This window comes from Vicia villosa, linkage group LG1 (assembly GCF_029867415.1).
Source record: "Vicia villosa cultivar HV-30 ecotype Madison, WI linkage group LG1, Vvil1.0, whole genome shotgun sequence".
NCBI lineage: Eukaryota > Viridiplantae > Streptophyta > Magnoliopsida > Fabales > Fabaceae > Vicia > Vicia villosa.
The window spans coordinates 106,736,270-106,808,358 of NC_081180.1; the positions used below are offsets into that span (position 1 = coordinate 106,736,270).

At 35.1% G+C, this 72,089-nt stretch overlaps 4 protein-coding genes and 1 pseudogene across 4 annotated transcripts; 2 read left to right on the plus strand and 3 right to left on the minus strand.

The window, feature by feature from the left end:
* The first annotated feature begins 14,117 nt into the window (after positions 1 to 14,117).
* LOC131613994 (uncharacterized) lies at positions 14,118 to 14,983 on the plus strand. Its single transcript, XM_058885628.1, has 2 exons — positions 14,118 to 14,473; positions 14,717 to 14,983. The coding sequence occupies exons 1-2, from the start codon at positions 14,170 to 14,172 to the stop codon at positions 14,719 to 14,721; spliced, it is 309 nt and encodes a 102-aa protein (XP_058741611.1). The 5' UTR covers positions 14,118 to 14,169; the 3' UTR covers positions 14,722 to 14,983.
* A 5,027-nt stretch (positions 14,984 to 20,010) lies between these two features.
* Positions 20,011 to 24,124, minus strand: LOC131650920 (uncharacterized). Its single transcript, XM_058920622.1, has 7 exons — positions 23,628 to 24,124; positions 23,357 to 23,512; positions 22,866 to 23,068; positions 22,564 to 22,653; positions 22,026 to 22,467; positions 20,920 to 21,833; positions 20,011 to 20,834 (listed from the first exon to the last, which is right to left on the minus strand). The coding sequence occupies exons 1-7, from the start codon at positions 24,122 to 24,124 to the stop codon at positions 20,011 to 20,013; spliced, it is 3,126 nt and encodes a 1,041-aa protein (XP_058776605.1).
* Positions 24,125 to 27,308: 3,184 nt separating this feature from the next.
* Positions 27,309 to 29,298, minus strand: LOC131650926 (uncharacterized). Its single transcript, XM_058920627.1, has 9 exons — positions 29,199 to 29,298; positions 29,014 to 29,078; positions 28,652 to 28,803; positions 28,426 to 28,564; positions 28,200 to 28,315; positions 27,993 to 28,113; positions 27,734 to 27,904; positions 27,619 to 27,681; positions 27,309 to 27,524 (listed from the first exon to the last, which is right to left on the minus strand). Exons 1-9 carry the CDS (start codon positions 29,296 to 29,298, stop codon positions 27,309 to 27,311), a joined length of 1,143 nt encoding a protein of 380 aa, XP_058776610.1.
* A 9,971-nt stretch (positions 29,299 to 39,269) lies between these two features.
* Positions 39,270 to 44,412, minus strand: LOC131650933 (uncharacterized). The gene is made up of 3 exons (XM_058920633.1): positions 44,224 to 44,412; positions 39,472 to 39,930; positions 39,270 to 39,281 (listed from the first exon to the last, which is right to left on the minus strand). The coding sequence occupies exons 1-3, from the start codon at positions 44,410 to 44,412 to the stop codon at positions 39,270 to 39,272; spliced, it is 660 nt and encodes a 219-aa protein (XP_058776616.1).
* A 17,803-nt stretch (positions 44,413 to 62,215) lies between these two features.
* Positions 62,216 to 72,089, plus strand: part of LOC131650939 (protein FAR1-RELATED SEQUENCE 4-like) — a 10,166-nt pseudogene continuing 292 nt past the window's right edge.

Genomic DNA, 72,089 nt, shown 5'->3' on the forward strand with positions numbered 1-72,089 from the left:
AACTCCATCATACATGCATCATAAATGAAAAATTGATTTGCCATCATGTTTCTGCATATGTATGGATCATTAGCCCTCAATCAATTGCAACTTATCATGCACATACACGATTTCAGATTGAATCATAGAATTAGGGTTCTTCACGATTTCCAGAAAATTAATGATCTTAGAGTGAAAATAAATGAAATTAAATGGTACCATCATGTTCCTTGTGAAAAATCGAGCAAGATAGGCTATTCACTTGTTCCAAACAATTCAGTTTTGAGAATTTTCAAATTCAAATTGTTCATGTGTTCTTGGCGCCATTTTTTGCGAAGGAAATTTGAAAAATGAGTTTGAAATATAATCAGTTGGATGCGTATGTATTACAAGCTGCGCGCGCAGCTCAGTTGGTCATTGTTTTGGCTGGTGAGAGAAGGTGCGTGGGTTCAAGCCCTTTGGAAGACAAAACCAATTTTTTATCACTTTTTTCCTTCAATTTCTTCACAACTTCATCAATTCATTTAACCAATCAAATCAACTTATTTTTTCTTCATTTTTTTAACACTTCTTATTTAATATACATATTTTGACAATATCAAAAAAAATCACAAAAAAAGATTTATTTAATATTTTTTTAATTAGGTTTAAAATGACATATTTTTAAGTGTTTTTAAATACTTTAAATATTTGTTTTTCATTTGATTTTCAAAGTTAATCACTTGTAAATATTTTTTTGAAGCAAACCCTAATCATCTAAGTGTTAATGGAGGATAATCTTTTGTTTATCTTGATTAAATTGACTTCTTTCAAAATTCAAATCGTTTTAAAACGAGCGATCACAATTCCTTTCAAAAACGATAAACCATTTCCTTTTGAAACCATTGATTAAATCTTTTAATTGATCAATTGATTTTCAAAACGAAGTGGGGCCTCTCGAATATTAGAGAGTATAAGACCCACTCTTTTTTTCCTTTTACAGTTTTTCTTTGTACAGAAAACTTTTTCAAAACAATACTTTTCAAACTGTTTTTAAAACAATAAATCTCACATCTTTTTTTCAAAACTACCCACCCTGTTTTATGAAAATAAAACAGGGGCCTCTCGAATATTAGAGAGTGTAAGTCCCATTTCTTTTCTTTTTGTACAGTTTTTCTTCCAACAGAATAAACTTCTTTCAAAACAAACTTTCAAACAGTTTTTCAAAAGCGAAACCTCGCGCTCTGTTAATAAACAATCAACCATGTTTTGTAAATAAAACACGGGCCTCCACGTAGGTATAAGTCCCAAGCCCTTTTTATACATACACCGTTTTGTACATATCTCGATCAACTTGATTTTTAACTTTGAATAACAAATCAAAAATGAAGGTTTTTCTTTAAATCTTCCCAAAAATACCATGGGCCTCCATGTAGGTATAAGTCCCAAGCCCTTTTGTGAAAACCTGTTTACATAGCTTTGAATAAACTCAAGCGGACCTCTCCCCGAGTGTGAGTCCCGAACCCCTGTGTATACAAATGGATCATGCTTACAGGTATATTTCCTTCATAAACTCCATTATATACACACACTTTGTCATATATATAATTGTTCATATCTATTCATGTACTTGTTCATACTTGTTCATGTTTGTTCATATGTGTGATATGTGTGCTTGTTCAACTTAGTACAACACTAGGTTCCCCATAGCCTCCTATTGGGCTTCGTGCAAAGAATCTCCACTAGTTTAGGTTAGGACATAGAGTATGGTTTCCCGGTGAAATCGCTCTAAGAGCTCAGACCAACTATACCATGCCTCCCCTTGGGCTTTGTACAAACGAGTGACCCTCCCATAGCCTCCTCTTGGGCTTACAATGCAAGGACCCTGGATTGTCCCTCCCATAGCCTCCTCTTGGGCTTACAATGCAAGGACCCTCGGATAGCCTCCTCTTGGGCTTCGTACAAGGACCCACGGGCTTCTTATAAGCATCCCCAATATCCAAAACAAATACCCTAGGAGATTAGACATTTATCATCTCTATGATAGGAGTATCTCTTCTATATCATCACAAACAATCAATCAAACCTTTTTTGCCACAAGGCTGGCTAATCAATCAAACTTTTTTGCCACAAGGCTGGCTAATCAATCAAACCTTTTTTGCCACAAGGCTGGCTAATCAATCAAACTTTTTTGCCACAAGGCTGGCTAATCAATCAAACCGTTTTGCCACCATACTGGCTGATTAATCAAAGTTTTTTGTCACAAGGCTGACTTCATTGAAACTTTTGCCACGAGGCTGGCTGATTAATTAAAACTTTTTGTCACAAGGCTGACTTCATTAAAAGTTTTTTCCACAAGGCTGGTTAAACAACAAAAACATCTTTATCATTCTAAGCACCCTAAGTGGCATGGCCCCGGGCTTATAATGAAAAGATTTTCAAACAAAATCAAACAGATGTATGTGATGATATAGATTAGATACATCGAACATTTAGATGACATTTGTCTCTTTTCCTTTGCTTCCACTAGCATAAGTGGGAACTACGATTGCTCTGACTTTCTCAACATCCCTTTGAGAATACGTAGGCACAAGGTCGATCCTTGGCGAGCAAAATAAAACAAAAAAAACCATTTAAACCTTAGCACCCGTAGACCCCGAGCTACAGATGCTCTGATTCCCTTTAGGGGATATGTATGCAGAGGATCGCGATGATCTTTGCGAGCATAATCAAACAAACACCTTAGGTCCCACCTATTTCACAAGAACCTCCACCATAACAAGAATGGAATAAATAAAACAAAGAAACCTATAGAGTACTATAGATACGTTGGGTGCTAATACCTTCCCTTCGTATAACCAACCCTCTTACCCAAGATCTCTCCCCCACTTTTAAGGTTATTGCAACTTTTTTCCTTTTCCTCTTTTGGAAACAATAAAAAGTTTGGTCCGTACAAAAGAAAAATCATTTTTTGAGCACTCGAGCCCAAAGAAGGCATCAGGTGTCTCATCCCAAAAAAGACAACGATTTTTCCCCGCGACACTAGGGAATGCGTAGATGTAAGCACGGGGTGACTGTTCAAGATAGTCACTAGGTCTCATGGCCATCGGGAGGCCAATTGACGTACATGAATAGAAATGTCCTTCGTGGGAAGGACGTCACCTTGTAAATAGAATCCCTACATGCTAGAGAACACGCAGAAAAACCTGCAGAATTGAAACGCATATATTCGTAGCATATAAATCGCAAACCTATAACAAGCACAAAAGCACAAAAGTCTTAAGTTCATAGGTTCGGCATGACGGCTTAGGGGGTCTACCCTTCCCATTGGTATGTTCTAGAAGGTCTCATGGGGTCGTTCGTAGCCTCCGAGACTTTTTGTCTCTTTGGATTTTAGAACTCATTTGTCCATGAGGTTCGAGTTTTAGGGGTAGGTTCTCAGAGAGATCAGCCAAATACCAAGTCCTGCCCTCAACAAAGTCAAGCCTCGTTTTGGATATTTCCGGATATTCAACCCACTATGAGTGGAATTATCAATAAGACTCTTAGGCGATTCAAGTCCCCCCTGGTCTTAAGGATAATGAAATGCTGGACTCAGACACGCGATGTCTTACAGGATGTCACGACATCACTATCTGAATGTTTTTAAACAAATGAACAAAGTGTAAACAGAAAACAACACAGGAAAATTGTTAACCCAGTTCGGTGCAAACACACCTACATCTGGGGGCTACCAAGCCAGGGAGGAAGTCCACTATAAGTAATATCAATTCAAGGTAATACAACTCAATATTACACCTCTCACTTAATATCTACCCAATGCAACTTCAATCTAAACAACTTAGACCAGAGATCCTACTCACTCCCCCTCAATCACAGCAGTGATGATAAACTAACCAAAGAAAAAGAAGACACTCTTCAAAAACACAACTTGATCTTGCTTAAAAGCTTTGATCAAGTACAATAGTACTCTTGCTTAAAAGCTTCGAGTACTTCTTACAACTCAAAACAAAAACACCTAGACCAAGACAATCATCATGATGATTGTTTGGCTTACAAGAAAACTACAGAGAAAACCAAATCAAAAAGAGCTCTAACAGTTTCTCAATCAAAAACCCCTGACGGCAACAGCAGCACCTGCATGGATTAAATAGCCTTCAGACAATACAGCAACTGGGCCTTGGATCCACAAAATAGTTTTTGCCCTAATTAAAACAAATCTCCATTACACAAGGAACTCATAATAGTAATCATCCAAGACGTCCTTGAAACAGATCAGAATCCAATATTACCAAATATAGAGCATAAGGTCTTATCAGATCATACAGCCATAAGTAGTAATAGAAAATAACGAACAGTTGTGAATGTCATGACATCGGCCCTGACATCAGGTAAAGGCCTGCATACTGAAGGACTTCACAACAACATAAAGCATGTCATGACACTATTTTTGACATGATAGAACCACAATTAGTTTTACCAAAAATTACAGCCAATCAACAACATCTACAAACTCCCCCTTTGGCGAATTTTTGGCTAAAACAATAATAGATGCAAACAGATATCAGAGCATACAGCAGCCAATAACAGAGCAACTTGATTCAACTTGATTAACCACCAAAAACCAACTACTTAATCAATTGTTACAGAAACCACTTGTCATTGTCAGGGAGAACCAGAGAACACCCAAATAAAGGGAACCAAAAAGAACATTGTCCAAGAGAAAAAACAAAAGATCATCAGAACAATCAAGACAATCAATACAATCAATACAACCATTACAATCAACCCAGATCCTACAGCATCAAAACAACAAACACATATTACTCCCCCTTTTTAGCCACAAAAGGAGCCAATCATCAGATGAAGATTTAATCTTCAGAACCAGCAGTATCATCATCATCCTCCTCACTCATCTCTTCATCACTGGAGCTACTAGACTTATATTCATCCTCACTATCAGCATCCATATCAGCATCCATCTTCTCACCATCACCACCAGCAGCATGATCATCATCACTATCAGCAGACTGCTCAAGACTTTGTATAAGCTGCTCAAGCTTCATCTTCCTATTTTCCAGCTCTTTGCAGGTCTCCTTCAGCTCAGCTATAAGAGAGGCTTTGGTCACAGACTTGCTAGTTTGAGATGTCCCAGCAGATGTTGAGGCATCAGTCCTTTGAAGCAGCTTGTAGTGAAAAGTCAAAGCACTTTCCCTTTTGCAGACAGAATCTTTAGCTTTCAAGATGCCAGGGTATTGCTTCAGGATGATTCCACATATTAGGGATGGAAAGGCAATAGGAAGCTTAGTGGCAGAGGTACCTGCATGTCTCATAGTCTGGTCAAAAATATAGGTCCCATAGTCAAACACAGTCTTGGTCCCTATAGCATAAATGAATCTACCTAAGCCAACAACAATGGTAGAGGTGTGATTTGTGGGCACCCAGTTGGCAGAGCCAATTTTATGCAGTAGAGCATACTTAACAGTCAAGAGACTAGCAAACAGTTTGCTTTTGATGGGCCACTTTTTAACCTTACCCCCAGTGATGGTGTTGCAGACCTCATTATCAGTTACTTCAAGCTCAGGTTGAGCTTCAGCATTTCTACCTAGATAGTGATTGATAACAGCAGGGGAGAACTCTATGCATTTTCTTCTAACATAAACTTTATGAAAATCATCTGTTCTACCATCAGCACAGTCTTGAGATAAATTGACAATAAACTCTTTCACAAGCATTTCATAACATTTAGAGAATTGAGAAACAGTCTTAATCAAACCTGCAGTTTTGATGAGCTGCATTACCTCTTGATTCTACAGAGCATCATTTGCTAACTCTCTTTCAAGGGCCAGCCTTCTTTGATACACAAACTTCCACTGGATTGCATTAGAGGCATAGTGCAGATATATGTTATCCAAAGGAACATCACGAACCTTTGTAGCAGATTTAGTAACAGCAATCTTCTTCTTGGAGGGGATGTCAGGGACATCACTTGGGACATCAGCTTCAGAGTCAGAAATGCTTCTTTCCTTCCTCTTCTTCACACTAACTTTGCTTCCAGATTTTGAGGGTCCAGTAGGAACTTTCTTCATCTTATCTTTAGTAACAGTCTTCAGAGGAGTAACCTGTGGCTTGAGAGAATGTTGCTCACAGACTTGTTTTCCCTTACGAGCCTTGACCCTGTTGGAGATGCTGGAGATGAGGTCATCATCAGCAATATCAATAGGATCATCAAGTTCATCTAGATCCACCACATCATGCACATTAGGGTTTTCATGTTTCTTAGCAGGAACAGCAGGAACCTCTTCATCTTTCTCAGGAGCAAGAGTCTCATCATCTTTGGAATCAGATGCTTCAACATTGATAGCTTCAGATGTTTCAACATCTTTGGCAACAGGGGTCTCATTAACAGATGTCTCAACATCTTTAGTAACAGAAATCTCATCATTTTTCTCAGCAGATGTCTCATCATTATCAACAGTTGTCTCAACATCTTTAGCAACAGGGGTCTCATCATCTTGCACACCTTGATCAACATCGGAAGCAGGCATTTGGGCTAGAGGAACAGAAATTCCTTCAACTTTATGCCCTTCATTCAAGATTCCGGTGACCATATTTGCAATCGCATTATGAACATAGGAAGAGCCCTCTCTACCCTGGACAGAAAAAGTTTCTGGAACAGATCCTCCGGTTGATTTTCTTGCATGCATCTTTCTTGGTTGACTGCGAACAGAATCGGAGGCAGGAACAGAGTTCAAAGGCACAACATCCAGCACGACATCTTGATTGCTCATAACATTTGGTGCCCTAGAACCTGATGCTGTTTCAGAGATAGGAGAAGATTTCTTTGAGGAAGAATTCTGAGACATGGTGAGAGAAAATGAGAGGCTGGGTAAAGAGTGATGAATGCAGAGACACAAAGAGATAGCGTGAGTGTGGAAGAGAGGTTTTGGAGGAATGAAAACCGTTTGGGTAACTTGCAAAAGGGGGGGAAAATGCACTTTAATGTGTAATGATATCCAAGATTTGGAGAGAGAAATAATGCTGGCCCCACCCCCAATTAATTGCTATAATCCTCCACAAAGACAAGTGCCTAATTTGTTTCTTAGATTTCCAAATTGATTTGTCTCTAAGGCTTTTGTAAAAATGTCAGTAGGTTGAAGGTCTGTAGCAACATGTTCCAAGTCAATTATTTTGTCCTCAACAAGATCTCTAATGTAGAGGTGTCTAATATCAATATGCTTGGTCCTGCTGTGCTGAATGGGATTCTTTGAAATGTTGATGACACTTAAGTTGTTACAATATAATGTCATGACATCTTGTGTGACATTGTACTCTGTTAACATTTGTTTCATCCGAACAAGTTGAGAACAGCTACTTCCCAAGAAGGAACATCCTCCTGAAGTACTTTTTCTGTCATCAGCACTGCCCGCCCAGTCTCTTAGATAAAGGTGACCAAGTTTTTGGTGCCATAGCTTTGTTTCTTCTTCTTTAGAGCATATAGTAGAATAGCTGGATTCATGAGGCACCCACAAGTAGCAGTTATTTTTGGATCTGACACCCCTCATTACTACTTCCTTTTCTTCATTAGTAACCACACACTCAGCTTTAGTGAAGTTGACTTGGTATCCTTGGTCACAGAGTTGACTGATGCTTATGAGATTGGCAGTCAGGCCTTTGACTAACAAAACACCTTCTAAGTTTGGCACTCCTGAACAATCTAGTTTTCCAACTCCTTTGATTTCTCCTTTAGCTCCATCACCAAAGGTTACATAACTGGTAGAATGTCTTTTGATATCAACAAGCAGATTTTTGATTCCAGTCATGTGTCTGGAACATCCACTATCAAAATACCAGTCTTCTTTGGTTGAAACTCTAAGAGATGTATGGGCTATTAAAGCCATACTTTTAGGTTTCCATTGTTGCTTCTGGATGGGCATGATCTGCTTAGGTTTGTAAGAAGGAGCTTGATCTGGATATCCATATAGTCTGAAGCAGAAAGGCTTAATGTGTCCAAATCTTCCACAGTAATGACATCTCCATCTTTGAAACTTTCTCTTCATTTCACCTTTCTCGTGATGTTGAGTCACATGTTTTGACATCGGCTTCGACATCTCAGCTTCAGGTTTAGTTCTGCTACTATCTTGGACATATCTCTTTGCACCAACAAATCCTATACCAGACATATCTCTTGAACTTTTTCCAACCTGCAAGATCTCCTCCAACATATCCGTGCCACTGTTCAACATTTTTACTGATTTTGACATCTGATCAAGTTTGGATTGTAACAGGATAATTTCACCATTCAGTTCAGATATAGTTTCATTAAGCTCTTTGTTATCAGTCTCCAACTGGGCTATGTATTTCTTCTGCTTTTCACCTTGTTGACATACTTCAGCACTTCTGATACAGAGCTTTCTGTAGGAGGATGCCAGTTCTTCAAAGGTTAGCTCATCTTCACTAGCATCTTCATCAGAATTGCAAACTCCAGTAAGGGCTGTGACATGTTTGGCTGATTCTTCTTCAAAATCACTCTCAGAATCTTCATTAGACCAGGAGACTGACAATCCTTTCTTTTGTTTCTTGAGATAAGTAGGGCATTCAGCTCTAATATGTCCATACCCTTCACATCCATGACATTGAATCCCTTTGTTGTGGTTGTACTTTTCTTCTGGTTTAACTCTCTGCCAGAGTCATAAGATCTACTGATGTCAGATGAGATGTTCTTGACATTAGGTCTTGGCTTCTGATCCATTCTTCTTATAATTTTGTTGAATTGTTTGCCAAGCATAGCTATAGATTCAGATAGATTCTCTTCTCTACTTTCCTCTACTTCCTCTTGAGAGTTGGACACAAAGGCTATGCTCTTGTTCTTCTTTTCAGAATTTTCACTGATTCCCATCTCAAAGGTTTGAAGAGATCCAATTAACTCTTCTACCTTCATTTTGCTGATGTCCTGTGCCTCTTCTATAGCTGTAACTTTCATATCAAATCTCTTAGGTAGGGATCTAAGGATTTTCCTCACCAACTTTTCATCAGACATTTTTTCTCCCAAAGCTCCTGAGGTATTAGCAATATCGAGTAAATTCATATGAAAATCCTTAATACTTTCATCATCCCTCATCCTTAGATTTTCAAATTTTGTAGTTAGCAGTTGAAGTCTTGACATCTTCACTTTGGAGGTGCCCTCATGAGTAGTCTTTAGGATATCCCAGACATCTTTGGCTAGTTCACACTGGTGAACCAGTCTGAATATATTTTTGTCAATTCCATTGAATAAAGCATTTAGAGCTTTAGAGTTGCCAAGCGCCAATGCCTCTTCATCTTTGTCCCAATCTTCCTCTGGTTTAAGAGTTTTGTTGCCATCTTTATCAGTAATAACAGGATGTTCCCATCCTTTGTTCACAGCTCTCCATGCTTTGCTGTTCACGGATTTCAGAAAAGCCACCATGAGAGGTTTCCAATAATCATAATTAGAGCCATCCAGAATGGGTGGTCTCATTATAAATCCACCACCTTCTTTGTCCATCGAACCAGAAAATACTTTCCATAGATCTCACCCAGTAAAAACAGGCAGGGTGCCTGCTCTGATGCCAATTGAAATTCTAGACTCAGACACGCGATGTCTTACAGGATGTCACGACATCACTATCTGAATGTTTTTAAACAAATGAACAAAGTGTAAACAGAAAACAACACAGGAAAATTGTTAACCCAGTTCGGTGCAAACACACCTACATCTGGGGGCTACCAAGCCAGGGAGGAAGTCCACTATAAGTAATATCAATTCAAGGTAATACAACTCAATATTACACCTCTCACTTAATATCTACCCAATGCAACTTCAATCTAAACAACTTAGACCAGAGATCCTACTCACTCCCCCTCAATCACAACAGTGATGATAAACTAACCAAAGAAAAAGAAGACACTCTTCAAAAACACAACTTGGTCTTGCTTAAAAGCTTTGATCAAGTACAATAGTACTCTTGCTTAAAAGCTTCGAGTACTTCTTACAACTCAAAACAAAAACACCTAGACCAAGACAATCATCATGATGATTGTTTGGCTTACAAGAAAACTACAGAGAAAACCAAATCAAAAAGAGCTCTAACAGTTTCTCAATCAAAAACCCCTGACGGCAACAGCAGCACCTGCATGGATTAAATAGCCTTCAGACAATACAGCAACTGGGCCTTGGATCCACAAAATAGTTTTTGCCCTAATTAAAACAAATCTCCATTACACAAGGAACTCATAATAGTAATCATCCAAGACGTCCTTGAAACAGATCAGAATCCAATATTACCAAATATAGCGCATAAGGTCTTATCAGATCATACAGCCATAAGTAGTAATAGAAAATAACGAACAGTTGTGAATGTCATGACATCGGCCCTGACATCAGGTAAAGGCCTGCATACTGAAGGACTTCACAACAACATAAAGCATGTCATGACACTATTTTTGACATGATAGAACCACAATTAGTTTTACCAAAAATTACAGCCAATCAACAACATCTACAGATAATTCCCACACTTAACGTTTACAATATATATTATCCCACCAACAAGTATGAAAAAATGATAATTATACAAACAAATTAGAGATAATGAAACAAATATATAATTATCAGCAGAAAAGTGAAACAATATAAACACCAAACAAAATTGAAGAAAAAAAAAACCTAAGACTAAAGGGGAGGTGAGTTAATTGTTTGATTGAGTCTTGATAAAGAATCATGATTCTTATCCGAATTAATTCGCTCGAGGCGAAGAAATTTGACTTAATTCAATTACCGCATTTTTAGCGATAGCACTCGATTATCGCTCTAGGCATAAACCAATCAGCATGATTTTTAAACCGTGTTGAATAATTAATCCGTACGACATCGAGAGTCGACCGATTCGAAGATGAGGTGAGATTGACACTCACCCATCGTTTTATTCGTAAAAGGTTGAATCGGTTTAATTGTGAAAATTATTATTTTTTTAAATATTTTTTAATTGATTAAGCTAATAAAATGCATCTAAGATTTTTTTTTTATATTCTTGATATTCTTTCCATCAACAATTAAAACAGACTGTTATTCCAATTAAAATCAAACTGAATTAATGTATTATTAAATAAACTAAAAGAAATATTTAAACTAAATAAAATATTTACAAATTTAGGAAAGATGCATAACTAAAGAGATAGTGTCAAGAAAAGATAAGGCCCATTCCTTAAGTCCAGAAATTAAACCAATCAAAGACTATAATTAACTAATCTACAATATAAGAAAGTTTGATGTTCTGGAAAGTACCAGAATGCCCCTTTGCAAATCTGTTGCGCCACGTGGATGCAGTCTTTGCATTTCCTTGCTCTTTCTACTCTTTCTATGCTTTCTTCCACTAACCCATCTTTCTTCCACCATATCATTTCTCTTTTCTATCTCTCTCTACATCTTTATTATCTCTCTCTTCTCTTTCTTCATCTGTCTTTCTACAACAAACCCTAATTCCCTTAATCACAAAATTTGCCTCATTTTTCTCTCCTCATCCATCCTATCATTATGCTTCTTCTTCAAACTGTTTTCGACAATTTTGATGTGGTGGTTTCTACTTTCGGACAAAGCGGATTTCGACGGTATTTGTTCTTCGTCGTCAACCTTTGTTATTACTCACAAATATTTGATTTTACATAACAGATCTTCTTCTTAGATTTGGTGATTTAGTGATTTAGATTTAGATTTAATTTTTTTTTGTTATTTCAGGTTTAATGGTGTTGGCTCAAGCAAAAAAAGGGGGAGATTTGCGGCAGTTTGGTAAGAAAAGCTTCACTTTTTATATTTTAGATCTGAACATTGTTTGTCTGTGGCTTTAGCGGAGTTGGAAAAGGGTATACAAAACCAAAGATGTGAGTTTACGGATCTCATGTGATAGTTATTTGATAGTAAGAATTTGATTTTTAAAGAACAAAAAAAATGGTGTTTTGTAGGTGAAGGTTGGACAATGATGAACACGATGATGGTGATGTTGATCGATGTTGTTGGGTTCGTGATGAACGGTGTTGAACGAATTTGGATGAATGAGTTGAGTTGGTTGAAGATCTATGAAGATGATGACGAAAGCTGCAAATCTGAATCTCGGGTGAGGTATTTCTGATTTTTATTCTTGATCTCTCTTCCTCTCTCACGATTCTGAAGGGTTTTGATTTTAAGGAAAATGATGAATAAATTGTTTAGGTTTTTTTTTATGAATGCAGGGTCGGCATATTTTTTGTTTGTGATTTTGTGGTTTGATTTTGTGATTTTTGTTGAAATTTATTTGATTTTTTCTCAAACTATGGTATTCGATGTATTTCGTTGATAAAGTTTTGATTTTTATATGTTTTGGAGACACCTTTTTGTTATATGCAGGTGATGATTTGAGTAGAGTCACTTCTGGCCACATTCTTTGTGTGGTTTGTCTGGCCCTGTACTTTGATAATATAATCGCAAATGCTATGGGTGTGAGGAAATCTGTGTTATACTTTCTAAATCCTCATTATTGGACGGGATAGGCAGCTCGATGCTTCTCTCGGACTCTGATTTAATAGGTTTCTGGGATAGGCTCTGTGCTGCCATTTCTATTAGGTTTGAAGTTTGAATCCTTCTATTTTCTTATAGTTTGCTTTATGTTTGATTGTTTTTCTTTGTAACGAATTTTGCTAAATAATTTTTTAGGAAGGTTCGTCTGATGCACTTATCTAAGAAGTTTGGTTTGGACTATTGTTTTGGATATACAGGCTGATTGGTCGTTAATAACTGAATTCTATGTTGTTAATACCTGGTGTATTGCTTGCAGTGTGGATCGGGAAGATCAGTTACTCCAATCAAAGCTGGTTTTGTGGTTGATGGATTCGAAATTATTTTTGTGTGACTTTTTGTTCAGATCTGTCATGAGGTTTGAAGGCTTACTTTCCCCCAGTTTATGTCTACAGCGCTGTTACCGGCATGGAAAACTTGCAATTTTGTTGTGAGAAGTTTTACATCTTATGTATTCAATTTACTAATCTCTAGCTTTTGTTATGACAAACTTTGTTTACAAATTAGCATCTATGTATTCTGTCTTACTAACCTGTAACTTTTCCTTCTTGAAATTTTAGATTGATTCCGGTTAATCGGCAGTCGAATTAAAAATTCACTATGAAGATTTGGATCATGATGTATTCGAAATTGATTCAGGCCAGATTGAGGTTCCAAATTAACTTAAGAATACAGGGTTGGGTTCACGGCTGATTCGATTATTTTATATTGGATGCAAGCTTATGATTGGGTTGCATGTAGTTAGACCGGAGTTGGTGCAGAAATGCGGGGAATTGATGCAAAATGATATTCAAAGCAGGAAGGCTACTGACTCTGGAGGATACCCTGTTCCAAGGATAGGGAATGCCATAAGCCTTAGTAAGTCTTTAATGTTATACTTAATGTTTGTGAGCATTTGAATATGCTATTCGTGATTGTTATATGATCTATGTAGTCAAATTTATTATTTGTTTAAATATAAGTAATCATGTTTATATGATTTCTTTAGAACTTCTTTCCCCGGGATAAAAAGGAAACAGTTTTGAGAAATAACTTAAACTGTGATTCTTAAACAAAAGCATAATGCCGATGCCATGGTTCACTGTTATGTTTTTCTGTTCGACTGCCTTATGCAAATTGCAAATAACTGAAGTTTTATTTTCTCTAGAGTTGATAGAATCTTCTAAATGTTTTCTTTTCCTTTACATATGTTGTGGATAGTATTAGTATTGTATATATACGACGGAAACCTCTGCTGCTGAGATGTGAAATGAATAATTACTATTTAAACTCTTCATTCTTTCTCTTCACCCTTTATCTAAACTCCTAAAATATCTAATAAAAGTAAATAGTTACCCTGCCAACCATGATGTAGTTTTCTCTTTCTAACATGTACAAGTGTATTGATTCTTGAGTTTGGCAAAAGCTTGAAGAGCAAAATCAATAATTTTTCAAGGCTTATTATTGAGGTTGCGACTGAAGGACCAAATAAATGAGTTCAACAGGTTGCTTAAGGAATAAGCTGAGTTAAGTCTCTATGATTTCCTCAAAATCTATCTTGCTATGTCTCTAACCAATCCAATGCAGCTCTGAAGCCAAAGAATATGAGACATTCCACCTTACATGATGTGTTTAATAATGGCAGATCGTCGCTGAACACAACTATGCACGATTTGACTCAGATATCTGCTCGCGGCAATAGTATTAACATAACACCGAGCATGCTTTCATCTCAACCCGGATATTCGGGTAGTCCCCCTAACATTTTTGGTCATGATGGAACTATCTTGGAAGTATGCCCAACAATTGGTGATGCAACGATTACATCATTTAATAGTGTTGAATCAAACTCCCATTTTATGAATGGAGCACTCGTGGACTCAGATGTTTCATCATTTGGATTTTTGGGGCATATTTCTAGAAACTTCAGTGTTCCAGATCTGACTGCTGATCTTCTTCAGAGTTCTGGTATGTTTTCTTTCCAATTCACAAAGAGTCATTGCTGCATCTGTTTCAGTTTGGTTGCATATTGTTCTGCTTTCATGAACGAGTGTGTTTAATGATGAGTAAATTGCAACTATTTAAAACCACATAAATAATAAGGCACAATTTGCTTTAAGGCCAAAAAAACTCCTGAAATCTCTATTATTTTCCCATTGTATTGATACAAAACATCAAACTACTGATACTATTTGGTTATCTTGCTTGCAGGTTGAACAACACCCCTAAAATGAAGTGTCTATACATAGAAGTTTAGAAGTTTAGCAGTTTGACAGACTATGAAAATCCAACTCTTCGGTGAACGTGTGTATAGGAATTCACTAACCATAATATGCAGTGAAAGGAAATTAAATTTGAAAGGGTTTATATGTACTTAAAAAATAATGAATCTCTCTTATTTTGGTTTTTTCTTTCATCCTGTGTCCATTCGGGTATATAGTGGTTCTTACTACTTTGTTTATATACCAGCTTTATTGTATTTTGATGATGTTGTTTTTTTGGCTTAGAATGCGTGAATCTGTTTTACAAGGATACAGTTTTCACCAACCTCGATGTTGAAAAATGATATTTTACTAAGATAATAATTTTTATTTTTTATAAAACCAAATTAAAATAATTATAATGGGAACGTGAAGCGACTGTTGAAAATATTGAATATTAATGAGACTCTCAAACTATTGATCAAAATATTGAACATTAATGGGAACATAAAGTTATTGATTAAAATTTTTTTTCACGCGTACCAAATATTTTTCTATACATTCAATTATTATTTTTCACGGGTACCAGAAAATTTTCTATACATTTAATTATTATTTTTTCACGGGTACTAGACATTTTTATTTACATTTAATTATTATTTTTTCACGGGTACCAGACATTTTTCTACACATTCAATTATTATTTTTTTACGGGTACCAGACATTTTTCTTTACATTCAATTACTTTTTTTTACGGGTACCAGACATTTTTCTATACATTCAATTATTATTTTTTTACGGGTACCAGACACTTTTCTATACATTCAATTATTATTTTTTCATGGGTACCAGACATATTTCTATACATTCAATTATTATTTTTTAACGGGTATCAGATATTTTTCTATTAAAAAATATATATCTGAAACAAATGCGCGTCACATACCAGAACCCGTGCACACGCACGGGTTAGTTACTAGTTAAAATAAAAAATTTGAGAAAAGAAACAAACCGAATAGTAAAGGGGAAACGCTCTATGTGTTTCATGGTCTTTCAAAATTTCCCTTGGCCTATCAGCTTGTGATACTTGGCGCAGAGAACAAATAACAAAACAATCCAAAGCCAATGTACATGTGATATCTGCAAAAAGAAAACACAGGAAGACCCCATCTCTTTCTCTTCCTATTGATAAGTTCTTCTTCCTTTTTTTCAAACAGATCCACGCAAAATCTCCATTGACATGTCACTATTAATTCACCAGATGAAAAAGAAAACAAAATAAATGAAGGAAATCGAACCTGCGCGAAAGGGAACGCGGCCGATTTGCTGTTGCTCAGAGCCCGGTAATGACGATGACGATTCGTAGAGCTTTACACGATGGTGGTCACGTGTGGAAGGGAGCGGTGGTCATTGCGGATTGAAGGTGTTGGTGGCGGCGCTGGACTTCTCGCATGGTGGGTCGATTCTGAATTGGTGCACCGTCGGATCTACTATGGAGGGGGATGCGTTTGAAAGGTTGTCGTGTTGGGGTAAAACGGCTGGGCCTTCATGGAGATCCGGCGAAGGGGTGTTGCGGTCGTGGCGTGGACGTTGCGTGTGTTATGGGAGGAGATGTTGATGTCGGCGTCTACAATAAAGCTTTTCACTTTGATTTTTTCCTGCATTTTGTTTTGCTGTTGATGAGGCCTTACTGCAAAAAGAGAGCAAACCAATATTATTGTAACATTAGAAGTGATGTATATCGTTGCTTGAGTCTTCTTGATTTAATTGTTTATGTTTTTGATAATGATTTTGAATTGGAATTTGGATATGGTGGTATTTGGTTAGGAGTAGATCATGAACATTTGTGGCAAAAAAAGATGTGTTTACAGTGATGATAATGGTATGGTAAATTGGTTTATTGCAAGGTTTTATGTTTATTTGTTAATGGAAGACGCGACGTCCTTCGTCTTAAATTTATTGTGATAACAAAAACTAGTAAGAGACCCGTGCTGCTGCACGGGTTATTTTTTAGTGATGTTGTGTTGTTCCGGATGAAATTAACATATGGAATATGACCATAATGAAAAGATATAATCTGCCAAAAAATATAATTATAGTATTGTTAATGTCATGAAAATGAAGAAGTATTAGCCTCCATATGACTTTTTTTTGGCTCTAGTAAAATTCCAAATATTATAAGCTTAGTACTGACCAAACAATATGCTGCTATAAATAAGTAGAGGAATACAAAATGTGTTACAAAATCTTATAAAAAATAAGTTGAGCTTACATGACATTCCAAAATGAAGTGAATGAATATAACCTAAAAGATATTAAAAAAACACAATTTTAGTTATATCGCAAATGAATAATAATTCATAGTGGTAAATTACGTTGATACATGTTTGGTACGAAATAATATGTAACCTCGCACCTTTTAAATGTTATGGAACACTTCCTTGAAAACAACATTTGTGGTAGAGAGCATAGGTTGTTTCTCTTTGTCATGAATAAGAATCCTTAATCCCTTTTTGGATTTGACTCTTGAGATAGCGACATACAATTGCCCATGACTAAAAACTTCCTTTGGCAAATACAATCCCACATTGTCAAGTGACTGGCCCTGTGACTTGTAATAGTCATGGCAAAGGAAACAATAATTGGAAATTGGCGTCTAACCAATTTAAATGGCCATGGAGACTGTGAGGGGGATAAAGACATTCTAGGAATATAAAAGATGTTACCAATATTTTTTCCAGAAATGATCTTGGCTTCAATGACATGGGCAGTAAGTCTGGTTACAGTTAGTCGTGTGCCGTTGCACAAGCCCTCTGACTGATCTAGGTTGCGCAATAACATAATAGTGGCCCCGACTTTCAACCGGATTGAATGGTTAGGCAATCCTGAGGTTTTAAGAGCGTTCACAAACTCGGGTGTCACATGCTCATATGCATCAAAGTTAGTTACATCTGATCTATCAATGGAATCACTACTAAAGTATTCTCTCTCTTCACCTACATCATGAAAAATACCGAGAATTAGTTAATAATGTTAAGAGAAAAAAGGTTATATCATAGTACAAAAGATCTTCATGATTAACATTTAGGAAATGAACTAAGTGGCATATGAATACCTGGAAGAAGGTCAGTGATATATTGGTTGATATCATCAACTACTTCGATTGTTGAAGCTAATATCGCACGACTTTGAAGATAATTGGAATCAAGATAATTATGAATGAGATCAGGGTAGGTATCTTCAATAATGGCCTGGATCGGATCTGAAAAGTAAGAAATTATGAACTCATCTGGAATACAGATATCAGCATAACCATCATTAGGTTCACACATGGTCCCATCTCCAATATTTAAAATCCACTCAGAAAAGGTCCTAATCTCATCAGTTGTAGTAGTAGGTGGACCACTTTGCAATCTAATGTTATTTGTAAGTCTCAATACTTTACAATGATCCCAAATATAAGAAGCATTAATTGTTGCATGGATAATATCAGATCTAGTACCTCTTGGTATAACAGGGAGAATTTGTCTGAAGTCACCACCAAAAACAACAACCTTACGTCCAAATTTTTTTTAGATGCATGTGTGGGGCCATTCATGATATCTTTTAAGGATTTGTCCAAAGATTCGAAGCAAAACTTGTTAGCCATAGGGGCCTCATCCCAGATGATTAAATCCGTAAACTTAAGAAGTTCAGCAATATCATCTTTTTTTTCAATGTTGCAAATAGAAGTCTCTAAAGTAGGAACGAAATCTTAAATCTAGAATGAGCTGTTCTTCCTCCTGGTAACAACAAACTTGCAATTCCACTTGAAGCAACCGGCAAGACAATTTTCTTTTTGGACCTAAGTGCTGCTGATAAAGTGTTCCACATAAAGGTCTTACTAGTCCCACCATAGCCATATAAAAAAAACACCCCACCTTGTGGCTTTTCTACAGCATCCATGATTTCCTCAAAAATGCTTCGTTGCTCATCTATGTATAATAGTGATTTCAAAACAGAGTGTTAATAAAAACATAAAATTGATGTACTTTCAAATGTTTATTCAATAGAGTCTACTTACCTGTAAGAGAAGCATACAAAGTGTCAAAATTTTGTTTTTGAGCAACAACCTCATATTGAAGTTCATCGTAAAGTAGCCTATTTCCAGTAAAGGAGAAGAAAAAATCTTTTGGATATGGCATTGTCTTGAAGTCTTTCAGACTTCGATTATTATTTTGTAAAAGTGTCTCAATGGCCATAAGTGTCCTTTCTTTGAGCTCGGCATCGCTCATTGTCAGACCTACGACATAATTGGTAAAAATAGAATGTTATGCATGATAGAAATGAGAACTATATATTACTTAGACCTTTGTAATAATGATAGTTACTTATGGATGATAGGCAAGGTATCGGTTTTGGAAATGAAGAGATAAAAAAACGTAATGAGACATTGTTTCTACAGTCTACTTTCCATGTTGCTTAAATTGCACATGTAAGCTGGCAGTGATATCTTTTCTCACATGATAAAATTAAAAAATGGTAAACACGGTTTGAGTCATCGTTTGTACATTAGAGTCTCCATTCTGCATACCATATATTGTAACCTACCAGTTAGGAAGCTTCTCGTAGAAGAAAAAAAAAGAAAGGCGTCAACATGGTAATTTATACTGGTTCTGAGTTTTCAGCATGTAGTACATTGGTTGTAAATACTAAAATCATCATGACATATATATGTTTAAATAGGCAAGGTATTTTATTTATTATATGTTGTTGTTCCCCACAGTTTACTCTAAGTTAATGCAATTATTTGGATCTTGTGGTTCAAATATATTAGATGCATGTTATTTGTAAAATAAAAACAGTATTATGCAGCAAGATAGTTAAATGCATGAAGGGAGCAATATATCTAAACAAACACCACAATGAGAGTAAAAAGAAAATACCTTGATTTCTTGTGAATAAGCGTTGCTCATAAAGAATGCCATCTGATAAATACATCCAAGTCTTTCTCCAAACATGTTCCGGTCTGTTCATGGAAGAAGATAACAACATTGTCACAAATAACTTGCGTAAAAATGGACCAAAACCCCAAAGGTGTGCCTCTTTGATCGCCTCGACAAATTCTCGATCATCTTGTAGAAATCCCATTGCAAAGCATGCGTCCCTAAAAGTTTTAAGTTGTTTTCCATCAACTTTCTTAATGTCTTTATAGCATAAAAGACCCTTTGTGACAGTGAGCATCATTCTTAAATAAAACAATTCACCAGTGCTTTGAGGAACCCAAATGAGTCGACAAATGGTATATCCTCTTTTCCTTGGCTTTCAAGTCCGACTTCTTTTATGATAAACAAATTTAGAAACAAAGTCACCATAAGTTAGCAATCTTGCTTCCTCGTAAGTTTTGTTTGCCTCAAACCAAGATGTAAACATTGACTTAGTTACACTTGGTTTGAGTAAAACATCACCAACTTGCTCGTAGTCTTTGTAGTACACGGAGTTTTCACCTTCCATGTGAAAAAACAGTCTCTCTACAGCTGGCTTCCTTCCATGTATAGAATAAGAAAAGATCATCCAACATGCTTCACTTGGGGAGATGTATCGACAATCCAAATATTGCTTGATCTCGTCAACATTGTTTTTGTCCTGACCTTGTATGATTGCAGAAATACGATCTGAACCTTTGTTAATATATTTGAAAAGGTATTTGATGGAAGTACTTTGGTTGTACCATTCCATGTTGATGTGGGCTTCGTATTTCAACAGCAAACTTGGATTGTGAGGAACCACATGACCACTATGAAAGATGATGCCGTTCTTTTCAATTGTGTGTCCGTTGTTTCTTCTCCTATAAACCGGACAGCCCTCGTGATCCACTATAGTCGTAGGCTGAAATTTCTTAGGATAAAACTTGGTGCACTTGTTATCCTTCATGCAAGGTGAGTTGAGATTTGCCAAACCACAAGGACCATGGACCATGTGAGATTTTACCAAATTGTATAACCGAGGGTGTCTTCTGGGATCGGGGACTTCCGCACTAATGATCTTGTCAATGTCATCGGGCCTTGGATATTTGTTTGAAGGATGCAAAAACAACAATATATGGGCATGAGGTAATCCTCTCTTTTGGAACTCAATGGTGTACATATCTATCATGGGAACAATAAAACAAAATTAGAAATCATGAAAGCAATGGTATTCAAATGTTTAAGTAAATGGGCAGAGGTAACTCACAAGCAAGCACTTTTCCAAGAACGCCTTTTTTGGTTAAATCTGAAAGGAGTTGATCGAATTTGATTTTGAAAACTCTTGAAATGACATCCGGGCGATCTTGAGGCTTCAAATGTAGAGGTCCGAGAACTCTTTGAATCTCCGGCCAATTTGGGTTACATGTAAAAGTAATAAACAAATCGGGAAATCCGACTTTACTGCATATAGCCATCCCATCATAGTACAATTGATCCATAAACCTACGGCCGCCAACAAAGGAAGAAGGCAAAACAACTCGTTTACCTATGCTTATTCCTGGAGCTTGACTTTGATCGCCCTCTTTCTCTAAAGAGTTGTACTTTGACACTTGAAGCTTTGGTTGATTTTTACGTAGCCATTCTAGTTTCTCGGATTCTAACATTGTGTAACCATCGACCAGGAATTGCTGGAACAACCTTCTCGAAGATAACAAAGTCTTAGCTTCAGATAACCTTGTTTGAATGCGGAAGGCAAGCCATTCGCATATTGTGAGCCTATTTCTTATGCTGTTTTCGTTGACGGGCAAGTCTCTATGTGCAACATCAGGTCTATAACCGTCCTCACCATAAGGAAATATCAAAGGATACTGGTAAGCCATGTAAGCGGCATGCAGCTCGTTGATTCTTTGAAGTCTTCCTCCCTTTGTCTGCATTATGATATCCCTCATTTCTGTCGTGTCAATATCACCAACAACCAAAGCAGCCACTTCAGACACAGTTGGTTGATTATACACCCTGGCATTGGTCGATCGGTTGGAAATGAGCCGCAGCTTCAAATTTGGAGTTTCCCCATTATTTAACCATTGTTTTGCCATTTGAAAACTTTTAGCATGAGGATTGAATTCATACAGCATGCTTGCTAATCGACTGACAACTTCCGGATCAAAATCTTCTTTGTTCCTTGATATGGAGAAAAAATGAATATTAATTCAAAAGATATTAAAACAGTAACAATATTTACAAAAGATATATATATATATATATATATATATATATATATATATATATATATATATATATATATATATATATATATATATATATATATATATATATATGTCACATTCACAGGGATGGGTTTCAAGAAATAACCTTAGTCCATGCATTCGATTTTCAACTTCATTTTCGGTGTCATAAATATATAACTGAGCAAACTTAGGTTTTTGACCTTGCGGAGGCAACAAACTTCCTATTCGGTGACATGTTTGACCTTGTATCCTTAGTGTTGGAGGCCCACGTCCATTGTTAAATCGATTCTCAATCTTTGCCCCCGGTGACGTGAATGCAAACATCATGTTGTATACTCGGATTTGTTGTTGGAACTTGCGGCTAACCAAACTATTGTGATCAAACAAAAGTTGTGCAAGGGTTTTCGGAGGCTCTCCAAGCAGTGGGAGTTCAACTTTCCCGTTCCCACAACACATCATAAACTTCGGGTTGGCGGAATGAGAACTTTTATGCATTCTCTCTTGATACCACATCATCGCTTTACAATAACGACATTCAATAGGAGGGGATCCGATATCGTAATATTCTACAAAAGCATGGAATATATCAATATTTTAGAAGAAATGGAATATTTAAACATAACTGTTTTTGTGTTATGCTGGCTGTGTTTAAGAACTGATACCTTCAGAATGGCCGGCAACATTATCATGAATTGTGAAAGGTGCATCATAATTTTCGTCTTCCGAGAATAACTCATCCTCGGATAGATATGCTGTAATGTTATGATAAAGAAAATTTAATCTGAGTAAAGGAAAATAATCACATGTGTGGGTATAGTTGAAACATAATGGCCAAAAATGGTTGTAGAGACAGTTATGAATTTCAACCAATAATTTTACAAATAATACTGCCAAAAAGGGTTGTTGAGACAGTTATGAATTTCAACCAAACATACGGTGCACTATATGGAATTATTAAACTTACTGGCAAAAGGGTCATAGTCGCTGTCATTGTCTGAGTCGCTATTAAAATCCAAATTGACTGTAGGTGTAAAAACTGGACATGTTGGCGTCATTCGATTTTTGGGACCATGTGTGGGCGTTACGACCGGCGTATACTCGGCAGCACCAAGACTGGCCCTATTTTGCGGTACTTGAAGCCCAGGGACATATGGTGTAACGACTTCGCTGTGGGATTGAAATAAATTGTCAAAGCAATGGTTAGAATGTCACGTTTGGTACCTTGATCTGGATACTTCCGAATTCATAGACTGTTGCAAGTTAATTGTTTGGTTGGAGATCTCTGTATTCTGATTCATAGGGAGGTTAGGAGCAGTGGTTTTTTTTCCTAGGCCTGCCCCTGCCAGGTTTATGGAATGTTGAACACCTATTCAATTCTCAAAGATTAGTAAGATCAAACTTACAAATATATAGGTGATTTGAAGGGTAATTTAATTATATGATCAAATAATCTACATAGGCTGTGGGTTTGCATTTGAGGTCTGAGTTTGCATGGCAGTTTCTTGCGTATTCGTTGGTATAGGAAACATTCTGCACAAGTTAAGCGCCATATTTGGAACTCCATATTGATTTTTAGGCCGTCCCCGACCTGTCATGGAATCCGGTGGACATCTATTGACAAAGAAAATGGGCAATACATTAGAAATTTTTACCTATAGACAGTTGACTAATTAGATATAAACAATGGTTGAAACAGTATGTATGAAAGAAAAATAATTATAGTAACGTGGCTCTATTAGAAGAACTTCCGGCTCGAACGACGTTATTTTCATGAAGCGAAAGGGGGTGCTGATTAGTTATGCTCGGAAGACCAAAAGTATCATTTTCCTTAAGTGTAGAAGTTGATGCAAACTTTGAGTAAAGATTTGTTCCTAAGGAGCCAATGTGGCAGCTTCTCAGATTTTTAAAACCGTGTATTGATAGGCTAGGTTCTGTCCCTGCGTCGCTGATATTTGGACTAATAGAATGTTGATCAACTGGTGTTCTTGTAATAATATTTTGGAATGCCTGAGTAAGGTCGGACAAAGGTTGTCTCGGAGTGTGGAAGGTAGGATTATTAATCACAGTCTGCGCACGGAGTATTTGTTGAGGACTAAATTTTTGACATTTAGACTGGTTTTCTTTCAAAATCAACATTCTTCTAGCTCTAGCCTTTTTTCCGGATGCATTGTGAATATGCTCCATTTGTAGCAACAAAAAATTATCTACAACAGTGGCAATCATTTTACAATTAGTAATCGGTAAATGATGATGGTCTTAAAGCAAAGGATTCTTAAAAACACTTGTTCATCAACATGTCATATTATACTTAACTCAGAACCATTAATATTGTTCTGTCCTTGGTTGAACAAAATATTCACTGCTCCTCACTCAAAGTAAATAATAGATAGCATTAAATTCTCAATGGTAGAGAAAAAACACAACATCTATATGACTTAGAAAAGTTATAAAACAGTTGATATATTAGTTAATGCTCTTAATGAGGTAGATGTGCCATACATTAAATGCTTCAACAAACTTCACATTGTATAAAAAGATACCAATCTGTGCTATCTAAAAGAATTAAACGATGTTTGCCATTATATAGAGAGAAGCATAGGTCAGCCATATTCAACAAATTTTGGCTATTCCTAATCAGAATAAATAAGGGATCATTGAGATATTTGAGTCTCATGCTCCTTCACATGATAAATAAGGGAAGCAATGTGATAAATAAGGGAAGGTAATTAGGTTTTTTCTAATATTTTGGCATACATGATTGTTGCTGTATATTGATCACAGTGATAAATAAGGGAAACACTTCTACAAATTTGTTGAGCAGTGAATATTTTGTAGAAGTACTACACAAGCTTGGCTGAACTCAACAAATTTTAGATGTCCCATACATGATTCTTGCTGTATATTGAACATAGTGGCAATTAGGTTTTTTCTAATAGATGGCATTGACTATTGAGTTCAGCACTGAAAGGCGTCTCTTTGTTGAATATGTATCTATGCATAAATTGAAAATGTTAAACTATCTAGTCCTTTTTTTAGCATTCATATATAAGTTTAAGCAATATTCTGTGCAGGTACATAAGTTCATATAACACCATTCTACACAGTTTCATCCCTAAAAATATCTCTTGACTGTATTTAGGCTTTGTCTGGCATACCAAATTCGCAGGAAGGCAAAAAGATCACAAGCAATGGTAAGTTTAGTAGGTTTCATGAAAATCCAAGGCACATTATTACAGAAGCATACATACATTAATAGGTTAGGCAGGCTTAGATTTGCACCTAATGAAGTTATTCCAATCTCATGTATCGACCTTCTTTAGCAGGAACAATGAGGTTGCAAGACTGTTGCATACGAAATAGATGTTAACAAATGTGATATTTGTGCTCAATGTCAAGGCAAACTTACAGGAAAGGTTCAACTGAAAAAATGTTTGTCAAGGTCAGTAAAATTTGTTTGTCCAATGAATTTAATATTAGAACCTATTAAAGTTAATTTCTTAAGAGTAAAAATAGATGTCCATTTTTTAAACAAATCGTGACAATCCCCCCTAAAACCAAAGATAAGTTTCATCAAATGTTGGGTTGCAGTGAAAAAGTGGTGGTAATTCTTAATTTGCTAAGGACATAGGTAAATAGCTGGCTATTATAAAATGTAGTTACGATCACTAATTTGAAAATGGGTCAAAAATTGAAAATGAAAAAACTACTCGGTTACAAAAACTAAATTTATGCAGCCCTAGCTAGAGATAGGACATCATTACATGCTGCAAGTGTGCAGCAGTGCCTGGCATGGAGTTTAAAGTTACAATACAATTACAACTACATCCTACATTACTTTTGCTTGGGCACATCAGAAATTAATGTAATTATGAAAGGGATGTCATAAAAAAAAACAAAACCTATGGAAAATGTTTGACTTACCGTGTCAAGGAGTACATAGCATTTAAGGTAGATGTGACACATATCTCTAGAATTTCCCAAAATGCTGGAATGTGTACCAATCTACCTGCTGTACCTGCGCAGTTAAGGACAGTTTTAGAGAGTAATTTGCGTGGCCCAATGTGCAATGCTGAAAAAGGGAGCTATGCATTGTACAAAAGATAAATAAAAAAGTGATAGGGTTGTTTTGAAAAACGCAGAAATCATGTTTACCACAGGTCCAACATCTTTAGCACAGAGTTTTTCTTGGAAGCATACAGTTATGCCACCTTTGCAATTTATTTAAAAAAATACCGAAAGTGCAAAAGTCTTGCATCCAAATGGCCACCATTAAGTATATTATGTATCATTTAAAGAACATGTCTTGTGACTAAATTTTAATGTTATTTTAAAATGGTGCCAACTGCTCTAAGGTTCAGCTCAGTAGTAGGAAAACTCTAAGGTTCAGCTCATTGTATAACACGCAAGTTGTAGTCTAAGTGAGGCAGCATAACTTTGTCTAATATCTACCAGCTTAATTAGGGAACATGTAATTAGTGATCATGTATAATATTGTAGGTAATTATCAGCATTGGTAATCCAATTGTGTGATGTCACTTATAAACATATGAAGTAATGTTAACCTTACTTAATTCATGTACCAGACTTGCAGGTACCACTTGTAAAAGTTGTGTGATGTCCAATAACACCATTGCTAGTTATTGCTGCTCTGTCCAAATAATACAACATGATAATCACACAGTTGGATTTTCATAGATTCTGTCTAAATAATTCAACATAACTACCTCACATAAATTCTTCAACAAATTGCTTAATTTTATTACTTTGATATCAAAACATTGAAAATTATTTTTGCTAGCTAACAATATCTTAAAGATGGAATTTATTAAACTCAAGTGTTATGTGGAATCTACTGAATTTTCAGAAAGCTAATCTATTGAAGAAAACAACTGCCAATACATATTCTTCAAAACTAAGTTAGGTTGCATTACTCTGTCTAATATCTAACAGCTTAATTAGGGAACATGTAATTAGTGATCATGTATAATATTGTAGGTAATTATCAGCATTGGTAAATCTATGCACAATTGGGAACATGTTTTTTCTTGTAGGTAATTAGGGAACATGTAGTTATCAGCACTGGTATTAGGGAAGATGTAAATTATTTGTTATTCTTGCAGGATGTTTGGTTCATTTGCAACTCAGCCTTTTTGAATATTATATAAGTAAGCATTCATAAGCTTATAACACGAATTGATCAACAATTAGATATTTATAATATCAGAATGATTACAAAACATGGTGAATATTGCATAAAGGAGTTATAATACTACAGAGTCATGGCATAGATAACTAATAATGAGAGTAGTTCATAAATCAGTTCAGTTAGTGGAATATATCCTTACACTTCCAAAATTCTAGATACAACAACAAAAAAGAGAGAAATTGTTGAAATAAACCCACCAAATTATTCTTTCTTCAAATGCTTAAGCTTCTTTCCGGTCTTGGCCTTAGTGGCGGATTGTTTGGGAGTGATCTCTTCAGCCTGGATGATATCATTAACCGAGGTTGACTCTGATCCCCTCTTGGCTGGAGTACTGTTGGAGCTTGCTTCTGGGCTCCAAGTCGGGTTAGCAGCCGAGTATGGCTCAGCACAGATTGATTGCTCCGAAGTTTGTGTGAGCTACAAATGAGACATAGAAATGAGTTAACCATTTGAGGGAGTTAACAATGGACTGTTTTTTACAATAGATAAAAGTAAAGATCCATGAACTAACTTGGTTTGGAATAAGTATCGGAGCAGCGGTGGACGTTTCAAGAACGGTCTGAAGTGGCATGGTCTGTAACAGAAAACAACCAATGTGATATTAATGCATGAAACATATGATGCACCTCATCTGGGCTGAGGTATTTGTCAAACTTGGCGTAAAGGCCCTCCTCGTTAAGTATTTTAACGATAGAGAATTGTCGGTACTGTTGTTGATACTTGACACGAAACACAAATTCTTTATTCAACAAAACATCTAGATCAGCAGGCCAAATTTTAGGATTGTCTTCTCCAGCCTATGCAAAAAAATGAAATTACTATAGGATTAATATGCAAGTAACCGACATAATGCAATAAAAGCAAAATGCCAATGACAAATCTCACCTCTTTCATAACCTCTCTTAATTCCCTAGCAGTCATTTTTGTAAAAGGAATACAATCCTTATCCCAAAAAACAAATGTTCCATTGTGGTCACCATAGACAACTTCAACCTCAACTTTGAACCTAACATGAATAAGTGAGTTTAAAGTCATTGATAGATATTTTAGTAAGATATGCAATTGGGTAGAAGGGCAAGAATAAGTTTTCACTTGGTAACAGGTTCAGGATCTGTATTTCCAGATGACCCAGCATAAGACTCAAAATACCATCCGTTCTTGGAAGCTTTGAAACCGACGGTAGTGCCAATAGTCATTGCGAAAGAATCCTGTTGCATCGAAGATAATGGAAAACAGAATTGAAAGCTTAATGGCGTGCTAATGACATAGAAAGAATAAGAATATTTTCAGAACATAAATTATGTAAATTCAGCCAAACCTTTGCTAGTGCAGCGATTGCATGGATACTCCTGACCTCACTCAAGTTAGTCCAGAAATTGTTTGCAGATTGAATGGAAGAATCGCATGTTAATGATTGGGAAAGGGCAGGTATACCGGATAAAGCAGTAGTTCCAAAACTGAAAACAACATGATCTTCATAAAATATTTTATCGAATTGAAACACATTAATTGATGAAATTTTTGCAGATAAGTGGATACATTACCTAGCTTTGAATTCTGCCACTTGTGGATGGTCCAAGTTAATGAGAAGTCTAGAGCCGTTCCATGCATTCGAAAGAGACGGAAGACCATAAACTACAATACAAGGCAAAGGTTTGTAAGAAGGACAGTGTAACAGGAAACATGGAATAGTGATCTAAACATTAAAGTAGATAAATCTAAACGTCAAGTATGATGCATTGTTAACAAATTGAAACCTGAATTTGGCTTGCACCAGGCATGGGTCAAAACCATAATTGTAGGCCCAGAAGTGTTGTTCGGGGTAGTGTAGTTCATGAATTGCTTGCCGTAAGCTTCCCATAATGCCACCTCGATAACATTCCCTTCGACATCACGCAAGATTTACGCAAGATTTCCAACCACCACCACCCATTTGTATCTTAACAACATCTTGCAACACCCCTATAACATCTAAAATGTATGAAGCAAGTAAAGCAACATTAGAAACATTTGCATTCATGGATATGTGACCTAACAGAAGGAGATTCAAATAAGTAAACCATATCACAAACTAAAATAGTCATATCTCACCATATAACATGTCATGCTTGTAGTTCCCTTTAAGAAAGTTATCAATAGGATGAAAAATGAATTTGTGGGTTGGTATGTCGGGTAACGCCGCCTTCATCATCGTAGTCCCTCAGTTGAGGACGAGCTTGAGTGGGTGAGAACAGACTTTTAAAGGACCTTCGTTGTCAACGGGCTCTCCATTATACAGAATATAAGTCTCATGCTCCTTCACTTGTTCAAACCAATCTTTGAAATCTCAGTTCCAACTTGTGACATGAATCTTATCAGCCTGCGAAGAGCATCGTTTAATAATGGTCATTTGCCAGATACACAAAAGAATGTAAGGTTTTTTGAAAACTATTAACATAAAGAGTAGATGTTATGACAGAAAGAAAACAGTGGAAAATTATAAAAGCACAAACAAACACTTTTTGAATCTTAGGAAAAATGATACCTTTACATCTTGAATGACCATCTCAAGGTGTTGATGGCCATTTTTCTCATTAACAACCCAAAGATCAACAACCCTAATCAGCATTTTCCAGACTTGGTTCCCCTTGACCAGATCGTTTATGAGAATGGGAGCCCTTGACATTGTTCTTGTGGTAGAATGCAAGCATAACTTATCAGGCCAAACAAAAAACATTCTGAATGAAAATGAATAGGCTGGGCGGGTGTAAAATAACCAAAACTCCGATCAAGTTTATTGTCATAATGAAAGAACTTTTTCAAACTCTGCAATGGTCATGTGAAGTTTAAGGCTTTCAAATAACTTCAATCTCGACGGTAGTGTCAAGCACGAAACGGCAGACAAACAACTAACAGCTCATGGTTTGAAAAAAAAAGAAGGAAGAAACGCATACCGTACAGTGGTTTCTTTACCGGCGCCGTTAGAGAACAATAATAGAAAGGGAGGAAAACCGAGAGAAAGGGAGGACTTCTGAGAGGAAACCGAATTGAAGTGTGAGAAAGAAAGGGAAAGTGTGAGAAGCTGCAGACAAAGTAAAGTAGCTTTGGAGGGAAAGTACAATTTTATGTGAATGGACGAATCAGCAAACCACACATGGCCACAGAAAAAATTCATTTTGTTAATTACTGAAACAACCTTTTGCAAGGTTAATGTATTTTTGGAAAAAGGTTATTTTAGGTAGTATGGTCAATTTAATAATATTGGGTAGATAGTAGATAAGAGCAATAAATCAAATATTTAACATAACAAAAATAAATCACTAACAATGACTAAAATAAAAATTTACGTAATAAAAATAACTAGCAATGGTTAGTAAATGACAATGACAATGGAAGACAATTGCTTTTAATTATATAAATGGCTGCCTCATATTACTGTCAGAAGATTGTTAGTCATAATAATAATTATATAAATTATTAATTTAATTAACAATAATAAGAAGATGGTTAGTAATAATAATAAGGCTTAAATAATGCTTTCGTCCCTGTAAGTTAGCGTGTTTTGGATTTTGGTCCCTGTATCTTTTTTTTTTTGGTCCAAGTCCCCATATGTCCATTCCTTGTTCACTTTGGTCCCTGACGTCCAATTTCCGTTAAAAAATGCTTATGTGGCTAACAGAAATGATGTGGCTACCTTTTTATTTTATTTTTCCATTTTTTAATTTCTGACATGGCCAGCCACGTTTTTTTTCTCCAGCCACGTTTTTTTTCTTTTTGTTTGACAATGTTTCTAGCCACGTTTTTTTTTTTCTTTGACAATGTTAAAATGCAAAAGTTTAAAATTTTGCTCCCAACAAGGTTTGAACCCATGCCCCTTACTTTCACACAATACTCTTCAACCATTAGACCATACATTCAATTTTTTTATTACAATGCAACAAGATGTATATTACATAAATGCTTCAGTATTTAATAAATAGTTGAAATATTTGAATGATTATGCCTCAATATTTAATAAATAATTAAAAATAGTTAAAAGGTTAATAAAAACAAATATATATTTATTTAATACTAATATCAAATAAATATAAAATACTTAAATATTTAATAAGCAAATTGTTTAATAAACTAAATATTTAATAAACTAATTGTTTGATAAAATAAATATTTAAAATATTAAATATTTGAAATATATTTATCTTTTAACTATGTGGTATAAATATTAATGGCTGAAATATTAAATATTTTATTTAATAATTAAAATATTATTATATAATATATTTAATACATTTGCTATTATTATTTAACTATATTAATTTATTGTTACAAATTAATTATTTCGCGTTAATTATTATTTAACTATATTAATTTATTTAAATATATTGAAATATTTAATAAATTATTTAGCGTTAATATTAATCAACTATTAAAATATTATTATATATACTTAATCATATCTAAAATCTTAAATATTTGAATTATTTATTTTAATTTATTAAATATTTTATTTATTAATTTTTTAAATTGAAGACTAGTAAATACTAAATATTTGAATTATTGCATAGTGGAAATAATATGAAATACTATGTAAAATATTTGCAGTTATTAATTATTGTATACTATTATTTATTAGAACAAAACAAAAATTAATACCAAAATTTAAAAAATTATCTCATTATATAATGTATATAAATGAATTGTAAATATATTTTAAATAATTGAAGTGGCTGGGTGGAAAGCCTTTGGTGTTGTTAAGCTAAATGTCATGGGTTCAAAACCCATTAAGACCATTTTTGAAAAATTTACATTTTAAGGTTTTAGGGACCAAAATAGAAAAAACAAAATGCAGCTTACGTGGAAGAAATAAATATTTAAAAAAGAAAAATATGTCAGCCACGACACAAATAATTTTAACGCATCCCAGAAGGATGGTTATATATATATTTTTAGATTATTGTTTATAACAAATTATTTATATAGTTCTTGAAGAACTTATCAAGCATCCTTGAAGGATAGAAAAATAAATTATTTTTATAGTTCCTGAAGAACTTATCAAACATCCCTGAAGGATAGAAAAATAAATTATTTTTATAGATCTTGAAGAACTTATCCATCCCTGAAGGATAGTAAATCAAATTAATTATATAACGATATAATTTTAGTGATATAATATTGTATGATTAAATATGTTTAATTTTATAAGGGGTAATTGTTTGATAATTATATGATAATATGTTCATATAAATGTGTTTGATTAAAGTGTTTAATACTGAGATTTTATTATATTGGTTTTGAATTATATTGGAGGTATCGAATATCTTTGTATTACACAACACAATTTGGACAGAAAATGTGTAATAGAAAAGCTACCGTCTTTTTCCTCGGGCTTGTACTACACTTATATCAATACAATTTAAGCACATGTCATTGTAAACCAGTAGTTTACAAATTACACTTAAATGTGTCGTTGGTAAAACCGGTTGGGTCATATCGGATATAATATGATGTGAATAATTTGTATTGAAGAACCAGAAGTTTCTTCAATCCAGTCAATTTTTGTGTGTTTCTAAAGGAAAATAAAAAATTTGAGAAATTGCGTTTTTATGACATTAATTGTTGCATCGACTAAAATATCATGCATATGTCTCTACTCACAACCAGAAGTTTGTGAAATTATTTTCTCAACTAATTAGACTAAGATCTTGTTTTTCTGGATTTTTTTATAGAAATTCTTGTATAAGTATCACATATATTATTAAAAATTGATATTGAATATCATGTAATATATGTTCATAAAAAGAAAATGGACCCGAAGATCCATTTTTTAGACGTCTAAAGTTAATTATATGGTTGATACTTATGAGATCGTCAATTCTAAATTATATATTTGAAACACCCAAAGTATGATATTAAGATATTTATTCGCATTAAGCCAACAAGATACTATATCTTAGTCCTCCCTAATTTATTCTAATATTTCTCATCTAAGTGAATATTTGGATGTGTTGTGTATATTCCAATTGCTCCAATATAATATATTAAGATGAGTCATGAAAGAATATTGAAAAATATAATTAATATGAATCTCAATTTTGAGGATATAATTTGAGAAAATAATCAAATACTTGATTGCAGCCCAGTAGGCTGATTATCACTTGATAAATTAATTTTCCCAATATTAGGGGGGAGGGAATAAGCAGCTGAAATCATGAACAAGTTCAAATGAACAACTGAAATCATGAACAAGAAGTTCAAATGAAAAATTTAAAATACATTGTTGTCTTGATCCTCGTACAAATCAATATGAACTAAAAGTTCAAAATATTATTCATTTTCAAAGTTTATGAAATAAATTATCAGCTGATAATACTCCACTCAAAGTGGATTCTCCTATTGAATAATATAATATTGCAAATGAGATGTTGCGGCTCCTGAAGCGTGGTATGAAAGTCGGTTCCAATGTTAAAAGTCCTCTACTAAGAAAAGAAACTAAAGATGACCCAAGTGAGGATATGAAAATGCTAAGAGTACTTTGACCTAATTTAATTTTCAGTTCCAGAAGAACAAATTAAGTACTTGAAATATGAAATAAAGAGATCTCGATAAATTAAGTCATGGATGAAATGGAATGGAACCGAAATTGAGATAACCAGATAAAGTCGATATTGACAATGTCTTTGTATACAATATATCGTTAAAAGTGATCAATGATAACGAGGATCATGAGTCAAAGTCTATTAAAGATTGTAAACTAAGTGAGAATTGGTCAAAATAAATATATTCAATTGAAGAAGAATTAAACTCTCTTTACAAGTGACTCACTTTTGGACCTGTAGTCCGAACACCTCAAGGTGTGAAACTAATGTGATATAAATGAGTTTTTGTGAAAAAGAAAAATAAGAATGATATAAAGTTTGATTTATTGCTCAATTATTTTCACAAAGACCTGAGATTGATTTTGATAAAACATATTCACCTGTAGTGGATTTAATCGATTTTTGATAATTAATTAGCCTTGTAACACATGAAGGGCTTAATTTGAACATGATGGTTGTAATGACATCCTATTCATATAGTTCACTTAATAGTGACATTTACATGAAACTCCTTGAAGGGTTAAATATACCAGAGGCACGCAATTATGGATCTCGAGAAAACTACTACATCAAATTGAACAAGTCTCTGTATAAGCTGAAAGAATCTGGATGCATGTGGTATAATCGCCTCAGTTAATATTTACTAAATGATGAATATACAAATAATTTAATTTGTACTTGTATTTTCATAAAATGATGTGGAAAAGAACTTGCAATACTAGTTATCTATGTGAATGACATACATATTATTGGAACTCCTGAAGAGCTTCCAAAAGCTATAAATTCCTTAAAGAAAAAGTTTGAGATGAAGGTCCTAAGAAAAACAAAAATTATGTATAGGCTTACAAATTGAGAATTTGGACAATGGAATATTTGTACATCAGGAAGGTTATATAAAAAAGTGTTGAAATACTTCTATATGGACAAATATCATCCATTATTTACTCTAATGATTATTATATCATTAGATGTAGAGAAACATCCTTTCACGCCTCAAGAAAATGATTACAAAAATTGTTTGATCATGAAGTACCATATCTTAGTGCAATTGGAGCACTAATGTACCTTGCTAATTATACACGTTTCGATATATCGTTTGTGGTTAATCTATTACCAAGATACAATTATTCGCCTACATGAAGACATTTGAACGGAGTCAAACATATACTTCGTTATCTTAGAGATGCTGGTTACTTGTCAGATTCTCACAATAGTATATCAGAATCAGGTTATTTGTTTACATGTGATGGTACAACCACTTCATGGAGATCTATGAAACAACTCATGGCAACAACATCAAATCCTGCATAACTATTAGCACTATATGAAGTCACTTCGAAGAAGACATTTTAAGAAACGACTACAAAGAATATCGTCACACATATAAATGTTTGCACGAGGGGGAGAAATACATATGTTTTGCACTCTTTTTCCCTTCACCGTGGTTTTGTCCCACTGGGTTTTCCTGGTAAGGTTTTTAACGAGGCAATTCACATTCAAAGGATATTGTACTCTTTTTTCTTCACTAGAATTTTTCCCACTGGGTTTTCTCTAGTAAGGTTTTAACGAGGCATATCCTCAATGGACATCCAAGGGGGAGTGTTATGAATATTTATGTTAGTGGATGTCCATCCATCTCCTTGTTCTTCATCTTCCTATTTCATACTTAATATGTGTTTAATATGTGTGATTTTCTATCTCCCTTGAGTCCTATAAATAGAGACTCATATTACAATGTAAAGCACACTTGAAATAAGATAAAATAATATTGCTCTCTTTCTTCTCTACCTCTCTTTGATCTCTCTATTGTTTTAGTTAGTTTTATAACAATAATAAAATTATTAATAATAATAAATAACAATAATAATATAAATTGTAAAAATTAAATAAATGAACCATAATAATAAAACCTAAGATTAAATTAGGGTAAACCTAAATTAAAAAAGTCCCCAGCAGAGTCGCCAGCTGTAGCAACCTGCCCTAAAAATTAAGATATTTAGAGTCGCCACCTATTCTACCAGGGCGAATAGGAAACCCTACGCAGTTAAGAGGTCGGGGTAAGATTATTATAATCAGGTCGAGGGAATAGGTGTTAGGCACCCTCAACCCTTTCCTAAGGTTTTGAGGCTAAGGTAAAGTTTTATGGCCAAATATTCAGGTTTAATAGCTAAGGAAATAAAAAGGGCGAAAAGTGAGATTTGAATAAATTGAGATTTTAGGGAAGGGGACTCGCCTTGTTACCAAGTGCCTACGTACCTCCTTATGGAGGATCAGAGTCTACATAGTTCGGGCACAGGATTGTACGCCTTTGAGTTTGATATGATATGGTTTGAAGACTTTTTGAATTGCCTATCGTAGTTTTGATTTTGTGGTTTGCAAGGCATTTTGAATTGCCTTATTCGCAGTATTGAAGAGATGAGAAGTATTTTGAATGATTTAAGATGGCGTACAACCCTGGTTCTGATTTGTTACCATTAATTGCGATGATCAATAGGTTTGATCACCCTAATTAACAGATTTATAAAGAATTGCTGGCAATTCTAATTGATTAATTCGATTATCACTTTTAGCAAATGGATGTATTTTAATTATTTAATTTGATCGTTACCCCTCATAATCAATAGATTTGATTACGAATAATAACGAATTTTTATCAAAAGGAAATGCTAATCATCGTAACCAATAACTTTGGTTAAAACCATTTAGAAAATAATATGTATTTTTATTTTAATTTAATTAAATAATTAAATGATTGATCATTACCCATCGTGGCCAATAGATTTAGTCAGAACGAATAATAAATAAAAATCCTAACACTTTGACCAAGTGGCCAGTGGGATTGGGCAAACCCTAATGTATTGGTAACTTTTATAGGGTTTTTGTGATTATAATAATTAGAATCAATTAAACAAATTAAATCGACATAAACGGAACAATCGGGATAATCCTAATTAATCATAACCCTAATCCTAATTATATATTCTAACCCTAATTTTAAAAAATAAATATATTCATATTAATATGTAATTAAACAATTATATAAATAACATGTAAATAAAAAAAATAAAATAAGAACAATAAAAGAAACCTGGCTTCGACCCTGTGTAGTTGCGTTTGAGGGTGCATGGTGTGCCTTTATCTTCACACGCGTTGGATCTGAACATGGCATGATCCTATGGTTTAGATGCGAGGACATACGGTGAGTCAAACCTGGGCGTGCACACTGGAACATGCGAAGGCTGAAACTACGAACGAAGTAAAAATAAGGGATCCCTAGCCAGGGATCGAACCGGTACACTGAGGGTACGCGAATCAACTGCACAACGCTTCCACTAGGCCAATGGTCATTTGCTAATATCAACATAATCGTGAAACGTCATATATTAAACAAAGTGGACTTAGAAATTTTTAAAAAAAGAACCTGCGCCCCCCCCCAGTTCTTCTTCTTCCTTTACTTTTTTTTTCTGCAAACGCATAAGGCTTTGTTTGGATTGATGGAACCGGATGGAGCGGAGCGGAATGGGATGGAATAAAATGACATTCCATTGTTTGGATAATTTAAAAACGGATGGAACGGAGCGGAATAGAGTGGTATGGATTCCATTCCATTCCATCACTTACCACCATTTTTCTTACCCTCCGATTTGGGCGGAATGAACAACTTAACTTGTTCCGTCCTAAAATTTCCAAACAATGGAATGGTATCTTCGTTCCGCTCCGTTCCACTCTGCTCCGCTCCGTTCCACTCTGCTCCGCTCCATTCCACTCCGTTGATTTTATGATATCCAAACATAGCCTAAAACGCTTTGGCCACGGTTTCTATATGTTTCCATAACCCCTGCAAATTTGAATCTCACAAAAGACAACAAATAAATAAATTCCAAAGACATGGATCGATTGTAAATCATGCTCTGAACACGATGGTACCATTAATTCGGGCTAATTTCACCTCCATAAAAAAATCCCAATTTAGAGCTTTTAAACCCTAACAATGGTGGAATGCTCAAACTGCAGCAAAAAACTCAATTAAATTATACAAATAGCATCGGAATAATGTTACAAGCATGAATACATAATCAAAACGAGTTAAAAACGCATGTACGTATGGGAACCGAATTCGAAAAAGTGGGGTTCGACCACGGCTGCGCTTTTACGTCTCAGCCCCTTTCAATCAGTGGCTATGGGCTGGAATCGATCAGAGCATCACCAGGATGCTAATGGAATTCTTTATTTTCCTTCAAACCCTTTAAAACCGTGACTGCATGTCCCTTCTATCTCACGGTTATTTTGGAGCCTTTTTTAGGATTCTTCTCCTCCAAAAAAACCCCTCATGCCTTTATCACTTTCTGCTCTTATAGTACCACGAATTAGGTTAACAAGAATCTCAAAATATCCATCATTGAGTGATTGAATCTTTGATTGAAAATCCAAATGCAAAACTTTCTATTCTTGACTTAATCACATTCTAATTGATTTCTAATCACTTGCCTCACCTTTAATCATAATATTTGATTGATTTTTGACTGGAAATATTCAATCATGTATTTTCTCCCAATTAATTGGCCTTTTGTTTAATTTATTTTGATTTAACTTGAATTTTAATCAATAAAATCCAAAATAAATAAAAATAAAAATAAATAATAGAACAATATATGGATGGGCTTATAAGTCATGGGCCATGTTAGAAACAATTCCCCAACGTAAAAAGATAGGCCTATTTGGAAAAACATCCATTTTGAACCACTTTGTTTCACATTCTCCATCCAAATTTTAGCCAACTTCGACGAGGCATATCTCCCTCAATTTTTAAGATATGGACGGGTTTTAGGACTTTTTGGAAACCTCAAGATGTCCTCTAGAGGCCACTTTGGAACATATTTTTCATTTGGATATTTTATCTTGATGATATGGCCTGTGACAAAAAATTGCTTTTGGTTGACCTTTGAAAAAGACCTATAATCTTTTGTACTATATCTTCCAAATGCAGCATTTCTGGCCTTGGCTTGTGAGAGACAAAGTTGTAGAGAATCCAATTTTCTTCCAAATAGGCTTTGAGTGAGGAATTTCTGATGTTCCATGTGAAAGTTATGACCAGTCAAAATTGGGTTGACTTTTCCTATAAAAAACCCTAATTTGAACCTTTTGAATTTGTTCATTTATGAGTTTTTATTAATGGATCATGATCAATCTTTGATCAAATGATGGATATAACCTCACATGCTTGATGTTGACCAAAAATCTTGAAGTTTGACTGTATTTTGACTATAGTTGACTCTTAGATCAACATAGTCGATTGTAGATCATTTGAGCATTTGAATGAGCAATCCTTGGAATTGAAGCTTGACTTTTGACATGGAGATGCGTGGAGACATATGAGACACCTTGAGATCCATTTTAGGCTTTAGAGATTCAAACTCATTCGATAAAGTGAAAACCCTAATTTTGAATAGGAGAGAGTGACTTGAGAAAACCCTTGAACCTCGAGTTATTGAAGATAGAATGAGGAGGGCAAATTTTGGGGTACGACACTGATGTAGTATATTTAACATGATGTAGAGCAATAAATCGTTCCACAACTTTCCCTTTGTCATTCAAGAACCTAGCAATATAAATAAAAAGTCAAATGTATTCAACAATGTTATATGGCGGCATGGAGAATAATATGTAATAGGAATTGGAAAATAAAAATACTAACATTAACATCACCGCCATTTGCTCTTTGATAGATATATCACGCGACTCATCAATAAACACAGAGAATTTTCTTTCACCAAGCTTTTCATAATCACCTTGGTAAATTCATGTGCACAACACGTTGCAAGCTCCTTTTGAATGTCACCGAAAGTTATTGTGCAATTTTTTGGACCACGGTCAAAAGCATCTCTCACTTTTTCATCATTAGATTTTACCCAATTCACCATCTCTCTAAAATTTCCCTTATTTATAGAAGTAGAGCTTTCATCATGGCCACGAAAAGCAATGCCTTGTGCTATGAGATATCTAGTACAACCTAAAGAACTAGTCAAACGGATCTTATACAATTCTTCGGATTCCCTAGTTGCTCTAGCAAAGATACTTGTCACACTTTGTCTTTGATTATTATAATCATCATAGTGCTTCATAAATGAGTTGTGCTTACTATTATGACTACCAATATGATCTTTGAAGCCTTTAGATGCATGCTTCCAATCTTTAAATCCTTCTTTGTTGAAGATTTCATAACCAAAGTGTTCGGCCCTCCCGGGCGACTTAAAGAGAAAGCAATAAAAACAATAAGCTGCATCCTTCTACTTACTGTATTCGATCCATGTATAATTCTTATACCATGCTTTACAAAATGCTCTTGAAGACTTCCCAAATTGAGTTCGAGGAAATATTGCTAAATCTGGTTGCGTTGGACCCTTCAATATATATACCATCCTCACTTGGTCTTGAATATCCGTAGCATACTCATGAATTTGTTTCCTACATCATGGATCACGCACAATATCATATGAATTAAATTCATTGGCCACATTAGGTGGTGTTTCTTCTACTTCGGCTTCCGGTTGTACAACATTAATATTCTCAATACTTGTTCTAGGAACCAAACACTTTCTCAACCAATTAATAATCATATTATATTAATTCAATTCAATATTCTATTTTCAATTCATTTCCAATTAAATAGTGTCCTAATATTTCTACTATTTTCCATCTAAAGACCAATATTTAATTAGAAAGGATATTCAAATCAAACACAATTTCGATCGATTTGTAAAATATCACAATTTCAACAAAATAATACAACCACGTTAATATACTAATTAAACTTAGCTACCACGTAAATTTTCATCAAATTCCGGACAACTAATTATACCTCTTAATTCGGCTATTTCGATCTAACGAGACTGTTTTATTTCCCACTCTAGCATACTACTGTTTCCAATTAAATTTCATGTTACATTTCATTTTCATAACTATAGTTTTATTTTCACTTTCACTATATTAATATATATCATACTAAGTGACCATAAAGAAAATGGAAACAAGAAGAAAATAAATTTAAAGAACCTACTAGCACATCACATGGAGCATATATATGGAATAACACTTGGTGAAAATCCAAAACAAAACAATGTAACACAGTGAAAAGAGAACAAAACAATGTAACAGGGCACCATTGGAATAAAGTGAAAACGAAATTACTATGGCCAAATGGGGTGCAGTTACCGTGCATAGATAAAAATCTATGCACCATGCATAGATTATTATGGACCCTTGGATCATTGGATCAAATTCTAGACATCAATTGTTATTACTCAATACTCAATACTCGCCACTCAATACTCAATACTCAATACGTAATACTGGATTAAAAACATGATCCAATGACTTATGTAGGCTTATGCATGATGCATAAGTAAAATCCTTATGCATATTAGCCAAAGCCGGCCAAATGGGGTGTTCCGGTCGACACCACTGTCCAATACCCACGCCGTCCGGCAAGCTCAACCTTTCTTATCCCACTTTTGTTTGCTTATTTTCCAGTTTCAACGAACAATAACATTAATTATGAAAGTAAATTGCAAATTCAAACAGAAATAGAAACAAAATCAACACAACACAATGACCAATCTATACCCTAAACCCACATACAATCCATCATATTCCCATTTAGGTAGTAAGAATCCCCCTTACCTTGGATTAAGTGCAGCTTTAAGGAGAATCAATGGAAGATTGGGGAAAAATGGCACTTGAGAGCAATACTTTGGGTCTCCTTCTTCTCCCCTTCACAACCCTAGCCCCCTTTTCTCTTTTCTTTTTCTCCTTTTCACGGTTTCCTTTTCTCTTTTATATGCTACTACTATGTTTCTATTTTAAAGAAAAGACTATCTTAGTCATTTAATACTCAAATGGGCCTAACAAAATATACCCCTTAATACTTAGAGATATCATTATTTAAGTCCAAAATCATGTGTTTGTCTCTTCTTTTGATCAAAGCTAGTTGTAAAGGACTTTGAATCTTCTGACTGCTGAGTTATGAGTGTCTTTTGTAGATGTTGTTGTAGACGATGATGTTGTAAAGGACTTTGAATCTTCTGACTGCTGAGTTATGAGTGTCTTTTGTCTCTTCTTTTGATCAAAGCTAGTTGTAAAGGACTTTGAATCTTCTGACTGCTGAGTTATGAGTGTCTTTTGTAGATGTTGTTGTAGACGATGATGTTGTAAAGGACTTTGAATCTTCTGACTGCTGAGTTATGAGTGTCTTTTGTCTCTTCTTTTGATCAAAGCTAGTTGTAAAGGACTTTGAATCTTCTGACTTCTGAGTTATGAGTATCTTTTGTAGATGTTGTTGTAGACGATGATGTTGCTTGTGATGACTTGATCTTCTGTCTTCAATTGTTGAGTTTCTGCTTTGTAACTTTAGAACTTCTGATTTTCTATTCTTGTTGTACCGAGACTTCATGTATCTGATAATTCTTTGTAATTTCTTGAAGCTTGTTTTATGTACTTTTTGATTCTGTGCTTGTTATATGGGAGCGTTAATATTGCTTGTTCTTATGAGTGGTCTTGTTTCTGATTGCGGTCTTTTGGCTTGTTTGACGTGTTCTTAATCAAAACATCTGATGAATGATATTTTGGCTTTGTCAATCTTCTGGATGTTTGATTTCATATCTGAGCCGGTTTCTGATGTAGTCATTATACTCTTTTTCTGATGAATCCTGTATAAGACTTATAGCATAATATCTGCACACTAAATGAAACCATTGTCATACCCCAAATTTGTCCTACCCCTTTACTTCTAACTGGCTTAGGCTTTGCATTCATGTACATACATCACTTAGGCCATAATCCATACCCATGCATGCATATCATTGGTATCAATCAAAGACTAGCAAGAAAGAGCTTTTATGACAAGGAATTTCCTACCAAATGTGAGGATCTGAGGTGATTATGTGGCTTTGTTTTCATTGAAGTCTTCCTGGATTAGGGTTCTTCTCAACTCAAGGCATTGGTGGGAGTGGACAAGCTTGTAATTCATCTGGTTATCCTGAACTAGGGTTTCTTGACCAAAGTCAACGCAGTTGACTTTTTGGTCGAATACATTGATCAAGAGCTGATTTTATGAGAAGGAATAGCATGATGCTTGTGTGGAAGTGTTCAGTTGATTTCCATTGGTCAGAAGTGGATTAATCGGGAATTTCATAAAGATCGGAGAAAAATCGGAACAGTTGACTTTTGGGTCAAAATCGGAAGAATTATTCAAATATTGACTTTTGGTGGAAAATCGGTCGAGAAAAGTCAAAGAATGAATAAAATCGGGAGTTTGACAAAAGTTGCCAAAAATAGGAAAAAATAACAAAAAAGGAAAGGTTTCAACACTTAGAAAAATTTTGGCATCTTAAAAGCTTGGCAAGCAGTCCACTTCACCATCAGTTTACACGTGGCAAATGACATCTTTTGAAGAAATTTCCAACATCAAAGTTGTTCCTCTCATGGAGGAGAACAACTTTGTAGTTGGACACTTTTTAATTTGAAGATTGTATGAAGAGTTAATTTGGTTTGAAGTTCCTGAAAATCCATTCAGCTTAAGTCATGATCCAAGTCACAAGCCAAGTCATGACCTGGCATTTCATCAAGCACGTGGTATGCCAAATCTCAAGCTAATGTTAGAGCTCTACAAAAATGCCATGGGAGCAAACTTGGTATGCTTCCATTCTTTGCCATGTCCTCTATGTAAGGAAACAAGATTTGAGTCATTTGGTTGAATATTGAATCATTTATGAATGCTCAAAGTCAAGCCCTTGCCATGTTTCACACTGCCAGAAGTGCAAGCCAAAATCCTGAGTCACGCGTGTGCTTTTCATCGAGCACGTTGTATGCTGACTTTGGGACTAATTTCAGAAAAATACAAAGGTCCATCAGGTGCAAACTTAGTATGCTTATGTTCATCTCCATGCCCTCTACACAACAAGACAATAATCATGGAATTTGATTAAGAAAAGAGTAAGATACAAGAGTCTAAAGTCATGCCCTTGAAGGTTGCATTTGGGAAGGCAACGGGCCAGGTCTTGCTGCGCGCGTGGATAGGCATCAATACAGTTGTGTACTTACACTTTCCAAGGCACATTTGAATGAGTTACAGACCTCTTCTCTCAATCTTTCCAACATGAAACTTGTCCCATCACATGCCCTCTTTAAATTGATCATAAGATTGCAGCTAATGATAACTCATGGCCAAAGATACAAACTCATAAAGTTAGCTTCATGGATGCTCGTGTGGTAAGGTGTCAACATCAAATTCTGGCGCAGAATAATAAGCTACATGCAAGCACACCATAGTATTTCATGAACTCACCATATATAAACTAAATCCTTCACGTTTTAGGGACTTTTTTCCTTTTTCATTTTTCCACTCCCCTTGTTCTTCTCTATTTCTCTCACGGTTCTCTCTCTCATTTGATCTCTCTCTCTCTTCATAACAACAACTTCATTTTCATCCTTCTCTCTCCACCATAGCAAAACTTCACAAGCCATAACAAACTTCTACAACAAACTTTCAACCACCAATCACGTTCTCCGATCAACACCATCATTATCGCCACCACTCTTTTCTCCCTCTCATCCCTTTCTTGTGCATCTTCATACTCACCTTCTCTCTCTTCGATAACACCACAACAACAACTAGAAATTCCATTCTTGAGATCATAATTATTCCTTATTCCATCACCATAACCACCATCCATTCTCGTCTTCTTCAATCTCCTTCTTCCACAACTACTCAAGCCAAAGATATATCTTCAGCATTCAATCGATCTATGAGATTGTTTCTAAGAGACTCATGTCCATCGGAATCGTGGTTACTTGCACTGAGATCCTCTTATGCACTCTCTCTCGAGATCCGAAAGTATCATGTTCTTGTTGATCTGTGAAGAAGCTATAACGTGTGCATATCGTCATCGTCAAGAACGGAAGCGGTTGAGTTTTCTGGTGTAGTTGCGGTTCGACGCCAGGTGAGTTTCTCGAATCTCGATCTCAGTATGTATGTGATGATTGTATGCTGCATTTCTTTGATCCATTTTTTTCCGATTCATTTGTGTTGTTGCGTTCTTGGTGATAGAGTGTTTAAACATTAAAACCAATTGCATTTTCGGAATCAGAGAGAAATTTTGAGGGAAGAGATGGTCTTGATTTTTGTTTTCGAAGTTTGGTGGTCGCCGGCGCCGCCGTGGATGGCGGACCGGTCCGTCGGAGGAGAAGATGAATGTTGCATCACTGTTCACGTGAGTTCATGGCTTGCATGCTTTCACGTTTTGTCTTATTCATGTTATTGAAGTGATAGGTGGCATGGCATGGTTGGTGTGTGGCTCATTTTGTCTTATATGATTTAAGTTCCAAGCTGACCCATTGATACATGTTCACATGAATTTCCATATCACATTTTGCATGATAAAATCATAGTCCAAATTATACTCACATGCTGCATCATAAACAAAAAATGAAATAAGTGAAATAATTGAATCTGGACCATAAATTCCTTGGGCCTAGCGTACACCTGCTTCCCACACCCCCTTCGCATCTGGGCCCAAGCGTGCCAATAACTAGGTTCTAGTTCTTTTTGCAATTCACTTTCTCACCCCCCCCTGCTGGACAGATTTCAGTTTTACTTTCAAATTCATTTCTCTCCTAACTTTTGCACTTTTAACCAATTTTAATTGAAATAAAAATAAACAAAAATATTTTTAGATAGTTTTATGTGTGTACATAATTGTGATATTTTTTGTATATTTTTAGACATTAGTTTGTTATTTTTAATAAATCATTTTCTTTGGTATGTTCATGTTTCTTTCGATTTTGATAGATTTCGCAAAGTGATTTCGTTTAACACCTTAGGATCAGAATTTAATTACCAATTTTTGTATGATTGCTGTAGACTAATCCATGATATTGTATATAAAAAATGAACTCCTAATTCTTTGTTTTGATTGGTATTTGGTTAGCTTTGTTTAGCTCGATTAATATGCGTTTCTAATAGATACTTGTGACGTTTGTGCTCTCAAATTGAAATGCATTCATGCAATAATGTTGATTCCCTTTTGTACATATAACTAGGGATGTTTAGAGGTCCTAAAACCTGGAATTGAAAACTTTAGATCATGTTTTCCTATTTTACTTGATTTTCCTTTATCACATGTAAATAACTTGTTTTTGATTGACGATCGCACCGTAACTTGTACAAATGACCCGTAATTTTGTGTGAAACTTCTTGGCATGATTTTGTGATTGTTTAGGAATCTAGAATGGGCTATTTGCTACTGACTTGTACCATTTGATTGCATGTTTCTAACTTCGTCCACAATTTGAAACCGTTTAGCTAGTATTAACCTAGTTGTGTCTAGTTTTGGTTATAATCTTGTATTGCTTCATGCTAATTGACTAATATAGATTAACATAGGGTAGTGGAACTAAATGAATGAGTTTGCTACTGACTTCAAGCTTAGACCATGTGTTCACTTGCCTTTTGCTTCGATTAAATGATGTTTGTCCGCTAATTGGTAAGTAGCGACGCATGCGATACTTTGGTAACTTCTTGTGGATGTTTTTGTATGATACCGTGATGCTTTTGTATTTGATTTGGGACACTCAATCCTTTGTTTTGCTACTGACTTGGGGCTTCTCTCTCTTGTTTCCATGCTTAGCCTCTCATTTCTTGCTTTGATTTTGATTACATCTTGCCATTTGCTTGCCATGTTCCCTTAGACTCTTCCTTCTTTGCTAAGAGGAATTGAGATAGGATAGGTATCCTTGACCTTAGGGCCATTAGTAGATTAGAATAACATAGATTAGAATGTTAGATCTAGTTCCCTATTGCATTCCTTTTCTTTTCAACTCTTTAAAACATTAATAAAAGGAAGATGTGAATCACATTAAGCAAGTGATAGAGAAATGAGTGGGATTCATTCCCTAATCTATTTCTCAATCGCTTAGTGGCATAGAAACGAGTGGGATTCATTCCCTAATCTGTTTCTCGGTCACTACTTAATGGGAGAGAAACGAGTGGGATTCATTCCCTAATCTGTTTCCCAAACATTAATTAATGGGAGAGAAACGAGTGAGATTCATTCTCTAATCTGCTTCTCAAACATTACATAATGGGATGGAAGTGAGTGGGATTCATTCCCTAATCTGCTTCTCGATCATTATACATTTTATGTGATTCGAATCGTGAAGTAAATTCCCTTAAAAAATACACAACCAAAAACACTTTAAAACATCTAACAATGATTCAGACTAAAGCAAAGTAGAGAAAGTGGTGAGTGGCCCGGTATTGGGAACTGTTCATCACTCATCTACCCTAAAAGACACAAACCAATCATTTCCTTTTCTTTTGTCTAAGGGCACTGTTATCTCCGCTCCATTGCATCCTAGGCGACCCCTTATGCAAGAGCGCGAGCGTTAACTCCGCCCAATTAAAAAACACAAAAAACAAACAGAAAATCTTTAGCCGAGCTACGGTAACTCTGATTCCTGAAAAGGATACGTAGGCAGCGGGGTAGGGCCCGTGCGAGTACAATTCTTTATTTTCCCTACATTCTGCATTCATTCGCATTTAGACATAGACATAGTATACACCCTTTAGATAGAAACAAACATAGGTGGATACCATCGAGTACGATGGGCGCAAGGGGTGCTAACACCTTCCCCTTGCGTAACCGACTCCCGTACCTAGATTCTCTGGTCGCAAGACCTTGTTCCTTCCCTTTGTTAGGTTTTCTGATATTCCTTTCCCTTATGGGATAAATATATTGGTGGCGACTCTGTTCATTTTTCGCGAGCGTGCGACAGCTGGCGACTCTGCTGGGGATGTTGCTAGACCTGTTGCTGGTCCATCCATAGCGAGTCGATCCTAGCCTGCGTTTGTTTGTTTATTTACTGGGTGTTTATTTGTTTTTATGTCTATACCTTGTATATATGTTTGCATGTTTAGTTTTCTGCTTGCATATCATGTTTATTTCTGTTTGCACATCATGCATATGGATTATATTCTGTGTTCCCTGGGGTCTTCTGTTCTGTTTTGCAGGTTGGGTGGGATGTTCTATGAGGTAAAAGGCCCAATACCCAGGCCATGAGTGATACCTTAGGAACTAGGAATAGAGTGGCCATGACGGACAGAAGACGTATGTCTGATTGATCCGATCATGTATCCACGGACAGAGCTTGGTTGAAAGAGGCAATATCGTATGATTACGCCTACTTTCAATCCTCTGTTGGCTTTTTTTGACCTACCCTGACCTAGATTCACCTGTGAGTGGGGAGGGATATACATGACAGGTACTGTTGGTGACTATTGGTCTTCCTGGTATTCAAAAAGGTGTCGGACCTTTGATCCTGTGACATTTGACCTGTATCAGTTATTCAGAGGATTGTACAGTGGTTACTAAGATTATATGGACCGTTGATCCCATGCTTTTGCATTGCATAACATCATTGCTTTGTCCACTCCATTCATGAAAGATCCTAAAATCTATTTCCAAAAAAAAGAGAAAAGAAAAGAAAAGAAAAGGTATGTAAAAGAAAAGGAAATAGAAAAGCAAAAAAGAAAAGAAAAGATATTCTATACAAAAAAAAAAGAAGAAGCTTTAATTCCAAAAAGAGGAATGAAAGTGTATGAAAAGACTTTAGGATCTCTCATAAATGAAACATGCATTCATACTATCATGCATTTCATGGTTCTTTCAAAGACTTATGGGACCATTTCTATTCAGATTTCAAGATCAACAACAGATTTGACTTCTCACTGCCACAACTCCAAGATCAACTATGGAACAACTCCGTGAGGAAATGGATGAGATGAAGGAACAAATGGGTCATCTTATGTTGGAGATGCGAGACTTGGTCCGTAATCAGGAGGCACTAAAGGAGGAAAATAGTCAGTTGAAGACTCAATTGAGCTTGGTCATGGAAGTTCTGAAGACGGTATTAAGGAAGGAAGGTGATGTTGTTCCTGTTGCTGCAACAGAAGTTGTTGATTCCTTCTCTCCAATAGGATCTCTTTTCACTCATGGGATGCCTCAGGGAGCTCTCCCTCAATTTCAAGTGCCATTGCCTTCACGTCAAAATGTTCATGCCCCTAGAATGAATCAAGGAGACCAAATGTGTGGGAAAAAGCCCAAGATACCTCAGAGGCTTATCAATCCGGTCCCGATGCCTTATGCTCAGTTACTTCCTCGCCTGCTAGAACTTCAGTTGATTGAGCTACGAGAGTCGGCTACGCCTGAAAAGCTTCCCCCCAACTTTGATGCCAACGCTCGATGCGAGTTCCATTCCGGGGCACCTGGCCATGATGTTGAGAATTGTAGGGCGATGAAACACAAAGTCCAAGATCTCATTGACTCCAAAGCAATATCATTCACTCCAAATGGCCTGCGCATAAAACGAAGAGTTCATGCATAAGTGAATGCCCGTATTCCAGAAAGTATCACAAAAAAAAAAAAAGAAAAAAAAAAGAACAATAAGCCCAGAAGGAGTCAAGTCTCCTCAACTATGGCAATCATCATTTCACTTCTGTATTCTCATTTTCAGTATTTCCTGTTTTGTAGAAGGCTGCTTCCTTGTCTGAACTCGTTGGTATGGTAATAACGAAAGCACCACAAATTCTCGAACAACTTTGTCAGAATCTTCTTTCCAAGAGGTAATCAAGAATTTCCTGTAGAAGCACCTCTCATTCTCAAGGTTCTTGTGCTCAGTTGTATCCGTGGAGGTTGGTGTTTCAGTTGGTGTTTTGGTCCTTCCTTACAACAGATAACTTCTCTAGGTTTGATGACTATGCAAGGTTCCTCCATGTTTGATGGCAAATACTTCTTCAATGACTATGCTTGGGGCTCCCGCACGAGGGATAAGCAAGACGTACTCTTATCTTGAGCATTGCATCATTCGCATTGCTCGAATCCCTTAAAGCATTACAAATTCTTGGGTGACTTCGTCAGAATCTCTTCCGTGTGGTAATCAAGAGTGTTTTACACAATGCTTCTCATCCTCAAGGTTCTACTTCATATCTCAGTTGCCTTTTCTCAGGATCTCCTTCTCAGTGGCTTTGCTAGTTAACAGAGACAAGAAGAATATGCGAAACAAATTGATGTGATTGCCTTGTGCTCATTCGTTTCCTTGTTTGTTGGAATCACAATCGGTTAAGATTCTAGTATTGGGTCTTCTTCACCACAAGTGGCTCTCTTGAGTTGATGATCATACAAGATTCTTTCCGTTTATGATGGCGATTACTACTCTAGCAACTATGCTTGGGGCTCCCGCACGAGGGATAAGCAAGACGTACTCTTATCTTGAGCTTTGCATCACTCGCATTGCTCGAATCCCTAAAGCAAGGCAAAAGTTTACAACTCATGGGTGACTTTGTTGGAGTTCCCTTTTGAAGTAATCTGAAGTGTTTGGAAGGAACTGCAGAAAGTATTCAAGCTCAACAAGTCCCGACGGAGTCAAGTCTCCTCAACAACGACACCCATTTAGTTTCTTACTGCATTCTCATTGTAATTTTTCATTTGTTTGTTTAAGCATTTATAGCATGTAAAAACTTGTTAATTTCTGAATGAAAATAAATACATTGTTTATGTTTGTTTTGAAGAAATCCATTCGTTTTCACTCATAAATGTTTTTGGCATTACGATACCAACTTTACTAATCACTTGCTTAGGCAAAAAGCGGAGGGAGAATGATGAAAAATAAAAATGCAAAAATCTCCAATTGTGTACTTTTGAATAAAACCCTACTGAGGATGTACAGGCATTGTTTCAAATCCCCAAACACCGGAGATATAAGGGAGATAGACCCTCGATAACCCCTTTGAGCCTTGAAGTAGGAATTTCTTTTCTAATCATAAAAAACCCTTATTTTAACCTTGGGGCAGGGTAGTGTTCATTTAACCTGATCGAGTGTTCAAAACTCACCAAAAGGGTATACATCCAAGGATACAACAATGGTTATCCCTCAAAAGGTTGAGGAACGTCAAAACCGCAATGATTATCCTTATTCCATCAAGAGATCAAGAGATGACGATGCCACAACGGCAATCCTTCATCAAATCAAAGGAGTGAGGCAGTCGCAATCACCTCCAATGAATCAAAGACTATGCGAGGTCACACGACTTGTTAAAAAAAAAAAAGAGAGAGCAAAAAAAAATGGCAAAAAATAATGAAAATAAAAAAAAGATGAAAAGAAAATGGCAAAAGGAAAAGATGACGAAATTGCCAAGCAGGAACAAAGTCGTGTGATCATGAATCAGAAGAATAAAAGGTGAGCGACCGCCATGTCCAAAGAACCTCATTGATTCCTCAACCATTCCAAAATTCCTTGTGAGGGATGAACACTCATGTCGAGTTAATTGAACCTAGGAATGGAGAACATCACGGAGGGGGTGGGAACAAATAATTTTGAGCCTAAAAATCCTTTGTTTCTGAAAACCGTGAACCCGACCACATTACAACCCTTAAAAGTCCTAATTGAAGTAGGGTTTTGTTTCGAAAACACACTCCGATGAGATAGTGTTTAACTGACTCCCAATGAAGCGAGACTCATATCCATGTTGGTATCGTATGTTTGCTTTATCTTCCACATGCAAAAATCGAGGTTGTGTCGACTAGTGATCCATTCACAAGAGGTCGCAACCTCATTCCATAAAAAGTTTCTTTAAACTTCAAGACTAACGTACGCTTTGCATTAGAATTATCATTCTTAGAATAAACATTCTTTTGCATACAAAATATGTGCTTAAACATCAAGGAAATTTTCAAGGATGAGAATCAGTGAGCAACTTGATCATGTCAGAGTACAAGAAACTTGAGAACTCCGAGGAGTAAAAGCTAATCATTCCAAATGTTGACCATCAAGGGGCAGATTCTCTAAGAACTCCGCTGGGCATGAACAGTTAATGCCTTCCTTGATTACCTCTGAGGGGAAGAGTTTGAAGACACTGTTGAGCGTGGTAAAGTTGTTTCCACGTTTGTTTGACTTCAAAACAAAGAAAGCTTGAGGATTCTAACAAGATGTACCTAAGCAGGGGCAATTGAGTCGAGATTGGACCTCTCAAATTTAGTATATCTGGGGCAATCATGTCGATAAATCTCTTCAAGCTTTGATCAATCTGGGGCAATCAAGTCGAGGAATCTCTCTTGAGTTCAACCAATCTGGGGCAGTTACGTCGAGATTCGACAAATCTCTCCAAGGATCCTTTGGGGCAAATCCCTCCATAAGTCACGAAGCCTGGGGGTGAGTTTTTTGTCGCTCCATGACCATAGGAGTTTATTTCTCCTAGAAATTTGGTCTCTCCTCAAGCATAAGGGTTTATTCCTCCTAGGAGTCGTTCTACTTCCCTAATCAAAGCTCCTTATCTGGATTTCTCATCCCCAACATGGTGAATCGAGGGAATCTCCTCAAACTGAAAATCCTCCAACCAGTGGCACATGGTGAGAAGTCAGAAATCATTCTTCAAGTCAAAGAAAAGTGCATCTTACAAATCAAAGTCCAATATCTATTGGCACCTCCACATGGTCCTTAACATTAAGGGGATTCTCCCTGGTGTTTCCCTCACTAATGCCTTTATTTGGCATTCTGCATATAGTGTTCACTGCATATAACATCGCATCCTCAAAAGCGTAGCATATCCGTCAAAACGGATCATTACGCCATAGAAAAATTCAAACATGCATACAAAGCATAAGCCAGATAATACAAATCCACACCCAGTCAAGACAATAATACATCCCCACACAAAAGGTTGTCCTTACAAATTCTAATTGATATCTGCTACTACATTTCAAATCTCTTCCAACCACGGTGCCGAGGCGAGGTATCTTCAATCTCTGATGAGTGTCTGACACAATGTCTTCTTTTGTCCTGATGTCGAGTCGATGTTGAGTCATAGATCGTAATAGATCTTATTCTTTCAGTCCTGAAGATCATGCTTAGGTCTTCTCCTGATGTTGAGTCGATGTTGAGTCATAGATCGTAAAAGATCATATTCTTTCAGTCCTGAAGATCGTGCTTAGGTCTTCTCCCGATGTTGAGTCGATGTTGAGTCATAGATCGTAATAGATCTTATTCTTTCAGTCCTGAAGATCATGCTTAGGTCTTCTCCTGATGTTGAGTCGATGTTGAGTCATAGATCGTAAAAGATCATATTCTTTCAGTCCTGAAGATCGTGCTTAGGTCTTCTCCCGATGTTGAGTCGATGTTGAGTCATAGATCGTAATAGATCTTATTCTTTCAGTCCTGAAGATCGTGCTTAGGTCTTCTCCCGATGTTGAGTCGATGTTGAGTCATAGATCGTAATAGATCTTATTCTTTCAGTCCTGAAGATCGTGCTTAGGTCTTCTCCCGATGTTGAGTCGATGTTGAGTCATAGATCGTAATAGATCATATTCTTTCAGTCCCGAAGATCGTGCTTAGGTCTTCTCCCGATGTTGAGTCGATGTTGAGTCATAGATCGTAAAAGATCTTATTCTTTCAGTCCTGAAGATCGTACGAGATCCTTTCCTGATGTTGAGTCGATGTTGAGTCATAGATCGTAAAAGATCTTATCCTTTCAGTCCTGAAGATCGTACGAGATCCTTTCCTGATGTCGAGTCGATGTTGAGTCATAGATCGTAATAGATCTTATTCTTTCAGTCCTAAAGATCGTACGAGATCCTATCCTGATGTCGAGTCGATGTTGAGTCATAGATCGTAAAAGATCTTATTCTTTCAGTCCTGAAGATCGTACGAGATCCTTTCCTGATGTTGAGTCGATGTTGAGTCATAGATCGTAAAAGATCTTATCCTTTCAGTCCTGAAGATCGTACGAGATCCTTTCCTGATGTCGAGTCGATGTTGAGTCATAGATCGTAAAAGATCTTATCCTTTCAGTCCTGAAGATCGTACGAGATCCTTTCCTGATGTCGAGTCGATGTTGAGTCATAGATCGTAAAAGATCTTATTCTTTCAGTCCTGAAGATCGTACGAGATCCTTTCCTGTTGTCGAGTCGATGTTGAGTCGTGGATCGCACGAGGTCTATTTCCTTTCAGTCATTGTTTCATGAAACATTTCCTTTGGGAACCTTGTATTGGCACCTTGGGCTACGTTACAAGCTATCACCCTTCTTTCAATTACTCACTATAAATATTTCCACCAGAAAAAAGAAAAATTCTCTTTCCCCAGCAGATATCAAAATAAAAATAAGAATAACACTTACACCATCTTCTCTTTAGGACAAATTTTTGGTACTTTGGTATTTAATCTTCTTCTACCTCGAATGCTCGAAAGGCTAGCGCCAATCTCACCTTCAGGTTTAAGATGATTAAATAGGGGCAGCTGTCATACCCCAAATTTGTCCTACCCCTTTACTTCTAACTGGCTTAGGCTTTGCATTCATGTACATACATCACTTAGGCCATAATCCATACCCATGCATGCATATCATTGGTATCAATCAAAGACTAGCAAGAAAGAGCTTTTATGACAAGGAATTTCCTACCAAATGTGAGGATCTGAGGTGATTATGTGGCTTTGTTTTCATTGAAGTCTTCCTGGATTAGGGTTCTTCTCAACTCAAGGCATTGGTGGGAGTGGACAAGCTTGTAATTCATCTGGTTATCCTGAACTAGGGTTTCTTGACCAAAGTCAACGCAGTTGACTTTTTGGTCGAATACATTGATCAAGAGCTGATTTTATGAGAAGGAATAGCATGATGCTTGTGTGGAAGTGTTCAGTTGATTTCCATTGGTCAGAAGTGGATTAATCGGGAATTTCATAAAGATCGGAGAAAAATCGGAACAGTTGACTTTTGGGTCAAAATCGGAAGAATTATTCAAATATTGACTTTTGGTGGAAAATCGGTCGAGAAAAGTCAAAGAATGAATAAAATCGGGAGTTTGACAAAAGTTGCCAAAAATAGGAAAAAATAACAAAAAAGGAAAGGTTTCAACACTTAGAAAAATTTTGGCATCTTAAAAGCTTGGCAAGCAGTCCACTTCACCATCAGTTTACACGTGGCAAATGACATCTTTTGAAGAAATTTCCAACATCAAAGTTGTTCCTCTCATGGAGGAGAACAACTTTGTAGTTGGACACTTTTTAATTTGAAGATTGTATGAAGAGTTAATTTGGTTTGAAGTTCCTGAAAATCCATTCAGCTTAAGTCATGATCCAAGTCACAAGCCAAGTCATGACCTGGCATTTCATCAAGCACGTGGTATGCCAAATCTCAAGCTAATGTTAGAGCTCTACAAAAATGCCATGGGAGCAAACTTGGTATGCTTCCATTCTTTGCCATGTCCTCTATGTAAGGAAACAAGATTTGAGTCATTTGGTTGAATATTGAATCATTTATGAATGCTCAAAGTCAAGCCCTTGCCATGTTTCACACTGCCAGAAGTGCAAGCCAAAATCCTGAGTCACGCGTGTGCTTTTCATCGAGCACGTTGTATGCTGACTTTGGGACTAATTTCAGAAAAATACAAAGGTCCATCAGGTGCAAACTTAGTATGCTTATGTTCATCTCCATGCCCTCTACACAACAAGACAATAATCATGGAATTTGATTAAGAAAAGAGTAAGATACAAGAGTCTAAAGTCATGCCCTTGAAGGTTGCATTTGGGAAGGCAACGGGCCAGGTCTTGCTGCGCGCGTGGATAGGCATCAATACAGTTGTGTACTTACACTTTCCAAGGCACATTTGAATGAGTTACAGACCTCTTCTCTCAATCTTTCCAACATGAAACTTGTCCCATCACATGCCCTCTTTAAATTGATCATAAGATTGCAGCTAATGATAACTCATGGCCAAAGATACAAACTCATAAAGTTAGCTTCATGGATGCTCGTGTGGTAAGGTGTCAACATCAAATTCTGGCGCAGAATAATAAGCTACATGCAAGCACACCATAGTATTTCATGAACTCACCATATATAAACTAAATCCTTCACGTTTTAGGGACTTTTTTCCTTTTTCATTTTTCCACTCCCCTTGTTCTTCTCTATTTCTCTCACGGTTCTCTCTCTCATTTGATCTCTCTCTCTCTTCATAACAACAACTTCATTTTCATCCTTCTCTCTCCACCATAGCAAAACTTCACAAGCCATAACAAACTTCTACAACAAACTTTCAACCACCAATCACGTTCTCCGATCAACACCATCATTATCGCCACCACTCTTTTCTCCCTCTCATCCCTTTCTTGTGCATCTTCATACTCACCTTCTCTCTCTTCGATAACACCACAACAACAACTAGAAATTCCATTCTTGAGATCATAATTATTCCTTATTCCATCACCATAACCACCATCCATTCTCGTCTTCTTCAATCTCCTTCTTCCACAACTACTCAAGCCAAAGATATATCTTCAGCATTCAATCGATCTATGAGATTGTTTCTAAGAGACTCATGTCCATCGGAATCGTGGTTACTTGCACTGAGATCCTCTTATGCACTCTCTCTCGAGATCCGAAAGTATCATGTTCTTGTTGATCTGTGAAGAAGCTATAACGTGTGCATATCGTCATCGTCAAGAACGGAAGCGGTTGAGTTTTCTGGTGTAGTTGCGGTTCGACGCCAGGTGAGTTTCTCGAATCTCGATCTCAGTATGTATGTGATGATTGTATGCTGCATTTCTTTGATCCATTTTTTTCCGATTCATTTGTGTTGTTGCGTTCTTGGTGATAGAGTGTTTAAACATTAAAACCAATTGCATTTTCGGAATCAGAGAGAAATTTTGAGGGAAGAGATGGTCTTGATTTTTGTTTTCGAAGTTTGGTGGTCGCCGGCGCCGCCGTGGATGGCGGACCGGTCCGTCGGAGGAGAAGATGAATGTTGCATCACTGTTCACGTGAGTTCATGGCTTGCATGCTTTCACGTTTTGTCTTATTCATGTTATTGAAGTGATAGGTGGCATGGCATGGTTGGTGTGTGGCTCATTTTGTCTTATATGATTTAAGTTCCAAGCTGACCCATTGATACATGTTCACATGAATTTCCATATCACATTTTGCATGATAAAATCATAGTCCAAATTATACTCACATGCTGCATCATAAACAAAAAATGAAATAAGTGAAATAATTGAATCTGGACCATAAATTCCTTGGGCCTAGCGTACACCTGCTTCCCACACCCCCTTCGCATCTGGGCCCAAGCGTGCCAATAACTAGGTTCTAGTTCTTTTTGCAATTCACTTTCTCACCCCCCCCTGCTGGACAGATTTCAGTTTTACTTTCAAATTCATTTCTCTCCTAACTTTTGCACTTTTAACCAATTTTAATTGAAATAAAAATAAACAAAAATATTTTTAGATAGTTTTATGTGTGTACATAATTGTGATATTTTTTGTATATTTTTAGACATTAGTTTGTTATTTTTAATAAATCATTTTCTTTGGTATGTTCATGTTTCTTTCGATTTTGATAGATTTCGCAAAGTGATTTCGTTTAACACCTTAGGATCAGAATTTAATTACCAATTTTTGTATGATTGCTGTAGACTAATCCATGATATTGTATATAAAAAATGAACTCCTAATTCTTTGTTTTGATTGGTATTTGGTTAGCTTTGTTTAGCTCGATTAATATGCGTTTCTAATAGATACTTGTGACGTTTGTGCTCTCAAATTGAAATGCATTCATGCAATAATGTTGATTCCCTTTTGTACATATAACTAGGGATGTTTAGAGGTCCTAAAACCTGGAATTGAAAACTTTAGATCATGTTTTCCTATTTTACTTGATTTTCCTTTATCACATGTAAATAACTTGTTTTTGATTGACGATCGCACCGTAACTTGTACAAATGACCCGTAATTTTGTGTGAAACTTCTTGGCATGATTTTGTGATTGTTTAGGAATCTAGAATGGGCTATTTGCTACTGACTTGTACCATTTGATTGCATGTTTCTAACTTCGTCCACAATTTGAAACCGTTTAGCTAGTATTAACCTAGTTGTGTCTAGTTTTGGTTATAATCTTGTATTGCTTCATGCTAATTGACTAATATAGATTAACATAGGGTAGTGGAACTAAATGAATGAGTTTGCTACTGACTTCAAGCTTAGACCATGTGTTCACTTGCCTTTTGCTTCGATTAAATGATGTTTGTCCGCTAATTGGTAAGTAGCGACGCATGCGATACTTTGGTAACTTCTTGTGGATGTTTTTGTATGATACCGTGATGCTTTTGTATTTGATTTGGGACACTCAATCCTTTGTTTTGCTACTGACTTGGGGCTTCTCTCTCTTGTTTCCATGCTTAGCCTCTCATTTCTTGCTTTGATTTTGATTACATCTTGCCATTTGCTTGCCATGTTCCCTTAGACTCTTCCTTCTTTGCTAAGAGGAATTGAGATAGGATAGGTATCCTTGACCTTAGGGCCATTAGTAGATTAGAATAACATAGATTAGAATGTTAGATCTAGTTCCCTATTGCATTCCTTTTCTTTTCAACTCTTTAAAACATTAATAAAAGGAAGATGTGAATCACATTAAGCAAGTGATAGAGAAATGAGTGGGATTCATTCCCTAATCTATTTCTCAATCGCTTAGTGGCATAGAAACGAGTGGGATTCATTCCCTAATCTGTTTCTCGGTCACTACTTAATGGGAGAGAAACGAGTGGGATTCATTCCCTAATCTGTTTCCCAAACATTAATTAATGGGAGAGAAACGAGTGAGATTCATTCTCTAATCTGCTTCTCAAACATTACATAATGGGATGGAAGTGAGTGGGATTCATTCCCTAATCTGCTTCTCGATCATTATACATTTTATGTGATTCGAATCGTGAAGTAAATTCCCTTAAAAAATACACAACCAAAAACACTTTAAAACATCTAACAATGATTCAGACTAAAGCAAAGTAGAGAAAGTGGTGAGTGGCCCGGTATTGGGAACTGTTCATCACTCATCTACCCTAAAAGACACAAACCAATCATTTCCTTTTCTTTTGTCTAAGGGCACTGTTATCTCCGCTCCATTGCATCCTAGGCGACCCCTTATGCAAGAGCGCGAGCGTTAACTCCGCCCAATTAAAAAACACAAAAAACAAACAGAAAATCTTTAGCCGAGCTACGGTAACTCTGATTCCTGAAAAGGATACGTAGGCAGCGGGGTAGGGCCCGTGCGAGTACAATTCTTTATTTTCCCTACATTCTGCATTCATTCGCATTTAGACATAGACATAGTATACACCCTTTAGATAGAAACAAACATAGGTGGATACCATCGAGTACGATGGGCGCAAGGGGTGCTAACACCTTCCCCTTGCGTAACCGACTCCCGTACCTAGATTCTCTGGTCGCAAGACCTTGTTCCTTCCCTTTGTTAGGTTTTCTGATATTCCTTTCCCTTATGGGATAAATATATTGGTGGCGACTCTGTTCATTTTTCGCGAGCGTGCGACAACCATTAGTAATAAAATTGTTTCTCACAAAATATATGCTTATTATCATCAAAACCAGATTCTGAACATAGATTCTCAATCTTGTTCTAACATATTGTTTTTCTTCAGCATCCTTAAATAAATATTTGTCGTCCATTTAGTGAGTATCAACGCTCAAGACAATGTCATTAATGATTTGCGTGAAAACTAAAATGCATTTATTAAAAAAGAATTTTGAATATCAAAAACTGATAATGAAAGCATTTGACATAGGAAAAGTTCTCTATGATGGATTACAAGAGGACAAAAACATTTGGGTTCAAGGTTTGAGTTCTTTTTTTAATAGGCAATTATTTCGATTAAAAGGGAGCATAAGGGATACTCCGCCCAAAATTACAACCCGGAAAGTCCCTACTTCCTAAAACAAAGGAGAGGTAGGGTATTCCAAATGGAAAAGTTACAATATTTGGCGGTTTTACAAAAAGAGCATAACCAATTCCATGACCTAAGGACTATTGACAACATATATTCATCAAATTTGAAGTCGACTCCCTTAAAAATGATAGCGTTACGGTGCAGCCATAGACTACAAGCCGTGACTAGCCAAATTATGGCAACAATAGTCCTTTTCATTTTGCACGTCACTTTTTGCCCGTGATAAAAGAATGCCATTAACTCTCCTAAGGACAGCTCCAAAGTTTGTGTTCTTAAATAATCATATAATTGAATATTTATTTTATTTATCTAACATTTCTTTTGTTTTATATCATAAACAAATGCTTGCAAAAGCCGTTGAGAATATACTTAGATCCAACATCAATTCTTCTCCAACATTCAATGAAATGAAGATCCAAAATCTGATCTTTACTGACAGTTAGGGGTGTGCAAAATATCTGGTCGTGAGGTTCAAATTCATAACCAAATCCAAATCCATTTTAAATATTCAGATATAATTAAATGGTTATTAACCAGTTTAGTTATAAATGGTTTGGTTATCCATTCATATAATCTGGATATAATTAAATGGTTATTAACCGGTTAAGTTATTTTTAAATTCGGTTATAATCCGGTTATTATCCCAAAACCAAAATTAATCCAAATATTTTAATCCAATTATAAAAATTTTAATTTTCAAAATAAATTTTTTTTTTTAAAATTGAATTTTTTTAAAAAATCAGTTATATAATCATAACCTAATTTATAACCAGTTTTAATTAAAATGTGGTTATGGTTATAAATCCAAACCATTCAAATGGTTTGAAAATGGTTATGGTATGGTTTCTAAAAATAACCAACCATGCACACCCCTATGAACAACCCTACTTATCACTCTTAAATGTAGTTAACTTTAAGATCGACTTCAAAAATTTAAGTCCGGCTAATCATAAATACTCCCTCCATTCCTTATTATAAGCAAAACTTCATTTTTTAGATACATTAAATAATTAATGTATCTAGACTACATATAATCCACTACGCCAAAAAGGCTATTAGACAGCACACATTAGACAACACTTTTATACAAAAGCGCTGCTATAAGTGAAATAAAAAATAAAACACGCAAACAGTACACGAAAATAAGAAAAAGCGCTGGTAAAGGGGTTGCCTTAGACAGCGCTTCTTAAAAGCGCTGCTAAAGGGGTTTCTTTAGGATGCGCTTTACAAAAGCGCTGGTATAGGGCCTAATTAGCCAGCGCTTCTCAATAAGCGCTGTCTCAATGAGCGCTGCCTAAAATTTTTTAAAATTAAAATTAAAAAAAATTCTTTTTTTCTTTTTATATTCTCAGATTTGTTTCCTCTTCTCCCTCACGCAAAAAAAAAACCCTAAACACCGAAAAAAACACCGTCGTCACCCATGGATTCTTCTCTCACGAATCTAAGGTTCAGTGCTCCTCCTCTCCCTCTCATCGTCGTCACCCATGGATTCTTCGTTGCATGTTCGTTTCATCGATTCTCCATCGTCACCCATGGATTCTCCCTGGTCAGCACTTCCTTCGTTTCGATTCACCACCGCCGACCCTTCCTTCACTTCATCGATTCACCACCGTCGGCCCCTTCCTTCCCTTCATCGATTCACCACCGTTTCACCGGAAAGAAAAAACGAAAAAAATCCATTTGTCAACCATTGATTATCCACTGGAAAGAGGAAATACAATCGATTCAGATTCACCTCTGAATCACCACTCAAACAGAAAGAGGAAACGCCAGAAAGAAAGATCGGACAAAACCTATTCTACTTCGAACTCAGCCCTTCGTCATCTCACCACCGTCGTCCTTATCTTCATTGGTATTTGGTAATCTTTCTTTTCTCAGTGTCCTTGTAATGTTGTATTTGAACCTTGTGACAGAATAGTTGACTCTGGAGTAAAATAAAACCAGTTAATTTCCACATGTTGTGAACTTGAAACTCAGCCATTTCCTTCTTTCTTCTGCAGGTCTACTACATGGTTTGCTTTGAATTAATTTGTGTGGGTTATGTGAACTGACTTTTAACATACAATAACTTAAGTTGGTTTTGAGATGCAGGGTTTGAGGGTTGTTTGTGAAAAGAATTGAATTTTTTCATGTATGGATTTGTTTGAAGTGAGACTTGAATTGGAGTACGAACACGGCTGCATTGCATCTGGTGAGCTTATTTTGGACAACCTGAATTGCATTTGAGCTTTGGATACATATGTGAAACATTCGAACTGAAAGTGAGTGTCTTGAACTCTTATTTTGTCTTTTGTTATTACGTTTTGATGTGGGGCACTTCTGAATTTTGAATTTGCTCTAGTATGAACTTTGGTAGGGAGCTAGTTTTTTTTCTGTCAGTTTGAACCATGAGACCAGTTTTGTTCTGTTGGTTTTATGGCATTGCTTTAGTTTTTATTTTTTGGTTTATTTGCTGATAGGTAACAACTATGCAGTTAGTGATTGGGTGTTTGGATGATACTTAATGGTTAGTAGATCTTTTTGTGGTGTATGTTTAAACATGATATGGGCTAATTAATAGCATGAAATTGTTTATAGAATGTAGTGAGATTTATGTAAATGTATGCAAGGCTGTATGATATATATGATATGAAGATGTATCAGTGGCATATTGTGGAAACTGGTTTAGTGTATGTGCATAATTGTGTATTATGATTCAATATGGTTTCTGTTGTGCAAGGTCTCGCAAGGCTTTCTAAGCTTGGAGGTTTGGAGGTTTGGTGTGTCGGAAGTCTGGGTCGGCTGAAATGAAGCTGTTGGTTTCGTTAAAACAAATTGGAGCTAAGTGGTGGACTAACTCAGTGAAAGGATGCTATTGAGAGGTTCAAGGTTAATTAGTGTGAACTGTATTTAGGTGCCAGTGTTGAAAGTTGGATTGCAGGCATAATCTAGAAGTGAACCAAACTTTAAGTCTCAATGTGATTTGGGACATGTGCTGATGCGCATCGAACTGAATTTCCTCACAGCTCCTGCTCGGTCTCCTTCTTTAGGCTTTAAGCTCCACTGGTAATTGGTTTAATTCTCTAGTTATCTCTGTTGTCCATGTTCTTGTTTTGAATTGGCAAAGTAAGCTTTATTTTTTTCATGTTGCAGGGTTATGATATCGGGAAAGATCGTTGCGGGAACCAGTTAACGTACCTATTCGTATTTAGTAAAGGTACTTTGCTGTTCTTGCTTTTGGTCGTTAATTTGTTGTTCTGATCACATACGCGTTGCTTATCTTTTACTCCTGTTTCAGTTGTCTCAATTCTCAAATATCCCAATTCTCAAAAGTCTTTCAAGTAGAAGAAAGATCTACTTCTGTTTCTGCTTTGGTATGTTAACTTTTTCTTAGAGACTTCAAATTGTTCTTAGATCTACTTCTACACTACTGGATTTAATGATGCTGTAGAACACTTGAGTTTTTTTCTTTCAATCTACTAATTTTTTTGACAAAATACTTATGTTTTTTGACTTGAATTCTCTAAACTGTTTTGATTTTGAAAGGTGTCTGCATGCAATTAGTATGGACAACTTCCGGATGCAATTTGAACTTTGGTGTTTTTAAAATTAGCACTTAATGCTATTAATGTTTGAAAACCGGTGAAGGAATATCATGATGCTAACTGGGATCTACGTGAAAAGGATGTGCTAAGATTTAGACCATACAACTCCTCACATTCAGTATGATGCTCCACATTGTATAGTGAGAGACTTAGTCTACATGTAGACTCTTTTATGTGAAATTAAGTGCTTAGAAAGTACTATTATTATATAGTTCAATATACATTTCATAAGATAATGATATTAATACTTTATACAACATGTTTATTTATGCATCAAAATTTTGATCTGTCATTAATAACTACATCTCTAAGCAAGTTTTAAAATAGGGATGACAATTCGGTCCTTATCCTATAAGTGCCCGTAAAAAATCTCTATAAAGGATAAGGAAAAAAATCTGCAAAAATAAGTACGGGTACGGACACGATTAAATACCTTATCCACGAGATGTTATGGTCTTGTTGTTTCCAGGTGTACATGTTATTACTGGGTTTGTTTTTCACTAATTATCGGATTTATTTTAATACATTTATTTATATACTTTATGATTATCGGTATGCCAATTACTTATAGTTTTACATAATTTGAAATGGAAGGTCATAAAGCTGGATGCAACTCATGGAAGTGAACCTGGAAAAACAATATCACTCTACGTTTTTGATGCGTTGATTTGTATAGATCATGAGCGATATTTGATAGAATTATGTGAGAAGTATTTGAGAAGTATGTGATTTCTTATTTTGTTGATGGCTTTTCTATTGAAAAGTTCTATCTATTCATTGTAGTTACTTATGTTTTTGTTTTATATGATTGACAAGACATTATTCAATGTTCATATGCTTGGTTTTTTATATCCTGAATTTCTTTTGTGAAGATGTATATTAATGTTGTTGTTTCAAATTTTATATTGAAGCTACAAATTTGTTTCAAGTTTAAGCAATTTTGGTGCAAATTCTGGTAAAAATCTGGTGCAAAAATGGTGAAAATCTGGTGCATATATGCTGACTCATAATAGGCAGCGCTTTGTTTTAAGTGAAAACAATTTTTATATAGGGGGAATAGACAGCGATTTTAATGAAAAGCGCTATCTAAAGTTGAGGAAAGCGCTGCCTGAAGGGGGAATAGACAGCGCTTTTAAGAGGCTTTTTCTTAAAAATTGTTTCAGAAAAGCGCTGTCTAAAGTGGGCCGTTAGCAGCACTTTTAATATAAAAGCGCTGTCTAAAGGGGGCCTTTAACAGCGCTTTATAGGTAAAAGTGTTGGCTAAAGGGTGCCTTTAGCAGCGCTTTCAAGGTGAAAAAAAGCGCTGCCTTTACCTACGGTAGCGGGGGAATAGACAGCGCTTTAAAGTGCTGCCTAAAGCCAAAAAAAGCAATGTCTTTTTCCTTGTTTGGCGTAGTGATCCTAATACATTAATGATTCAATATATCTAAAAAGTGAAATTTTGCTTATAATAAGGAATGGAGGGAGAATGAAGATGTAGTAAACAATGTAATATTCTATGTAAACAAATGTAATATTCTATGTAAACAATGTAGTTTGTAAACAAACAAACAAATTTATTAATATTATATATAAACAATGTAATTTGTATGTAAAAAAATTATTTTTCCACTAGAATTTGGTCATAAACCAAGAAGTATGTGTCACTAGTTTTGAAAATATAACAAAGTTATTGATGGGGAATGAACCAATGACTATTTCAATTTTCATCTCGGTTATTCAAAAATAGAGGGGTAAAGTGGAAAAAAAATTGATGTCCTTCGTTACTTCGCCTCTATAATTGAGGTTAAATCCCCTTCGCGTCCGATGTTAAATGTATTTTTGTAGTAGTGGCATACGGTTGATGCTACCTTCTTGAATATGTCCTATTAATTAATTAATTAATTAATTAAACTATGTAGTATAAAAATATTAACAGCAATTAGAGGTGACAATTGATAGGGTATGAAAAGGTTACTATAATACTCATCCTGTATCCACATTTAAAAAAAATATATATCGATAGTTAATCTCATACTCAAGTGAGCATCAACCTTTATATTTGTACTTATACTCGATAAGTATCTAATGCCCGTACTTATACACATTACCTCTAATAAAAAATAAATGTATTAATTAAAATATAAATTTATTCATCTTTTTGTCAAGGCAACCTAGACAAAATTTAATGGTTTAGAACTAATTTTTTTTCTTATAATGATTTTTCAATGGTTGTGTGCAGCTTGCTCAAGTTTATATGTCAATATATTTTTAAAATTAAATTTACCCATTTAACATATATCCAATCAAATTATGACTCATACACTTCAATAACAACATGCATTAAAGCTCTTAATCTTAGTCTTACACGCGGCTATTTATCGTTTTAGTAATTTAAGAGTAAAAATTTATTTTTCCATTTACACATCTCTATTTATAAGTGGCTCCACGTCATAGTAGATAATTTACTCGTCTTTTGCTCAAGGCAAGCTAGAAAAAACCTAAAAAATATCATATCATTTTAAATTATTAACAAAATCATTACAAAATTAAAAAAAATTATGGGTAGAGTACAGTTTTTTCTTATAATGATTTTTCAATGGTTGTGTGCAGTTTGCTCAAGTTTATATGTCAGTATTTTTTTTAAATCAAATTTTATGTAAACTTGAATAGTATGAATCTTTTGTTGATGAAAAATCTTTTGTCAATTGATTTAATTAAATAAAAACTGTGATATAAATTAGATAACCAGCTTGAGTGCTCAAGGTCCTGGCTCCTTGGTAGTGATGACGAGTATTTGCTTAATTAACACAAAAGAAAATGGAGAAGGTAGATTAAGAAACATTAATAGAAACATGATCTTTATTTTAAAACAAAACACGTACATAGAGGTCACACAAGCTGCTTAACAAAGAAAATCACACAAGCTGCTAGTAAACATGATTTCCATTCCTTTAAGTTTAAGGAAGGACTTTATAAATAATATATATATATATATATATATATATATATATATATATATATATATATATATATATATATATATATATATATATATATATATATATATATATATATATATATATATATATATATATATATATATATATATATATATATATATATATATATAAAAGGGCCCTTCATATATTTGGAGGATATTGACTTTCTTCTTTTATCTGCTTTTCTTTATATATATATATGTATATATATATATATATATATATATATATATATATATATATATATATATATATATTATATTATTATACATTTTATACATCTATAACAATATATAAAGAGGATACAATCTTTTGGACTGACTCTTTTTCTATACCTATTATACCCTTTATCACTAAGTTAATTACAATAAATAAGCACTTTTTTAATTTATTTTTTATCTATAATCTATAACAATATATAAAGAGGATACAATCTTTTGGACTGGCTCTTTTTCTATACCTATTATACCCTTTATCACTAAGTTAATTACAATAAATAAGCACTTTTTTAATTTATTTTTTATTAAAAAAATTAAAATAAATAAAAACAAGTTGTATACTCACAAAACTTTTGATAACCTCAAAAAAAAAACCGCTGCAAGTTATTGGGTGGTTTATTTTTCATCACACTTATAACTAATTGTTAAATTCATCCACACTTCCGTAATCAAAATCACACCATCTATTGATATAATTACATTCAATTTTTAAATTTGTTCTCCTACTGCAATGGAAATTTGTATCACGTGTCTTACCATTTCGGGCAAATTGCAACCATAATTGTATCGGTTATATCTACAAAATTTTATATTTCAGCAGCAATTTGTTTCAAGTTGTATAACTACTTTCTACATATATCACACAACCAAAATTTTAATTAAGGCCATCAATTTTTCAATTTTAATTCTATTTTTTATTTTTTATTCTAGATTTATTGCGGAAGTGTAAGAGAGGTATTTTATTTGTGAGAGAGATAGAGATAGAGATAGAGATAGAGATAGAGAAATATATTATAGTATTTTGGACAACATGCATTTACTTTTATCTTAATTTTATTTAATTTTAACAATTGTGTTTAAATAGAATTATTTTTAGTAGAAGGTTAAAAAAATTAATAAAAAATATACATGCGTTAATGCAATAAAAAAACCGAGAGACGAGCCTGTAAATAACATCGTCGCATATCAATATGAAATGCAAAATCAACAAATTATAGTTATACTATATAGGAATACATATCACAAATTTTCTATAAAATACATAATAAATTATATTCAGAATTTTGAAAAAAAAACAATAAATTATAATTTGGTGTCGTGCGCATTAAAAAAGCGGATAAACGGGCACGGGAGTGTCCGTTTAGACGCTAGTTATATATAAATGGGATAGAGAGACTTGGGCTGGCCTATTTTATTTCCTATTTTACCCTTTAAAAATATAGTTTTTTTTTCTTTTTTAAATTAGCAGTTTTTTATTTGTCAAAAAAAAATTAGCAGTTTTTTAAGCGGCAACAGTTAATTTTAATTTTTTGTTATGCAACAAATATATGTGTATAACTATCCAAGTTGGTTTTTTAAAATATTTTTTATAAATCTAAATATTGGAACCGCATAACATAACATAAGTGCAAAAGTGATGGAAACATGTTCATTCATTAATAATATACTAATGATAGTTTTCTTTTGTTCTTCTTCTTGGAAACCACATTTGTTTATGGTTTGTGAATTCTTCATTTTTATTTATCTTCTGGTCACCATCTTTAATTCCTTCTATCTCTCTCACTATATGCCCTTTTTATATTTTCTTCATTTATTTTCTAATTCTTTTACTTTTTCTTTTTCTGTCAATTCTTTTGTAGTCTTATTCTCCTATTAATCGTGGATTTTTAAACCTTTTGAATGCAAAGGTGTTTTGAAGATAATTATAAGTTTGTGTGCAATTTTCATTTTGGGTCAAGTTGATTTCAATATTTTATAGTTTATGTGTTTATGAGAAAATAAAGTATGTTTTAAGAAATGTATAATTATTTATTTATATTTAATTCTATTAAATCTTCGTAGTGAACCATAAAGTATATAAATTCTACTTTTTCTAATAGAGCATGCCAATTGTTTTGATAAAAAAAAAAGGAGAAAAGTTAATGAACATGAGTGAGATTATTGATAGCAATTTTCTTTCAACAGAAAATTAATAGTTGCAAGCTTATTAATTTCAATGTTAATAGTGAGATTTGGCATTTAGATTACTTTAATTGTGACATAAACGATGTTGTAATGGTTGTAAAATTTTCATCTAATAGCAACTCGGCCAGTACCCAATAAATAGGAAATACTCTCTCAATGTTCACCATATTCCCTTCCTTTAAATTCATTAATTATTATTTTTATAAATTTGTCTTTTTTACATTCTAAAATTTGTCTTTCCTTTATTTTCGTCAACATGACTACGCTTATCATTTTGATTGAAAGAAAGGGAGAAAAAACATTTTAGAAGAGAAAATTATTTCGTTTTGTATGCTATGAGAAAAAACATTTTAAAAGAGAAATAAACTAGAGTTGCTTAGAATTATCAAAGGAAGTAGAAAAATATAAACTTTTAAAAGTCAATTTTTAATATTTATGAAAATAGTTGATTTTAAATATTATTTTTTTCCATTTATTTATTATTTTGGAATTTCTGTTACTAACAAATGCACCACACAGAGAGAATATTAGAAAATTTACCACACAAATAATTTAAATTAAAATCAAAATTTAAAAAAAAAGTACTCGACACTTTTGTTGTTTTCTCTTTTATTCAATTGTTTTTGTATCCTATTTTAGTGAGAGGGGGAGGAGAGAGAGAGAGAGAGACCTTTGTATTATAAAATTGGTCGTGAGGAAGAAAGAGAGTGAGAGTGAGAGTGAGAGTGTGTGTGTGAGTGAGAGAGAGAGAGAGAGCCCTTTGCATTGTTATATTGGTAGGGTTGGATAGAGACGGGGAGATGGAGAAGGAGAGAGACATACACACACACAGAGAGAGAGAGAGAGAGAGAGAGAGAGAGAGAGGGGGGGGAATAGGATAGGGAGATGGAGAGGGAGGGGGAGAGAGAGTGTGTGTGAGATAGCCCTTTGCATTGTTAAATTGGTCGTGAGAGAGAGATATAGGGGTAAAGAGAAATAGAGATAGAGAGGAGGAGAGAGAGCCATTTGTATTGTTAAATTGGTCGTGAGGATTCCGTTTTTAGTTTTGATTACTCAATTTTTAGTAGTGAAATATTAAAACATATTAAAAGTTTAAATGAATCATCATTCTTCTGTTTTTTAATACAGAGCTGCTAAATAGTACGACAACTTTTTGTAAGAATTTTCACGAACACGTGTTTAATGACTTATTCCACTATTTTACATTTTAGAAAACAAATTAAATTTAATAGTTAATATAATTCTAACAGAATTAAAACCCACGTATACCACTCCCGCCACACCGCTTACGGTTTGCTTTTTTTTCCAATTTCCAGTAAACTAACATTTTTTATTCCTTCATTCTTTTGTGAAAAATTACATTTATAATTTCTCATATTCATTATTTATCCCTTTGTATTGATGAAAAGCTGCATCTTCAGCTTCTCCTAATCACCTCTGCTTTAGCTTCAATTTCAATTACTAGTAAGTATTTTATCATTACGTTTCTATTAGTAAGTATTTTATCATTACGTTTCTATTTAGTGTACTTATTTACCTGAAAGTTTTGTATAAATTTAATGATGTTCTATTTACTTAGGTGTCTTAATCAATTAACATAGTTTTTTTTTTTTGAATTTGTTGCATTAGTGCAAGAAATATTTGAAATTTGTGATGAAGTGGAAAAAAATGAAGAAACTCAAAAAGATACTGATTGTTTAGAAGTAAATGACACATATGAAAAAGATATCCCTAGTGTTGGTATGGTATTTGCTTCTGAAGATGAAGTTACTGAGTATTATAAGAACTATGCTCGACATATAGGTTTTGGAATTGCTAAAATAAGTTCAAAAAACGAAGATGATGGAAAAAATATTTTACTTTGGCATGTAGTCGAGCAAGAAAGTATGTGAGTCAGTCAAAAAATCCATTGAAGCCCAATCCTATTACAAGAACACAGTGTAAGGCGAGATTGAATGCTTGTATTCATTTAAACGGGACAGTTATAGTTTCAAGTGTTGTTATTGAGCATAATCATGAACTAAGTCCAAGCAAAGCACGATATTTTAGATCCAACAAAAATTTGGGGTCTCAGATGAGAAGAAGGTTAGAACTCAATGATCAAGCTGGAATTAATGTAAGCAGAAACTTTCGATCTTTAGTTGTTGAAGCGAATGGGTATGAGAATCTTACATTTGGAGAAAAAGACTGTAGAAACTATATAGACAAAGTAAGACGACTACGACTTGGGACAGGTGATGCAGAAGCAATACAAAAATATTTTGTCAGAAAGCAAAAGCAAAATAATCAATTTTATTATGTAATGGATGTGGATGATGAAAGTCGGTTACGTAATGTGTTTTGGGCTGATGCAAGATATAGGACTGCATATGAGTATTTTGGCGAAGTCATAACTTTTGATACCACTTACTTAACAAATAAATATGACATGCCTTTTGCTCCTTTTGTTGGAGTAAATCATCATGGTCAATCTATGTTGTTAGGTTGTGCTCTATTGTCTAATGAGGATACTAAAACTTTTACTTGGTTGTTCTCAACATGGTTAGAGTGTATGCATGGTTGTGCTCCAAATGCCATAATTACTGATCAAGATAGAGCAATGAAGAATGCAATTGAGACTGTCTTTCCGAAGGCTCGACACCGATGGTGCTTATGGCATTTAATGAAAAAAATTCAAGAAAAGTTTGGTAGATATTCCAATTATGAGTCAATTAAAACACTTTTACATGATATTGTATATGATTCTACAAGCAAAAGTGATTTTATGATGAGGTGGAAACATATGGTTGTGTATTATGAACTACACGATAATGAATGGCTGAAAGCGTTATTTGAAGAGCGGCATCGGTGGGTTCCTATATATGTTAGGGACACATTTTGGGCTGGAATGTCAACTACACAACGAAGTGAAAGTATGAACTCATTTTTTGATGGATATGTAAACTCAAAGACAACATTGAAGCAATTTGTTGAACAATACGATAATGCATTGAAAGATAAAATTGAAAAGGAGAGCATGGCTGATTTCAGATCATTTAATACAATTATTGCTTGTGTAAGTCACTTTGGCTTTGAGGTCCAATTCCAAAAAGCATTTACCAATGCAAAGTTCAAAGAATTTCAATTTGAAATTGCTTCGATGATGTATTGCCATGCATGTTTTGATAAATTGGAGGGATTAGATTCCATATTTTGCGTTACAGAGAGTAAGAAAGTGCACGACAAGATGAAAGACATTGGGTTCATGGTATTCTTCAATGAAAAAGACTTCTTGTTTAAATGCACATGTTGCTTGTTTGAATTTAAAGGTATTGTATGCAAGCACATCCTTTGTGTGCTTAAGCTCCGAGGAAAAACAGATTCAATCCCTGACAATTATATTTTGGCACGATGGAGGAAGGATGTAAATCGCAGACATACACTTATTAAATGTGGTTTAGATAATATGTCTAAAAAATCTGAATTGCAGCGTGTTGATAAAGCTTGTGATGCCTTTTATGAAGTTGCTTCAACAAAGATAAATAGTGAAGATGATTTATTGAAATTGATGAATTGGATTAAAGAATTGAAAATTGAGTTAGCGTGTAAAGAATCATCTCCTAGAACTGTAGAAGAAGATACTCCAACTCAAAACCAGACTTTTATTCTTGATCCAACAGTGACTCGAAGTAAAGGGCGTCCTCCTTTAAAAAGAAAAACTTCTAAAGTTGATCAAATTGTGAAGAAGAAGCTTGCACAAAAAAAACTAAAAAATGCAGCCAACAAAATAAAGATCAAGAAGAGGTGAGCATGAAATTTATAATGTTTACTGATATAATAGTAATAG

Bases quoted from the DNA above. Each gene is read 5' to 3' on its own strand.
- LOC131613994 (XM_058885628.1), top strand. From the start codon at position 14,170: ATGCACGATTTGACTCAGATATCTGCTCGCGGCAATAGTATTAACATA.
- LOC131650920 (XM_058920622.1), bottom strand. From the start codon at position 24,124: ATGATTGCCACTGTTGTAGATAATTTTTTGTTGCTACAAATGGAGCAT. The intron at 22,654-22,865 runs GTAAGTTTAATA...ATAACATTACAG, and splicing joins CGACTATGACCCTTTTGCCA to CATATCTATCCGAGGATGAG. The intron at 20,835-20,919 runs GTGAGTTACCTC...TTCCCATGATAG, and splicing joins TCTTGGAAAAGTGCTTGCTT to ATATGTACACCATTGAGTTC.
- LOC131650926 (XM_058920627.1), bottom strand. From the start codon at position 29,298: ATGATGAAGGCGGCGTTACCCGACATACCAACCCACAAATTCATTTTT. The intron at 28,804-29,013 runs GTAAATCTTGCG...TTTAATGTTTAG, and splicing joins GTGGTGGTTGGAAATCTTGC to ATCACTATTCCATGTTTCCT. The intron at 27,525-27,618 runs GTTAGTTCATGG...TCTCATTTGTAG, and splicing joins CGATACTTATTCCAAACCAA to CTCACACAAACTTCGGAGCA.
- LOC131650933 (XM_058920633.1), bottom strand. From the start codon at position 44,412: ATGGATGGTGGTTATGGTGATGGAATAAGGAATAATTATGATCTCAAG. The intron at 39,931-44,223 runs GTTTGTTGTAGA...TTTCTCTTTAAG, and splicing joins AACGTGATTGGTGGTTGAAA to TCGCCCGGGAGGGCCGAACA.